The sequence below is a fragment of the Rosa rugosa genome, chromosome 2 (genome assembly GCF_958449725.1).
Source record: "Rosa rugosa chromosome 2, drRosRugo1.1, whole genome shotgun sequence".
Classification (NCBI taxonomy): Eukaryota; Viridiplantae; Streptophyta; class Magnoliopsida; order Rosales; family Rosaceae; genus Rosa; species Rosa rugosa.
Genome location: NC_084821.1, coordinates 50,865,336 through 50,933,055, shown reverse-complemented (window position 1 = coordinate 50,933,055; position 67,720 = coordinate 50,865,336). Strand labels below are relative to the sequence as shown.

Genomic DNA, 67,720 nt, shown 5'->3' with positions numbered 1-67,720 from the left:
GTGACGCTATGCTTGGTGAAAACTGGCCTATGTCTTTTTTGGAAGATCTAATGATTGATGAGCAGCCAAATACAATGGAAGTAGGACAGTGGAATGCTGCTTATTTTGCATTTTAGTTAACAGTTTTTCTCTTTTACATCGATATCTAAGAGAATCGATTCATGTATATTTCATGGGGTTAAGGCATTAAGTCCCCCCCATTGTATCTTCAACTAATAATATGGGTGTGAGGGCCAAACCCCCCAGCTAGACTGGGTTCCAGCCCTCGTTAAAAAAATTTCGGTCTCCTTCACATGAAAATACAATATCTGACCAAAACATAGGCTGAGGATAAAACACGATGTGAAATTTGAGAATTTAGACTTTTAGAGCTAGTGAACCATGGATTCATTACCACTGTTCTGCAGTGTAAAATAGAATACAGTGGTACTATCAATTTCATTTTAGATGTCATATATTGCTCATTAATTGAAGGCCGAATCGTGTTCCACAAATTTACTTGTTCTCATATCCATCATACAAATTACAGATGTCTTAAACATCTTTCAACAGAAATTGGAAACGCAAAGACATAAGAATGAAAGATTTTTGAGTAGCAAAGAGTAAATTGCGGCCAATTCTCCAGACTCCAGAGGAACCACATAGGATGCAGCTGAGTAACGTTAACTTGCAAGCACAAAATAGAGCATGTAACTGATATCTGCTTGAATGCATGCTCACATCAAGTATACTAGTACAGTCATTTACTCCCTGATATCTCCCTGTATTTAGAAAGAGAATATTACTGATAAGGCCTGATAGAAGATTCATTTAAAAGAAAATACTGCTACATTTTAGAGGCCATGTTGCATTACATGAAGATAAAGTCAAAATATTGATAAATAAAAATCTGTATCAAACTATCAATACTCTTTCATTAAACACCTATTTTGTTAGCCATCAATATCACTTTAAGAATTCAAAGGCCATGCAAAACCGTCTCTAAATTGCATACGCGAAAGTCGGGAGATCATTGTATTGAGCGTGAAACTGGAGGAACTGTGTGAAGAAGGAAAGAATCTGGTTACTGGTTAGAAATTGGAACTGGAGGAACTTTGTGAAGAAAGGAAGAATCTGGTCAGAATTGCCTGTAGTGTAATTAAGCTGCTGCACTGGCACCAAGCCTCAGGACCAAGTCTACGATTGCTAGACCATTCTTATTGGATCCTATTCTAGTCTGTGTTTTGGTTTTCGTCCCGACTACAGCAGTAGGAGGAGCACCTTCTGCAGCCTTTCCTTTGGCCGCTGCCTTTGCATCACTAACTGCTATGTTTTCACTCTCTTTCAAGTTCATAATAGGATTTTTAAAATGTGAGAGATAGTTTGAAGAAAATTGGCAAGGAATGTATTACATTTATATATAGGGTATGGAGAAGAGAATACAGTTAATAGCTTAGTTTAATCATAACATATGTATGTAGAGGAAGTGAGGAACAAGAGTTGTTGCGAAATGCTTACATTCTCCACTTTGGGAAAAATCATGAACCAAATATGTATGAAGGGTAAATATGATGTAATACACCATGCTTGTCTTATGTATAGATGCGGCACTTACTATGTTAGTACATTGGCTTCATTGACAAAAGCCACCACATGAGTTATGTAACCAGATAGTTAACCAAACCTAGTCGTAGACTCGTAGTGGTGGTACTAGCTACTTGTCACAGGACGTTCCTTTACCTTGGACTTTTAGAGTCATAAATCCATCCCAGTTAACAAGAGGATCAGGTTCATGATCACCACATAACTCATTCGTTATGGTACTCCACATACAGGTTTAATTCGATCGATCATATTGCAGACATGAAATTGGCAACTCTAATAGTCGATCGAAGTGTTCCAAGCCAAGCTAATACGATGAGGTCAAGATATCTTGGTCTGCGAAACCGTGGAGAACTCACCCATTAGTCCATTACAAAAGTAGATTATAAATCGTAGCGTGCTTACTTTGACTTTAATACTCCACTTAGTTACAATTAAGTCCACGCTATGGGACTCTACATAAAAAGCCAACACAATGATTTGGACGGAAACATTGCATTCCACGTTGATTAGTGTGGAAACGTGAAGAGTCTAGATAATGAAAGACCGCTAGCTTCCTTCCAATCTATGCAAATATTATACTTCCTTTTGAGTATGTCAAGTTCAAATCTTTGCAAATAATATTTGCTCTTTGTAAATCAACTTAACAATTGATGAAGATCGTATATTTAGAGGGGAGAAAAATAGTAAGTGCTTATCATACATGGAAACTAATATTGTGGGCCGGATTGCATGATTAGTGGTAGTTTATTTACGAGTTACGACATAGAATTCCTACATTATCAGTTATGGGTAAAGGGTTTTATACAAAAGACCATTTTCTGATATAGGCTTCCAAATGACTATAATGCAAGCCACACTGTTTCAACAATATGTGCACATATTGTAAATTTTTCCTATATATAATATATTTTTGACATATTGTTCATCTTTTCCAATGGAGCGATCGAGGTTACTATATATGCTAGATTGCTAGTGAAACATGCAGTAGCAATCGGATGAAACAGGAACGGTGGACATAAATTACAATCCCATATACAGTTAGAATTATTTATTTGAACTGAAAACATAGAAACTAAGATAGAATCTAATGAGTGTCAATTTACGGCGCACATTGTGAGCCGTAAAAATACCATTTTTGGTGTAGTGCAAAAGTGTAATCTCTGTCTAAATCCCACAAAAGTAGCAAAAGATCGATACCTCTTATTTTTCTGGCTTTCAGCATCTGATTTTCTGCAGAAGATGAGTCTTGCAGGTATAACTCTTCTCTGTTTCTTTTTTGTAGTTGTAGTCGTCACAGTACCCTGCATGTATAATCTCTGATCCTTTCCAACTTAAATATTTCGTTCTTAAATTATGAGCGTGCGTACAATTGGATGGTCTTTTCTATGTACGTACCAGCTTCTATGAGAAGGACTTGTGTAGTTCGTCACTTTTGACAAAACTTGGTTGTAGACTTGTAGTTTTTTCATAGATTAGTTTGGATTTTGGAATAAAGATCTCCAAAGCAAAAATAAGTCAATGAATAAACTACAACCAAGTTTTGTGACAAAATAAGCATTCCTTCTCATGTTACATGGAAAACATTATTCAACTGTACACATGCTTGTGTATTAATTCTAGAACAAAAGATATGTACATTATAAAGGATTAGAGATTACCTGGAGCAGCTCAGCTGCTATTTAAGAAATAAGAATTTCATTTCGATGCAAATTCTCTAATCCTCACAAATTCTATGTAGCAAGATGCATTAGATTTGTATCGTAGGGGATACCTTTTTATTTAGAGGTATCATCACAGACCCCTTCTCATAGAGCCATAGAGGAGACTATATTCAATGATGACTAATCCTCTATTGAGATAAATAGTGTATCATTTACTTGTTTGACAATTAAACAAATAGATAAATGAGTTTCCTAACAACATAAAGAACGGATAATTATAAAATGTTGTAACTAGATTAGTAATATTCAGAACATCAATGTGCACTTGCGTCAATTCTTATTGATAGCTGGATAACATTAAGTGCACTTTTTGATATTGAAAAAAGAAAAAAATTGATCGATTATAAATATCAAGAGTTGAGATCACTTAATAGGTGCTTGGTTACTTGTATTGCCGGTGCATAGAATTTTTTTTGTAGTATTCATCAAAATTTCTTATTATTTCATCGATCTCTAAAGTCATCTTAATTGATAACTAATTAACGATATCTTATGTAAATGACGTCGAGTCCACAAGTAGATCGAAATACCTTACATGCATGCCTGACAAGCAGAAGTTGACAACCAGATTCACCATTATGACATTGACGATCGATCCTCGACTGACTCTCCTTATAGGTACATTTTTGGCACTGAGCTATGAGTCCACAAGTATTTGACATTGATTTTCAATGAAGAAAACATGCATGTACAGTTTACTGATTTACAAGTACCTTTGACCCCAATCCTATAACAAACTAATTCAGCAACACTTATAAAAATCACTGACATAGAACAACAATTTTGCATGCCTGCGTTCTTCGCCTGTGGTCTAAATCCCACACGACTTCTGGCTTGCAGAAAATGAGCTTGATCTAGTTCTAGTCTATCGGACCTCTACCTTAGACTTAATTTGCTCATAGACTCCCTCGATCATTAACAAGAGGATCAGGCAATACATATATGATCATCACCACGTTCATAGGGTTTATGGTTTAGGGTTTAGCGCTCAAAAATGGTACGTATGAACTCCATTGTTTAGGGTTTGAGAGGACTTTCTGGAAATTCGGGAAGATGTATGACGATCCCCTTGGGCCAGGAACTTCTATACATGCATATATAGGTCAGTGCACAAGAGGTTTGACATATGATTATTAAAGTACCAACGGAAAGAGTCGATCAGTTGACCACTATAGTATCTAATTAAAACTTTCCTTGTATCAGATTTCCTCTAATAATCCTATTTCACCACACTGGAGCAGATAGTTCCTGGGGCAATATGTATGAAATTAGCGGGGCGTATTTTCAGAGTCGTCGGAATTAGGGCAAAGTAGTTCCAAGTTTATCGTTCAACATCAAAATACAAAAAGTGATTGTGTTATGAGATCTTCATATGTCAAGCAAGCACATTGAGCTGCCGTGATATGTCTTGGTCTGCACTCAACAACCAAAAGCCCACCACCCATCCTATTACAAAAGAAGGGCATGTCTGTGAGAAATATTTAGTGGCGTGCTTAAGGTGACTTCACCGAAGTCAACAAATCAAGATTCACCACAACTCACTTGATGAATTAATTAATTCTTTTCCGATGTGGGATTATAGCGAAAAATTAAAAAGATAGAGGAGACTTTGTTCGAAACTAATCAGACGATTTTCAGCTAGCTTGCTAGCTTGCTATCCTTAGCTGTATAAATACATAGTTAGAGACCGAGTCCTCTTCCAGGAAGATTCTAGAAGTCATTGCCCCAGGCCCCAGAGGTTTGACATTGATTTATTAAAGTAAAAACAGTAATGAGCTGACTTAATCACCTTTAATTATTTCTTAATTAACTGACTTAATTGTCACCTTTGACCTAAACCACTATGATTTTTTAAGCTACATATGGTTGTTAGTACGAGATATTTATCATAAAATCCTGGTTAAAATATTACGAAGGTCAGACCAGACCCCGCGTGTAACCAAAAACAGAGAGAAAAACTCAAGGGACTTGTGTTATACTAATGTGAACTTGAAGCATTATAATATGAATTTCAGATTCCTTTAACTCTGTTTCATACTAATAAATATGCTTTTTGAGTATTTTTCTTGCATGAATTTTCTAAATTTTTAAATACGCAGCATGAGCGATTGAACATAAATCAATTAGCTGAACTTAAAAGCAGATTCAAAATTAAATCAATAGAAGTACTAAAAAAAGTGATTGTATGATGAGATTGATATTCCATGTCAAGCTAGCACATTGAGCTTTTGTGAGCAGTGTTTGAAATAACTCGCCTCTAGGGGCGTGTGAGACGTAAGTATGCGAAGCTCATGAGAGGAGACTTTACTAGAAACATGGGAAGAGACTGACGATCCTCACTGCTAGTTTGAGTCCTCCTCCCAGAAGTAAGGTTCTGTAAGTCCATGCCCAAGTGGTTTGACATTGATTATTAAAGCACAAAGCAATACGTTAACTACCTTAATTGTCTTTATTTTTTTGTCTTAACTGACTTAATTGTCACCTTTGACCTAAACCACACCTTGATTAATATTATCAATTTCATTTGACAGTGGTACTATCAATTTCATTTTAGATGTCATTGCTCATTAATTGACAGCCGAATCGTGTTCCACAAATTTACTTGTTCTCAGTATCCATCATACAAATTACAGATGGCTTAAAAATCTTTCAACAGAAATTGGAAACGCAAAGACATAAGAATTAATGAAAGATTTTCGAGTAGCAAAGACAAAACTCCGGCCAGTTCTCCAGACTCCGTAAAGGAACCACATAGGATGCAGCTGAGTAACTTTAACTTGCAAGCACAAAATAGAGCATGTAACTGATATCTACTTGAATGATCACATCAAGTATACTAGTACAGTCATTTACTCCCTGATCTCCCTGTATTTAGAAAGAGAATATTACTGATAAGGCCTGGTAGAAGATTCATATTAAAAGCAAATACTGCTACATTTCAGATCGAGGCCATGTTGCATTACATGAAGATACAGTCAAATATTGATAAATAAAAATCTGTATCAATACTCTTTCATTAAACACCTATTTTGTTAGCCATCAATATCACTTTAAGAATTCAAAGGCCATACAAAACCGTCTCTAATTTGCATACGTGAAAGTCGGGAGATCATTATATTGAGCGTGGAACTGGAGGAACTGTGTGAAGAAGGAAAGAATCTGGTTAGAAAGTGGAACTGGAGGAACTTTGTGAAGAAAGGAAGAATCTGGTCAGAATTGCCTGTAGTAGAATTAAGTTGCTGCACTGGCCGGCACCAAGCCTCAGGACCAAGTCTACGATTGCTAGACCTTTCTTATTGGATCCTCTTCTAGTCTTTGTTTTGGTTTTCATCGCGACTACAGCAGTACGTAGGAGGAGCACCTTCTGCAGCCTTTCCTTTGGCCGCTGCCTTTGCATCAGTAACTGCTATGTTTTCACTCTCTTTCAAGTCCATAATAGGATGTTTTAAAATGTGAGAGATAGTTTGAAGAACATTGGCAAGGAATGTATTACATTTATAGGGTATGGAGAACAGAATACAGTTAATAGGTTAGTTTAATCCCATATATAGTGATGAGATATACATCATAACATATGTATGTAGAGGAACAAGAGTTGTTGCAAAACACTCACTTTCTCCACTTTGGAAAAAATCATGAACCAAATACGAATGAATTGAAGAGTAAATATGATGTAATACACCATGCTTGTCTTATGTATAGAATCGCACTTACTATGTTAGTACATTGGCTTCATTGACAAAAGCCACCACATTGGTTATAGTTAACCAAACCTAGTCGTAGTCGTCTCGTAGACTCGTAGTAGTGGTACTAGCTACTTGTCACAGGCAATACATATATGATCATCACCACGTTCATAGGGTTTACGGTTTAGGGTTTAGAGCTCAAAAAGGGTACGCATGAACTTCATTGTTTAGGGTTTGAGAGGGCTTTCTGGGGAGGATGACGATCACCTTCGGCCAGGAAGGTATATTGTAAGTCCTTAAAAGGAACTAACGTACTAATTCATTCTTTTTCAATGTGGGATTACAGCCAAAAATTAAAAAATTAAAAAGATAGAGGAGACTTTGTTCGAAACTAACTAATCAGACGATTCTCAGATAGCTAGCTATCCTCAACTGTGTGAATACATAGTTAGAGACTGAGTCCTCTTCCAGGAAGATTCTACAAGTCATTGCCCCAGGACCTAGAGGTTTGAGATTGATTTATTAAAGTAAAAACAGTAATGAGCTGACTTACTGGCCTTTAATTATGTCTTAATTAACTGACTTAATTGCCACCTTTGACCTAAACCACTGATTTTTTAAGCTGCATATGGTTAGTACGAGAAATATATCATAAAATCCTGGTTAAAATATTATGAAGGTCAGACCAGACCCCGCGTGTAACCAAAAACTGAGAAAAACTCAAGGGTCTAGTATATAATACTAATCTGAACTCGAAGCATTACAATATATTTCAGATTCTTTTAACTCTTTTTCTTACTAATTAATAAATATGCTTTTTGAGTATTTTTCTTGCATGAGTTTTCTAAATTTTTAAATATGTAACATGAGCGATTGAACATAAATCAATTAGCTAAACTTAAAAGCAAATTCAAAATTAAATCAATAGAAGTACCAAAAAAGTGATTGTATGACGAGATTGAGATTCCATGTCAAGCTAGCACATTGAGCTTTTTTTGTGAGCAGTATTTGAAATAACTCGCCTTTAGGTGCGTGTGAGATGTAAGTATGCGAGCCTCTTGAGAGGGGACTTAATTAGAAACATGGGAAGAAACTGACGATTCTCACTGCTAGTTTGAGTCCTCTTCCCAGAAGTTTCTGTAAGTCCATGCCCAAGTGGTTTGACACTGATTATTAAAGCACAAAGCAATACGTTAACTACCTTAATTGCCTTTATTTTTTTGTCTTAACTGACTTAATTGTCACCTTTGAGCCTTTGACCTAAACCACCCTGATTAATATATTATTTTTCAGTGATGAGGGTCAGACTAAACCCCGTCTAGAAAAATTCAAAGGTCTTATAAATATATATTTATCTGAACTTGAAACATTAGCCTTGGACTTGGATAACTAATTACGCCAGCATAGCATAAACACAAGAAAGAAGTCAAAGAACCTAACCAATCCAAAGAGAAAAGGCCCAACAAACAAAGACAAGAACCATGAAAAAAAAAAAAATTATATATATATATATATATATATATATATATATATATACAATATAAAATTTAAAAAAATTAACTTTCATACAAATGACATAAACCCTGAAGAAAAATAAAATAAGTATTGGACTGATTTTGAGAGCTGAAATGAGGAACATATAGGCAATAGTTTGAGTTCTCCATTATAAGCTTCTCTAAGGACATTCAACTTCAACAAGCATTTAGATATTCGACTTCTCAAATGACTTTTAACTTTAACACGCCATTTAGGTTTATTTGTCCCTTATAATTAATTTAAGCAAGAAAATTTTCAGATTTTTAAGACTAAGAATGCGTTTTTGTTTTTTGCTTTCATGCTTAGGTTGTAAATTAGCTGAAAGTCATGATTACTAAGAAACATATCATGTCCGGATACGTCTTTTTATAATTTCCTTCACATTTATAAATGAGCTGAAATTCATGCACGATCACGACGTAACACATCGTACATCCAAACCTAAAAAAAGAGGCTCATGCATTCCAACTGCATCATCACAGGCGGACCTTTTCTTTGGCGGTGGGTATATAACATAAAACATAAAAACACTGGGATGCATTTAGCAGAAAGCTAGTGTTGGAGGACACGTGCTGTGATCCAAATGAAGGTGAGAGGAAGACCGTCGGATCTGTGGAGCTGACCGTTTCAAAAGGAAAAAAGAGGGACAGAGGATTTTCAAGGACACAGTGACACAATTACAGCGATCCTTATCACGCGGCGAGGAGCCGGGCCATGCCGACAATCCTATTCGCTAAGCCCATAAAAGTTTAACAAATTAAAAATAAGAATTAATTAAATGCCGCCACGGAGTGGTGTTCCGTCTTCTCAACAAAAGTAGCAAGGCGACAACAGCGCCCTCATAACTGCCGTTAGATGGCGCCGCCCTTCGGTCCAAGTCACGCCGCGTGGCGACAAGGAGACGCGCCAGCTTGGAACGCCGCGCATTTATCCACGTGGGACCCCGACGACCCAGGGAGGGGAGTTTGAATCGGGTGTGAGTGAGTGAGTGAATGATGATACTCTAATAGTGGGGGGCGTCGGGGAGTGCATCCGGTCAAAGGCCTTGTTGACCGAGCCGAATATGGGGAAACTTTGAACTTTCTTTCTGTGTGTTGGCATATTGGGCGCATGGGCACGTGTGGCGCGTGAGTTTTACGCTCCTTCCCGTGCTGTGGCTTGCCATATCGACGTTTCTGATGCTGAGGCTTCACGAAACAGATGCTGCGCTGCGGTGTGAGAGAGAGATATTCTAGATAATCTCGTCATTCTAACGAATTTCTTTTTTTCATAATATTTTGTAAACTTAAATTTATTTCTTTTTACCAAAGTATTCCTAGGTTCTTATTTTTGTTCATTTCAATTTTCTATGGGAAGGCGATAATATATGATCTTAGAACATAAATCATTACACATCATCTAGATTCTAGTTATCATAATTAAAACAAAATATATACAGTACAGATAGTTAAAATTTTACAAATAAAAAATTTTGACCTCAATTTATTGTCGATTTATTCATTGAAAACTCTTGAAGTATAAGCTCATGAGGTTTTTTTTTTTTTTTTTTTTTTGTAGTCCCACCATTATTGAAGTCCTTTCGTTTGTGTTTAGCACCTGGAAGACAACAACGAAGTTTACCTACATTAAGTCGGGCCAGATGATCAATCAATCGCTTCAACCCAAAATGCATGCATGTCTAGATCTGGCAAAAAAATGTCTTCTTGTGAGCCTTTTAGAGAATTAGCTTGAAACCAGAAACCTTTTGACGTTTTCCAAACTAGTATCAATCTTTCCCGTTTATACTTTCCATCTAGGGGATGATTAAAGTTGTTAACATGCGAAGCAATCCTACGATCAAATCCGATTATGCCACATAAGGAGCTAGAAGATAGGCCAACGGCCACCAGGGCTTCAGCTCGAAAAAAATTTATGAGGGAGGCTTGTGAATGTGCATTTTGCGAATATGATTTTTCAACCTTCCACTTATATTTTTTATTTATTAAAAAATTGCAAGCATTGTTATATGAACGAACTGGGAGTATTGATATATTGAAACTAGTGTCATATTTTGCCGAAAATCCTAATAAAAGAGCCATCACACTCTTGGTTGTCACTGTACATTTAATAATAATATATGCTGATTTGATGCTCTCTTTGATTGGTTTTTTTTTTTTTTTAAGAAAGGACGACAAACTATATTAATTGAAACTGAAGAGCGATGCATAAAACATCAAAAGAAAACAAGAAAACATAAAGAGATGCACAAACGCATCTCAATAAAGAAAAAATAATAAATCATAACTAGATGCACAAACGCATCGAGAAGGAAAGGTAACCAGGTAACCATGTGACTTGATGCCGACTGGCATCACTGCACTGCATATGTCACTCGAGCAGTGTAAATGTAATAGTAACCGTAACTGTAACCAGTGATACGAACACCTAAGGGAGGTGATTCGCTCACTCGGAGTTTGAAAGTAACCGAGGGTGTCAAAAACTCGAAAATTAGCAAACGAACTCCCAAGAACCAGAACCAATACCAGATCAAAATGAGCAGTTGTCTCAGATTCAAGATCCGGAATTGAGGACGACCTGGGTCCCAAATACGGATCCAAATCCGACCCGCTTCCAAAATCAAGTCTGCCAAAACAAACATGATCAAGGTCCAGGCCTAATTGAAAAAGCCCATTAACCAAGATCCAGCCCATATGAAAACGCTCTGGGCACTCGAGCGGCTGCGCACCCATCCTGAGACACACCACCGCGCCGCCGAGTCGCACTGCCGACAGACCGCCACACCGCCAAGGCAGATTGCCGCGCCGTCGGCATAACATGGGGGAGACTAGACCGGAGATGATCTGAATGTTTAGACTCCAACCAACGTCGGAATAACGCGACGTCAACCCCCCTCGAATTCGGCCTTTGCTCCGATCGAGAATCCCAGCGGTAAATCCTCCAACCACCAATCACTAATCGACGCAGGAAAGGATTCAGATGCATTACAACCATCCACCGCCGAAGCCCTGCAGCAGCACCCAGAAGCCATCTCCTCCCAAAACTGATAGACTCGGGATCCCAAGTATGGTTTGGATCCACCAGATCATGGCGTAGCCCTTCACCACCATCCTTGAAACAGAGTGCAGCACGAGCAAAGCCCGAAGGGGTTGAATCCCATCGGCAAAAAGACGAGACTAGGATGCAGCAACCCGAAGGTTGAAGAGGGGAGATTCTCGAGTCCAAAAGACTTGACAGCCAAGGACCACGACCATCGCCGCAATCCAAGAAAATCGAACGGCAATATCCTAGGGTTAGCCGCCGCAAAGAGGAGAGAGCGAGAGCTCTCATTTTTTTGTTTCTCTATTTGCTTGTTATATGTTATAAACTCTTTTCCACATAAAAAGCAAAATAATCATTTCAAAAAAAAAAGGCTAAATAATTATTATTTCTTGAAACAAAATCTACTTTTTTTTTTTGAATCAAATGACGATTTCTCATTATAGTCTCAAGCTAGAGTAGTACATTACATACCTTTCCACTGCCTTGAATACAGAGGGCAAATAAGAAAACGTGGTATATATATCTAGTACCACTCATTAACGAACTCCCATGCTCACTTATTACAAGCAAGCCTATCAACTATGAAACTAGAAGCATAGCAAATAGGCAAAGCCCCAAACAAAGAAAAGACTCTAAATTATCTCCTTGCCCTTGATGCTAGGGCTAGGAGGTTTTGTCAAGAAGACCAAACTTGCCTCTTGTGCATCAGCTATCTTCTTGGATTTAGGTGGCTTCTTGTTCTTCGATCCAAGAGGTCGACCTTTCTTCTTCTTTGGTTCAGTGTTGGTATTTTCTAACTCAGCCTTAGACACAAGGATGCTGCCTGGAGCTTCTATCAGTCCCAATGATCAAGCAGTGAACTTGGAGGTGAATTCTGGCATTCGAAGCTTCTTTGCAGGCGCTTCAGTAAGTTGGGAACAAGCAAACAACTCCGGTAAGATGACCTTCAGTTTTTTTGGAGACTGAAAATCAGAGGGTTGTCGTTCTCTTTTAGCTGGAACAACATCAATGACGGGGACCACAGCCAGCGATGCCTCCTTACTAGACGAAGACCTATCATCTGAACTCCTCAAAATAATAGGCTTTCGGGTTCCATGCTCAGTGGGATGAAAGAGAGAACGAGCAACAGAAGGCAGTATAGGAGTCTGAAGTCCATGAAATTTGAACAAACCATTCTCAAACTGACTTTGGACGAAACCAAATGACGGGCTCTTAATCTCCAATCGTCTGGGTGTCAACATCTCCGTATTGAGAGATTTTCCATTGGTAGCTGCTGGGCACACGCCATTTCCATGATAAATCAAGTCACAGTAGTTGCACTTACCCATCAAATTTTCGAAGAAGAAAGAGATTTCTTCCTCAACTCCCGGCGCAAGCCTTACCATTTTCTTCAGAAAGAAGGGTTTCGAGAGGTCATGAGAAACCCTAACCCGGATCTTTCCTGTGTTGTCAAAAAGCTTGTCATCTAATTCGATGACCTTCCCAGCAATGGCAGCAATAGCCCTAATGGTATCCTTATCCTCAAAGAGAGGAGGCACATCAGTAATCCGAACCCAAAAGAACAAAGCATTTAGCGGGACTGATTGGGGTGGAGCAATCCCGTCATATTCCTGCATCACGATCGGTGCTTGGTTGAACTGCCAAGGACCGCCGCGTAAAACCTTGTTACGGTCTCGTTGCAGATCAAAGGCCAACACAAAACGATTCTCCCCCCGCTCTTGAATCTTGAAATCCTTTCAAGGACCCAAACCCGACGGAGGAAACGCCGGAGGTCCTGCAACGGCGCAGGTTTTGCAGCAAGCGGTCTGGCCAGCAAGTAGGATTGCATGCCTCGACGCGTGGCCGTATTGGTTGATCGAGAGAGGTCCACGACCTCGTTGGTTGCTAGGGCGAGCGAGGCTGCGAAGGAGGCAGTGACGTCGTCCATGGTTGGTGGGGCAGTATTGCGTTGAGTTTGGGCAGAAGCCTTGGTCCGACGCTTAGGGTTTCTGGCGTCCATGCGGCGCTTAGGGTTTTGCAAGGGAAGGTAGTTTCGTTTATTTTCTGTTGCTTCGGTTTTTAAACAAAATCTACTTTATCTCAAAGGAAAAAAAAAATTTGATATAGACAATGAGTTATACGTTATACATTTATACATAATCTGGGCAGAACAGAAAGCAAGATTTGTTATTAATTAATTACGTTGATTTTTGGATTGGTGACAACAAATTACTTGTCTCAATCATCTTATAGAATGCGCACCGATTGTGACTTGTGGGGAAATGAATGCTATCATCCATTAAATTTCATCTGTTTCCTTTTCTGATGCATGTCAAAGCAATACAGCACTCACAGGAAAAACTGAAAAAGATGCATATTCGAGTCGTTGGAAAGTAACCCGACAATCGTTTCCATCTCATCCATTAGCACACCTTGATTCTAGTCAATAATTTACCCGGCCCTATGTAACAATACCCATTTCTTGCAGGTAAAAGTAAATGTCAAAGCAAATTACTTACATCTTTGCAGTAAACTGAATTCCAAACCAAATTTAACCCTACCAATGAAGTAAACAGAATGAATAGGACGTTACATAATCAAAGGATATGGACTCTAATGCAAGAGATGTATGATAAGAAGAATCATAAATGATAAAAGAATAAACATAAATCCATCTTCTTCTTCTTCTTTACATTAGGGCATCTTCAATTATCGAAAGTCATTTGTGGTGCTAAAATTATTCTTGTCTCCCATGTAGTAGTACTAAAGACTGTAGGTGTATGTCTTTTTATTTCATAACGCGATCAATAAATAAAAATATACAAATGCTGAAACCGCAAATTAAAAACTATAAATCAAGTCCTCCTATCCACAACAGTCGTCCCACTGCCAAAAATCAAACCAAAAATGTTATCTAAATACGTCATGTATCAAATCTATGTGTGAAGCCGAAGTTGAAAACCCCACAATCTTACCTATAAATTTCTGACCCCAAAATCACCAGCCTTAGCCATACCACAGTTCGGAGCAGCCCAAACGACAAACCACTAATCCGATCAATCTCACAATTAATAAGGACCAAATCAAAAACAACCAATCAATCGAGCCACCGTTTCTCAAACTATCTAAGGCAGACCACCTATTCTTTAGACCAATTAATGTTAACAATAAGAGGATGCATCATTGAAAACATAGAGGCGAGACCTAAAGTCATCTCCAGTAGCAGAGAGCTATATTGGGGCCAAGGCTATTATTTAACCGCTAAAAATATTATTCTTTATTCATGAACAAGTGAACAATCTCTAGTAAGGCATGGCTAAATTTTAGCTCTTTCAAGTTTTTTTATGATTTTACATTATGTTTTTTTAATTTGTATGATTTTATTTTATTATAACAATATTTTAGTTTAGACTAAAATTAATTTTTGAGACAACAGACAAAAGCCACAGTCAACAGTCAAGTTTAATTAAGTTTAATTGATGTTCGTTTTCTGTGGGTCTCACAAGAGCCAAAGAGCCACTTCAGGGCTATTTTCAGCCCTCCCACCCCCCTTTTGGACCTGGCCCCATTTATAGCTCTTTAGACCTTTTGTTGTTGGAGTTCATAATTTAGAAAAAATGACTAGAGATCTCATTTTGACCCTCTTATTGGAGATGGCCTAAAAAGATCAAGAACAAGCTCCTAAATAGGCTCCAAAAGGCCAAACACCACATCATCAAACTATAGAGATCCCCAAAAGAAATGAGAGAAAGATTGGCTCGACGAATCAACAAATAAGATTTGAGGGAGGAACCAAAGTTTTCGTCCAAACCCTAAACAAGGGCTGTCATTTGTGTAAAACCATAGGGTATAACTAATTCATTTATTTGATTGTTTTTTAGTATTTCTTTTATTTTCCTAATATATTTTAGCTAAATAATGGTTTGTCTAATATTGGCTGTTGGGTATGAGTATGGAAAACATCTAGATTGTCAGATAAAAAAAACACTTAAACCGATAATTTTGGACCGTTACATTTGAATTGATTTGATATGCAGCACCGGCCATATTTTGGCCGATGCTTATGGTTACCATGCAAACTGCACGCAGTAAGGAGTTGGGCCCACACCAACCAATCTTATTGTGAGTCTGTTTCTTATTATGGACGTGTTTCATCTTTTCCTCGAACGTGAGTTTCATGCACTAATCACAATACGGTGCATGATGCACGGAGTCAGAGTGCTTTCATCCTTCACTCCGCAGCCAGTTTGGTTCCTCATTTTATTTTATAACCCAGATGTTATCTTGATCATCCATGGTTGGAGATCACAAAAATGAAAAAGTGGCAAAATTGAGATTTGGGTTCTCCCATTGGAGATGCCGTTATAGACCTATAACAATTATTATCAGATAAGTAATCTTCTACCAACATCTAATGTTGAAATGACTTAGTGATTAGTGAAGATGTGAGTGTAGATAAAGCATATGCAAATGAATATTTTAGCAAGTGAAGCATTAGACCGGTTTCATTAAAAATATGCTTCAAGGTTAGGCTTTGAGGGATTTAGGTTGTTCTTTCAATCTCTAAGTCATTCGAGAGAGATTTAGAACAATAACGGATGTTTTATAGGTTGGAACTTCAGATTATATGTGGCTCATAATTTTTTAACCGTAAAATTTTTTGAGAAACCAAATCTAACTAATAAAATCTAAAAAATGAAAGAATGTGCGAGAATTAATAATTATACATAAATTGAGATCATCTTAATGTACGATTAAACCATCTTAACATTCCTCATTATAACAACTATCTATAGTCTTACAATTTTCTCTTCAATGCATCCTTGCACATTTCATTACATAAGAAACAAAATTTTCAATCAAACTTGAATGTCGGATTAATTTTTTTGCGGCGTAAAAAAATACATGTGTACCATAAAAAAACCAGACTTCCGCCGAAAAATGTTGTCATCATGTTTTGATCTCATACTCGTCAACAGTGAATATTTACCCATTAGGAAAGTAGGTGCTGCCAATATGGCTATGGGTCCAGTCAAATAGAAATTACATAAACGGTAATAAATAATCATTAACTCTAGTGCAGAAAATACAACTGAGAGTGTTAATATTTCACTAGGGTAAGGGGGGTTGGTTAAAAGGCTAAAAATAGAGAGGAAAAGATTTCCACTTGGCACGAGACGAGTGGAACCCAGAAGTAACCGAGGTGGTTCGTGCAAGAGAAGCCACATTAGGATAGATTGCGCTCTCGCCACAACACACAAGCGCCCAAAAGGGAGCGTAGCTTTAACACTCGCCCTTTGCTATAAATCCAACCTCCACTGCCTCGCTTCTTCCCTCACCAAGCCTCAAAAGCTTCTCTCTCTCTATCGCGTCTACAATCACTATCAAACAAAACCAACCTCATGGCTCCGAAAACGGCAGCAAAATCCGGCTCCGGGACCCAGAACCCGAAGCCGAACTCGCTCGAGATCCGATATCGGGGCGTCAGGAAGAGGCCTTGGGGTCGCTACGCTGCCGAGATCAGGGATCCTGGCAAGAAGACGAGGGTCTGGCTCGGCACGTTCGATACGGCTGAGGAGGCGGCGCGTGCGTACGACAAGGCGGCGCGGGAGTACCGTGGAGCTAAGGCTAAGACCAACTTCCCAACGCCGGCCGAGCTTCACGCGAGCAGCAACAACCGCGGCAACAATAACAGCGGCGGCAGACAGAACCATCATTCCCCGCCCGCGGCTCAGGCGCGCAGCCCCAGCCAGACCAGCACCGTGGACTCCTCGTCCCCGCCGGCGCAGGCGCCTCCGGCCCTGGACCTCACCCTCGCAGCGCCCCGTTTCGCGGCTGCGGCGGCCAACGCGGGCTACTTCACCGCCGCGAGTGCCTACCACGCGCTCCCCCTCGGGCGTCCCATCTTTTTCTTCGACGCGTTCGCCAGGACCGACAACGTGGTGACGGCGACGACGACGGGTCTCCATCGCCCCCTCGCCGCCCGCGAAATGGGCAAACTTGACAAAAGCGTCAAGGCAGCTGCCTCTCCGTCCGGCGGTTCCCACTCCGGCCTCAGCGATTCGGACTCCTCCACCGTCGTGGATTTCGCTCACTCCCCCGCCAAGAAAGGACCGCTCGATCTCGACCTCAACCTCCCCCCTCCACCGGAGAAAGCCTGAATCCGCTGCCACCGGAAACTCTCTCCGCCTCCACATTTTTCCTTCCGTTCTTTAATTAGAAAAGGAAAAAAAGCCAACCCCTCTTAGAGCGAGAAAGGCAAAGCTCAAAGCTGACATGTAATCATGAGTTTTGCATTAGCCTATGTTGTTTATTAACTGCAGCTTATGTATATAGACGAAACTAGAAAACCCAAAACCACAGCTGTTTTTGTTCTTCCCCAACACAGCGAGAGATCCCGATCTGGGTTTTCTCGACGTTGTTTAGTACTCTCCTGGTTGGTGGTGTATGTTCAAAAATCCTCAATGAAATCAAAAAAGATTTCCGTTTCTGTATCAATATTATCTGTGTTTCCTTTCATGCAGACAACGAAAACGAACATATAAACACAAAGTTTTTTCCTTTTTTTTTTTTAAATTTTCTCCGGCATATAAACACAAACACAGCCTTAATCCCTCTCGGATTTACAGCTATACATGACTAAGATGCAAAAGACATGTCGCCGGCAATTTTTCCCGACTGTTTCAGTTAAAAAATCTGCACACGTCACTGGTGGGACATGGGACCCACACAACACTAGTCGGTATTATTTATTTAAGTTTTTATTCTTTAAAAAGAAAAAGAAAATGTGAAGGCACGGAGCGGCGTCATGATTAGGAAGCATGGAGGCTATTCTCGCTTTGTCTCTACCCGCGGAGCGGTTGCCCCTCGTGATTTGTGTGGAGGATCTGGAGCCAAATCTAGATCGGACGGTGGTGGTTTGAGGAGATCGGGGTGGATCCGTGAGGACTCGTTCCAGCGTTGTAGTTCTCCTCGGTTTAATCTTCTTTTTTTTTTTCTTTTTTTTTTTTTTCTTTTGGTTTTTATTAAGAGGCGGCACCGACGGCGAAACCGCTGCGTATTTTAAGAGGACCGAATCAAGAAGAGATGGGCCCACCTGGGTGGGCCCCAGACGGACCGTGTTGACGAGGTACATGTCGGGATTCCGGATGTCGTCACCTGCACCCTACTCTCTCACCCTCCCGTAATTACTAATTCTGTTCGGTTTTTTTTATTATTTTTTTTTTTTATGGGATTTGCCCCCAAATCCAGTCCTATTTTTCTTCGTATTATTTCACCTACAAGGTCCCTATTTTGGATTTCTTATTTTAAGCTAATATTCTATTTCAATTGTTGGGTACATAAATCTTTTTTTTTTGTTGTGGAGAGAGAGAGGGTATATAAAAAAAAAAAAAAGTACATCTAATTTCAATCCCGCACGTGAGTGGTTGTAAGTTGTATTGTTTTATTATACATTTCAATATAGAAGAAAACGAAAATATTATGTAATCATTTGTTCATAATGCAAAACATAGGTAACGGTGGTAACACAATTTTTGTTTAGATATTATGCTTGTGTACTTTGAGAAGAACATGTGAAATGTTACATATTAATAGAAATTTCACTTTAATCATAGCTTCCATCATCTTTCAAGGAATATCAACTTATTACGTTAATTCGTCTTCTATTCTAGTAGCTAAGGGAATAAACCAACCACAATACTTTTGGTTTCAAATAAATTATCCCAATATAATTATTCTATTCTCCATTCAATAAATATGCAAGGTTAGATAAGCGAGAGCATTTTGACGCTTCTATCTTTGTATGTTTGCTTGTAACTACGTATCTCAAATTGTAAAAGATCTATAATTTAGAGCAAATTTCATTTTATCTTCTTGATCTTATACCCTAAATACTTGTGTCCATGTACTTCTGATTTCATCACGAATGTTTATATAATTACCAATTTCAATCAATCTTATTTAATCCTTAATATGAAATTGTGTAATATATTTAAAATTCTTGTCACTTACGATATAATAAATGCATCCCAAGTTAATAAATCATTATCCTATCAGGGAGCCCATTAGTGCCACATTTTCAATTTACAAAATACTTGATGAAAAAGCTAATGAATGGATAATCAATGTTAAATTATAGAGCACAAGGGTGCATGTGATGAAATTAGAAGTACATGGACACACTGGTTTAATGTGTAAAGATCAAGAAAGTAAAATAAAATTTGCTCTATAATTTATTCAACTCTAGCTTAACATGTTGATATATTGTTTGTGGTAACTATTATACTTGAGTTAGAGAAAAAAAAAATATCACAACAACAACACTGGCAATTTGTGTGCCACAATTCCCCACATACCATAGTAGCCGAATGAAGAAAAAAAAAGTAGCTGGTTATGATCATGTCTTGTCTATTTAACACATGTCATATTAAATTTATATGTTGTTTTCATCTTTGTCCTACTCTCTGTAACTGTAAACCCTAATTTGCAACAGGTAAACCTTTGATTGATGCTCAGCTTGTCATACTATCATCGTTTTGCTAATTGTTATTTAGCTTTCAATGCACTGAGATACAACATATGACTATTGTTCAATTCTTTTAGAAAATTCCAGAAGTTTAGCTCATCACACTACTTTGTTGTTGTAGTACATAATTAAGTATTATCTTTCGAAGCTATAAAAGTGACAAAATACAATAACAAATAGATTTTTTTATAGAAAATTTTTCCTTTTTCGAAAGTTCGACTCAACATATTAATTTGTCGTTGAACTAATTAACTATTGGTTATTTAACTTTCAAAGTCGGGGAGGCAACAATATACGACAAACATTCTCTTATATCAATTTTACATTTTTCGGAAGTTCTTCTGATCACACTAATTTTTCATTTCACTAATTAACTAGTCTCATAGTTTTAGAGGTCAGTGAAGGGAAAATATACAACATTATACTTATATATGTTGGAAGTTTAGTTATCATATTAATTTGTCATTGCACAAATTGTTGTTTTTTAAAATTTGAGATCGGTGAATCGAAAATATACCACGAAACATCTATCGTAAAATATTCTATTAACAAAGAATGGAGTCGGATTAAATTGAGTGTCGACAATAAATCAAAAGATAATAGATTCACAAGTCGAAGACAACTTGAGTTATGCTAACATCATGTCCATTCCACAATAGTAAATAGTTGTAATAATGTGTTTTTGTACTATAACTATAAACACTAATGTGAAATATCTTACTTTTTGGGAGAACTTCACATCATCAGAATAATTTGTTCTTTTGTAATAAATCTTTTGAGATCAGGGAGACAATAACAAATGACAATATCTACATAAATTAAATGTAAATTTTTCCATATCTACTTCCGTCTGATAATCATAAATTATTATTCTGAGTATTTTGTACCCAAGTCTAACTCGTCAAGATAATTTGTCGCTCTGCTATAGGTTATCCTCTAGCATTAGAAGTATAGTTATTTAATCTAGTGTCTTTAGTCTTCAGTCTTGAAAGGAAGAAAGCAGAGGAATTAGAGCCTCATAATCTAGTTGGCCTTTTTGTTTTAGCTGGATAATTTAGTGATTTGCCGGCTAAAACCCGCCGTCTTAAGCAGCATATTTTATTCTCTTCTAAAATCTTTTTCGTATCTTTTAGGTAGTTTTCAAAAAATAATAATTATTAAAATAACAGAAAGTGTAAAGACCGCAAAGACTCTATGGTAGTGACACCCCCCGAAAGCAGACTACTATTATAACGACAATTCCAATTCTACCCCTCCCATAATATTATCCTAATAATTAATAAAGAGGGGCAATCAGCGGAGCCCACGTGTGAAACCAAGGCTCTTGTGGCGCGGCGGCTGCCTTACTAGGGCAGTGGGCCCCACCGTCTCGTTCGTGTCGTCTGAAATCGGCAAAAGTCCACACCCCATGCAGGCTCTGCGTGACTCTGACACCCTGACCAATCAGCTGCCGCCACGAGTGACGTGTTCACGTGGCCCGCCGAGCCGTACGGACAGTCGGGGCGGGGGGCATGCCGACGGGTGTGAGTGCGGTGACGTGTACCGACAGCGACGGCAGCCTCAGTTAAAGCCTGCGCGTGTCGGGCGGTGGAGGGGGGGGGGGGGGGAGAGAGAGGAAGGTGTAGGGGTTTGCGTGGAGGGCAAGAGGAGTGGGGCCCACGTGAGGAGGTAAAACCCGGAGAGCGTTGTGGGCTGCTGCGTGGTGGCGCGTTCCAGGAAAAAGACTAAACTGCCGAAACGTTAAGGGATTATAAAAAAAATTGAGGGGGTGGGTGGGGCCGGGGACCGAAAAGGAAGAATAAAAATTTGGGTTGTTCCGGGTTTGGGCGGCTGCTTTTGGTTGTTGGGCTGTCAGGTTTAAACGGGGTACGGATATGGGCTCTGTTTGGCTGGTTGTTAGGAATCTTAATCCAATTTCATTAATTCCTAATTAGTGCTTAGTAGTCTAGGACTAGATTTGCGAAGAGAATATACAGTTGGTAAAGAGCTGTCCCTACAAAATGGAATCAATCATAGGGGGCGATTTAATTTCTTAGCCTAAATATTTGGCAAAGTATTGGAAAAGAAGGCTAATTATATGTAGTGGGACCACACTATGTTATCATTCCTGTCAAGAAAGAAGGCTAATTAGATGGATAATCTAATGTTTTATATGACTAATGAAGATCTCCATTCCTACTTTAGATAATACTTGATGAGATTGAATAACTTGCAAGGAAAATTCATAACAAACAGAATCTATTGCATTCATGCAAATTTGTGGTTAGATTTCTTTTCCCTATTTAGATGAATGAGTTGTCAATTACTATGCCTATGATATGGGGAGTGGGTGATATCTTCAGATCAAGATCTGTTTCATTTGCATTAATAACTGCTGGCGGTGGATAAGAAATTTCTCTATATTTTGTAGGAATTTTTATATTTGTTTGGAAAATGGTTAAGACCCCAAAAAATTATACACAAAAAATCTATACAAAATGATGTGGCATCATCATCTTAATCCTAATAATTTTCAGCATGTCTTTCAATTAAATTTTTTTTGATCTAAAATAAAAACCAACAATTAAAATAAAATAAAAATTATTTTGATATTTTGTTTATTAGAAAAATGATAGTATCTATTAGGATTTGGTTCTCAGAAAAACTTCTCCAGAAAAATCAAGGGCCAGTCAACTAGAAATTCTAATAGTTCCAATGGCATGATGTTGAAATACAGTTCCTTGTGCCATGTTCCCTTCACATCCAGATTAAATTCATTTGGAGGATGAAGAAAATGCAGTGTAATACTTTAGTGGAACCATTGTATTGACACGTTATCAGAAAATTTCAAAGGTTCCCATCACCCAATTGTTGGCTTTCCATTTGGTCCTCGGCCAGTCAACTTAGGCCCTCATGGCATACCATCGCCAGGTAAAGCACTTCTCTTTGCATTTGTTATTGGTACTTGTGGTTGATTGTTTGCCTCCTATTCTGACTTATTAGGGAAAAGTTTTGGTTTTGGTAAAACGTATCAGATCGGTGTTTTGAGATGTTGATTAGGTTAATCTCATCACGTCTTTTATTTAGATATTTAGATACGGAGGTTATTATTATTAGCCTATTTAAAAATAAAAAATAATTAGATATGCTGAAAATTGATCAATTGAAGGTGATGACGTGGTAGATTCACATAGGACGCCACATAATTTGGTATTAGTTTTTTGTAAAACTTTTTGGGATTTGTAGCACTACTCTTATTTTTTTACTTGTATTCTATTTTATGAACTGACATTATAATAAACTATGCTTAATCGCCATCGGATTATTCTAACGGTCGAAAACTAAACGACTCAATTTAAAATTAATTTTTTTCACCATTGAATTTACATTCAAAGGTGGGTTGAGCATAATTTTTTTTGTCAGTTACTGATCAAGTGAACATTATTTTTCTTATTTTGGTTTAAATTTTATTAAGGGTTAAATACTGTTTACTCCTTGAACTTTTGCCCAAAAAACACTTCAGTCCATGACCTTCTAATTTCACACGTTTACTCCTTGTACTCTCAATTTTGGACCAATAGGTCAATTCCGTTACTTTTCATCCAAAAATTCCGTTAAATTGCTGACGTGGTAGTCCTTCTGCAGTAAAATGTCTAGTATACCCTCAACTTTTTTTTAAAAAAAATTTATTCTTTTCTCTTTTTTTTTTATTTTTTAATTTATTCTTTTTCTTTTCTTTCTTTCTGTCTTTCTTTTTATCTCTTCTCCTCCACCACAACGACAATATGACCTACTCTGTGGCCTCCCCTACATCGCCCTCCCCCATTGCCACCGGCATAAAAACTTCAACCCCTGTTCACCTGCGAGTTCGCTCCCTTCCAGATTCCAATTCCATTGCCATCATCAACAAAATCTCACCCATATCAGCCCTCTTTCTCCCTCTCCCTCTCCTTCTGTCAAATCTCATTTCCTTCATTTAGATCAAACCTTCTACAAATCCATCCAATCCAACAATGGCGAACCGAGCAGATGAAGAAGATGGCGGACTGTTGACGGTGGTGAAGAAGGCGGTGGAGGACAAGCTCGACGAGGAAATCGCAGCCCTAGATCGGGTGGACGATGACGATCTGGAGGCACTTAGAGATCGGAGGCTCCAACAGATGAAGAAGATGGTGGAGAAGCGCAGCCGTTGGATCTCCCTTGGCCACGGCGAGTACACGGATTTGGACCCGACATTGGAGGAGCATGAGTAGGGAGTCGTTGAAGGGTTTTCTGAGATCGATTTCCTCTCTCTCTCCTTCAAAATTGACGGAGAGGGGTTTGGCGTTTAGGGGATTTGAAGAGGGGGGGGGGAGTCGGAGATTTGCAGGTGGAGACCGAATGGGAGTGCTCATCGTCGGCGAAGCCAAGTAAGAAGCTGCCTCCGATTATGGTCGAGAAGTCGGACAAATTTGTTGGAATTAAAGATGAGATTTTTCCAAACAATTAAAGATGGGATTTTTCTTGAAAAACTTGACAATGGTTTTTTGGTTTGTTTGAAAGATAAAGGGAAGGTTGCAGAGGAGACGAAGGGGATTGGAGACGGGGTTGTGTTGAGGTTTTTGGAAAGGAGAGAGAGAGAGAGAAGAAGAGATAAACAGAAAAAAAAATAGAAAAGAATAAATTAAAAAAAAAGAAAGAAAACGAAATGAGGGTATAACAGACATTTTGCATCAGAAGGACTGCCATGTCAGCAATTTAACGGAGTTTTTGGACGGAGAGTAACGGAATTGACCTATTGGTCCAAAATTGACAGTACAAGGAGTAAACGTGTGAAATTAGAAGGTCAGGGACTGAAGTGTTTTTTGGGCAAAAGTAATAATAGTATAGATTACGAGCGAACCTTAGAGAATTTGTTCTAAAAGCAAGAACAATATGAAAGTAAAGGAAAATAGGTTATCAAAACTAATGCGCAAATGGGAAACTTTAAGGAGATGTCTAACAGGAGTGAATGCATCGTTCACCCAAATTACCTGACAGTCCTAGCCAAGAGATTAACGCACTCCCAAAACTGAGGTTTTCCTTCTACCAAATAATCGAGACAAATGTATGCCGCCAATGGCAGTAATTAGCTGCAACTATCTTATGAATAGGAATCATCGTGAACATAAAATTTAGAACCAAATCTGACACCGGGTCTATTGCAGCCAAATTTTGTCAATGTTGTAGACTCGATTACCTGCACATAAGAAACGACAAGAGAAATCCTTGACTTTGTGAGAAGACCAATGTGGTACCGGCCAAGGGTCCTCCGACGATCAAGTCAGTGGAGAACATAAAGTATAAACATATAGAATGAGTTGGAATGGATGTTTTACCGTAGAGACCAAGTAAAATCGGATAGACTTGGTTATGAATGAATTGAATTGAATCGAATCCCCTGAGGCAAAGCATGAGAATGCTTTATATAGAGGACCTTTTAGGGTTTGTAGGAAACCCTAGTGGGCTTGACACCCATGGAGAGCCTGTTGGACTTCAATCATTTACCCGCAATGTGTTCCGTATCGAACCCATTTGGCAGAGCACACCTACGCTGGGTAGGCCACCACATGCTCAAACTCATTTCTGGATTGGACGGACCCGAATGAGATTGGCTTGTTACGCATTGAGTTTGGCCTTACCACTAGGCTTAGATTATTCATAATGTGACATGGCGTTCGTCTATTAGGCTTGGTCTATAACCCTTTTGGATAAGTCGTGGGCGGAAGCCCATGTCTCATGGAGATGTTCTAAATGGCTTTTCAGACTATCCAGACCTGACTTAGTTCCAGATTCGGTGTCGTGGGCATGTCCCGTTCCTTTTAAGGATAGTTTGGTTCTTTCAGAGCCTAGAGTCGTTCGTCCAGGAGCTGTGTTATTTTTAGGCTCCATAGGGTCTAAGATCCAAACCCAACTTGGATGCCATATCCAAATCTGCAACCACTTGAGAGTTGAGACAGAGCAGCAAATAAGGAGCATCGTCATCATGACCTGAAGACCACAAACTCCACTGATCATACAACCATCATGACCACCTAGAAGGATGAACCTACACCATAGCTATAAATAAGGAGGATTTCTGGAAGTACGTGTTCGGCGAGTGCGTGAAGGCGTGTCTCTGATTGGTTGGACCTGAACTTGACTCAAGCCGGAAGATTTGCAACCAGTGAGTCCATTGGACTAGCCAGCGAGACTATGGCCTGGCTAGAACAGTCACAGAGTGAGTGATAATATATGCTCGGCGATAGGCAATATGTACAAGGAGAACATTAGAGAAAACACCAAGATTAAGAGCAAGAAGTCAATACACAAAGTGACAAAGGAGAATTTTTAAGAGAATGCTGAGAACAATGGCAGTGAGCCACCATACAAGGACAAGCAAGATTTGGTAAAGCTATAAAGATAAGATCGGAGATCTCACATGGTGTCAGGGAGAGAGTGACTAGAAAATCCTAGCAAAACAAGTTGATTTGTTAGAGTTTAATTATATAATTGTTAAATTCATTTCACTTTCCTGAACTTTTACATAAAATTATTTGTCAGGAAGTTCTAATTTGATCACATATACCCTTATACTCTAAAATATGAATTGTTTGGATTATGAAAGTAAAAGGTTAGAATTACAACTTACAAATAAACTCAACTAGCAAAAAGCGATTTACAATTATTATTATTATTTTTGATAGAAATTGATATCACTAAAATCAATAGGCAATGGCTAGAGTTTATATGTACTTACAACAAGATAACCAGTAAGTGTTGGATCATAATTCATATATATATATATTTGTACCATATATAACATGGAAATTATTTGTTCTAAAAATCAATTTAGTGTTGACTAATCTAATTCCATATTTTGTACAAAATCTTGACAAGAGGAGAAAAAAAGAAATTCCGGCGAATTTTACATGCACCACAACTTTTGGCGGCATAAGCATTTCGTGAAGCAATCCCAGAAAAATAGGAATTTAAATGGAGCAATGAAGCCATGGACCATAAAGTAATGATGCAAAGGACTAAGTTTCATCACTCCTTTGGCAGGAAATTACAAGGGAAGTCGATAGAACTTGTTATGCAACACAGTTGCTGCAAAGCAGAAAACTACAGTTTCAGAATCAGCTTTTCGGGAACAGTTTTGGAGAGCATTTCTTGCATTCTTCCAACTGCAGCTTTACAGAAAGGGTAGTATTCCTTGAATGTATGATGTTGTACTTCAACATGAGCTAAAAACCTGGTCAGAATCATCAACGGGACAACAGGAAATCAAGTGCAAATTAGGCTTCCCAATAAGGCAGAAACTGTCAGCTTTTCACGAAGCTTTTTGGGAGATCTTTTCCGGCGACTTACTTGGATTTTTTCTATAACTTTATTGATCATTATTGAAGATATGATGTCATAGATCATGGATAAGTCAAGAACCATCCAGAATCACGAAAATATCAGGTCAATCCTTGTCTAAGAAAGAAGCTTCAGAGAAAAAAAACGTATCCTAGTCAAAACAGGGCAGTTTGGCCTAGAACCTTCTTTGAGCTGATTTCTTGTGCATTTTTGGAAGATCTATGAAGCTGCAATTATCAAGGAGAGTCCTACAAGATTATGGAAAGATTAATCCATCATATTATCCTTTGGATAATAAGCATCTCTATGCACATTCTCACTTTGGTTGTCACCTTGACTCTGGTGACCCAAAACCACTCCAACACTCTTCATTTTCATGCTTTCCACGCATAATAAGAGAGCTAGCTGCTCCTCTCTTCGCCCTTAGCCATATTTTTCTACTCTACTCTCTTTAATAGCTCATCATTACTTCTTCTTTTTACTCCATCTCTTCCATACCCTTTTCTCTTATTTTTAAGACCTATTACCACTCTCATACTCCACCTCCATGCTTCTTACAATGCTTGAGCTGCTATCTTGGCTTCTCATCATCATTTTCACACCTCTATCTTCATCTATTTAAACATCTCTTCTCCAATTGAAGAGGACATCACCCACACACCACATTACATATTCTCTCTCTCTCAATCTCCTCCACAAAACCTCTATCTCCATCTCACAAAATCCAAACCCATAATATCCATACTCCTCAACCTCTATGACCACCACCATTAATCCATCACTACTACTCAAAGTTGACCAAATGAGCATCATATCTTCATCATGCACCATTCCATTCATCAACACCATCAAGAAGCATATCATCCATCCATTCCACCATCAAGGAGGATTCAAGGAGCATTGAAAGAGGAAAACGAAGGAAAAGCTACCAATTGATTTTATCAAGCTTCAACTAGTTCATTCTTTCCTCAACTCTTTAATTTACCTTGATGAACTTTATAGATTTGATGCTAATTTCCATGATTATGAGTGAGTAGTTATTTTGTATGAATTGATGTTTTAATTGACATTTGATGTTATTTGTGATTTTCATCTTCATATGCTAATTCAAGAAGTGAATGCATTCATTCAAACTTAACTACTTTGAATGTGTTATGTTTGTCATCTCATGAAAAAATGTTTAGGTAGTAGTTAATCTTGAGCATTGATAGTATGATAGCATCCTCTATGTGCATGTGAAGGTTGTGAGTTAAAATCACCTAGATCTAGGATTGGTTTGCTTGCATGATTATCTAAACTCAAAGCTTTATGCATCTATGAACAATGAATTGAGACTTAACCGGTAATAGGATTTGTTCTTAGATAGTTAATTCTAGACTTATCCGGTTGGAATTGATAACATTAAAGGAGTTTACGCATTTGTAGTCTTATCCGGATGCAAAGAGGTTAATTATTGGGAAATTAGAATAGCATCACTTGTATTTGAACTTCAATACTCGCAAGAGAGGTTAGTGGTAGACAATCCAACCCCTAACTTCATCCATTATATTACTAGTTTAGTTTAGAGTAGTTTAGTTTACATTTGAGCATTTATTTTAATTTGATTCACCACTCTATCCAACAAACAATTTCACTACCACCACAATGCACATACTCACCATGAGCCTAGATTTCCTTGTGAATTTAGGTTTGTGATTGTATATTTGCATATTCTAGCTCTTTTTAGGTTAACACCCTAGCTAGTGAAGGAATCCAATCCTCGTGGGTTCGACAACCTTTCTTAAATCCCTATACTATTACTTGTACCCCTTATACTTGAGGGTGACTATTTGGCTAACAGTAAAAAAATCCAGAATCCTATTAAAAGTAAAATGAACTAATTAGAATCTAATTTAATTAAGCTCACTATTGGTAGTGAACTTATAAACAAAGAACAAACTTTGTGTCTTTTAAGGAAACAAATCATCAATTTGCCCTCTGTTCGCCTAAATGCAATTGTGGTACAAAATAGAGTGTCACTTCCTAGCAACCAAACAGGATGTCACTTCCTATCCATAAGCCGCTTGAAATACACCAGTCAAATTGAGATAATTACCAGCTTAAAAATGAAGCCACGATCCTACCTATGGAGACTGACGCTTGAAAACCTTATGGTGATCCAAACACCTAAGAATGTCCAACCTTGGGCAGGCTGTCCCAAAAACGCTAAGTAGTAACTGAGGGTGGTAAGTACTTATATAAGCATTTGCCTAAGCATAATTAGCTATAATGGGTCATGCCCATGCTGCCGTTAGCGACACGAGCACTTTCAAGAGTGTTACCTCCAGGAACACGGTTAGACGGGTTACCACTAGAGCTCAGCCTCAGGTCAAGATCACCGCTGACGGATCGTCACGTGCCTTGTCAAGGTCACCTCGCTAAGACATCAGAAACTGCTGACTGATCCACATCAGTCCCACATCGAAAATAAGGAAGAGATCAGTCTCCTCCTCACCTATAAAAGGTTCATTCCTCTCTCCTCATTTACTACGCATTTATTACATACTGATAGGAGCATTTTAATGCGACATTTTGATATTTAACTTCTCATATTTTGCTTAGTTATTTTCTTTAAATAAATCAATTTTAATTTAGTTTTTATTTTCTAGGTATATTGGAGGAAATGACAAGGAAATGAGCTTAAAGACACATGAGAAGGATGTGAGACGTTGGAGATATTTTGGGAGATTAAATCTGATTTTTGCCATGGGAAATGATGGAGATAATGTGAAAATCAAGGAGATTACATTGAGAAAATCTTGGGAGAGTTTCAAGGGATTGTGCAACAAGATAAGGCTCAAAACAAGTCCAGATTCGTTCCTCAATTCCCTCAAGATATGTTGGCCAAAATTAAGGAATTAAAATCTGCAGTATTAATGTGAAAATCAAGGGGAGGGCATTAAGGATAAAGCCATGGAGAGATTTAAGGGAGAAAAGGTCCAAAATGCGTCCAGATACATTGTCTAGGTTCATGCCTAGATATTTGGCCGAAATTTATGAATAAAATCAGAAATAATCCTTGGAAATTCGGCAACAATATATTAGGGATTGATTTTGGAGCTTTTTGATTGGTTGGATGACACAACAGAGCTGACATGGCGCTACGTGATTGGTCGAAGCTGTGTTGCATTATCAGATTAATTCCTTGGGAAATTAAAAGAAGGATCATGAAGCTTGGCTGTCCCCATATAAACCCCCTTATGCTAGACGTTTTAGACACACACTTTCATTCAGAAAACCCCCATAACGTATAAGCTCTCATCCTCTCTCCATTCTCTAGTTGCAAAGTTCTGCGTCTTCAAGCAAGGAGAGGAAGAAGAAGAAGGAGCCGTGAAGATCTACCTCCATCATCCACCTTGAAGGCTTGCTTCCAAGATTCAAGATCCAACCATCAAGCTCTCCATCTCCATCTCCAACTCACGGTGTAATTCATTCTTTTTCCTTGTAATCTTTTGATTTCATTGTTTAATTTCGTAGGAATTTGTTTCTAGTTAACAATAACATTTAGGGCAAAGTTTAAGCCCAATTTCTATGTTTAAATAAAGTTTTCGAATTCTTATAATTGTGATTCTAAGTTGCTTATGTGAGTTTGTTCGATTGAATTTGCTTGACAGAAAACTTTTATATGTTTATCTTATTTGGGTCAACACTTATAGGATTTGCATGTAATTGGTGCTAGATTTAGGTAAACGATTCACCTAATAGTTTTGTGAACCTAAATCACAAGTAGTAAAGGCTTTGGACAAAGGTCGAATTCAATTGAAGATGATTGCAAATAGGTGAACTTATTCATAACTAGGTTGTGCACTTAAGTTGATAACCTTTCTCTATTCTTCTTGCGTTGAACATGTTTTGATTAGCTAGCTTTCTAGACTATGATTGCATGTTTAATAGGATTGATCTAGGTGCTTTCACTTAGGTTAATTAGTAAAGGAAAGTAAAATATGGGAAATCATTTGCGTCGAATGTTTCACATGATGAACTTCTTTCTCATGACTTAGATGATCAATTATAGGGTTTGAATCGAATTTGATTACATGGAATTGGTTTTGATTTTTGTTTCTTACATTTTATTCTTGTACATGTGTTTTTACATTTTCTTTATTTTGTTTAGTTTAATTTTTGAAACCATAATTATTAAACCCCCCTTTTATTTCGTTATTTGTATATATTCTTTTTGTAAATTTTTACTTTATACTTTAATTCTTTACTTGTTTTTGCAATTACAGGTGTACCCTCAATCCCCGGTTAGAACGATCTCTATTTATTCTATACTGACAACTACATTTTTCAGTGTTAAATTGCGCGCTTACTTGCCAAAAATTGACTGCGCTTACTTTAAAAGTAAGCGCGCAATTTAACCCTGAAAAATGTAGTTGTCAGTATAGAATAAATAGGGATCGTTCTAACCGGGGATTGATGGTACACCTGTAATTGCAAAACAAATAAAGAATTAATAAAAGTATAAAGTAATTTACAAAAAGAATATATACAAATAACGAAATAAAAGGGGGGTTTAAGAATTATGGTTTCAAAAATTAAACTAAACAAAATAAAGAAAATGTAAAAACACATGTACAAGAATAAAATGTAAGAAACAAAGATCAAAACCAATTCCATGTAATCAAATTCGATTCAAACCCTATAATTGATCATCTAAGTCATGAGAAAGAAGTTGATCATGTGAAACATTCGACGCAAATGATTTCCCATATTTTACTTTCCTTTACTAATTAACCTAAGTGAAAACACCTAGATCAATCCTATTAAACATGCAATCATAGTCTAGAAAGCTAGCTAATCAAAACATGTTCAACGCAAGAAGAATAGAGAAAGGTTATCAACTTAAGTGCACAACCTAGTTATGAATAAGTTCACCTATTTGCAATCCTCTTCAATTGAATTCGACCTTTGTCCAAAGCCTTTACTACTTGTGATTTAGGTTCACAAAACTATTAGGTGAATCGTTTACCTAAATCTAGCACCAATTACATGCAAATCCTATAAGTGTTGACCCAAATAAGATAAACATATAAAAGTTTTCTGTCAAGCAAATTCAATCGAACAAACTCACATAAGCAACTTAGAATCACAATTATAAGAATTCGAAAACTTTATTTAAACATAGAAATTGGGCTTAAACTTTGCCCTAAACGTTATTGTTAACTAGAAACAAATTCCTACGAAATCAAACAAGGAAATCAAAAGATTACAAGGAAAAAGAATGAATTACACCGTGAGTTGGAGATGGAGATGGAGATGGAGAGCTTGATGGTTGGATCTTGAATCTTGGAAGCAAGCCTTCAAGGTGGATGATGGAGGTAGATCTTCACGGCTCCTTCTTCTTCTTCCTCTCCTTGCTTGAAGACGCAGAACTTTGCAACTAGAGAATGGAGAGAGGATGAGAGCTTATACGTTATGGGGGTTTTCTGAATGAAAGTGTGTGTCTAAAACGTCTAGCATAAGGGGGTTTATATAAGGGGACAGCCAAGCTTCATGATCCTTCTTTTAATTTCCCAAGGAATTAATCTGATAATGCAACACAGCTTCGACCAATCACGTAGCGCCATGTCAGCTCTGTTGTGTCATCCAACCAATCAAAAAGCTCCAAAATCAATCTCTAATATATTGTTGCCGAATTTCCAAGGATTATTTCTGATTTTATTCATAAATTTCGGCCAAATATCTAGGCATGAACCTAGACAATGTATCTGGACGCATTTTGGACATTTTCTCCCTTAAATCTCTCCATGGCTTTATCCTTAATGTCCTCCCCTTGATTTTCTCTTGATTTTCACATTAATACTGCAGATTTTAATTCCTTAATTTCGGCCAACATATCTTGAGGGAATTGAGGAACGAATCTGGACTTGTTTTGAGTCTTATCTTGTTGCACAATCCCTTGAAACTCTCCCAAGATTTTCTCAACGTAATCTCCTTGATTTTCACATTATCTCCATCATTTCCCATGGCAAAAATCAGATTTAATCTCCCAAAATATCTCCAACGTCTCACATCCTTCTCATGTGTCTTTAAGCTCATTTCTTTGTCATTTCCTCCGATATACCTAGAAAATAGAAACTAAATTAAAATTGGTTTATTTAAAGAAAATAACTAAGCAAAATATGGGGAGTTAAATATTAAAATGTCGCATTAAAATGCTCCTATCACATACTTTACATTACTCTGTCAACATAAATACATTGACTGACTTAGGCATCGGATTAGAGAAGACCGCCAACCGCGGTCTCTCCTTTGACGCCCTTTGTATTTTATTTGATAAGTGACGTTAGCATTACGCTTCCTTCAGTAGCGGTCCGAACGAGGACATACGTTAACGGGATTTGGCTACTGCTAGATCTTAGACATTAACAACACCCTCCAAGCCTGTCCAATCCACAAGAGGACCAAAACTTATCATAACGACCCAGACTAGGCTGATCCCACAAGGCCGAAATCCCCCAAAACTTTAGCCAAGGGCTAAAGGTCCAAACCCCTAGAGGGGGCATGGATAATAGGGGAACCAGGAGCCCCCAACATCCCTCTTGTTGCCACTATAGCCAACGCCGTCACCGTCCAGGCCTCCAACATTGCACTCATCACCACCATTGCAACTTCTTCCTCCGGTGGTCGACCCCACCAGTATGCTATGGATTGGAAACTAAACAAGATCAGAACCAAACCTCACACCTAATCATAACCAAACGCTGGCCGTCGTGTACGTTTTGCTCTTGCAGCAGCGCAATAGACACATAGACTCCCCCAACACAGATCAACATGCAAATAACCGTCGATGATGGCACCCAGATCGAAGTTGACCAACCTTGCCAGACCAAACAAGGATTTGCTCCAAACAGAGTAGATCAAACCAAACTTCTCTCTGCTTTACACCAAGTTGAGAGCGAACCTCAGGATAATGTCACCTAGTTAAAACCAGCGGTAGACACGATCGGACCAGACCGTCGTTATACAATTATTCTTCCACATTACCAAGATTACAATAAAATATTAGTTATTAGCACTAAACTACTTTTGTTGTTGTTGCTATATTCAATAATTCATTGTTTTTAATGCCCTTTCATAACCGTCGATCCATCTATATAAGTCACCATAAATGATGAGTTATATATCTATAAATAAATTTCCTTATCTTAAATTTATTTTTGGTTAAAATTCTTCTTCTTTCCTCACCATTTCGACTTTTGGACTAAGTACGGTGAATTTTTGTTCGGTCCAAGAAAAACAGAAGAAGGCTACAAAAAGCCTCCTCTAAAACAACCTAAACCCAAAAAAAAAAAAAAAAAAAAAAAAAAAAAAAAAAAAAAGCATTAGCAACAGCCAGCTAAGCAGGGCGAATTATTCTTCCAATTTTGAAACTAGACTTTTTAGCACATTTCCTTCTCAAGAGAAAGGGACACTGCAGAGTCAACTTGCCAACCATTTGTTTGGGTTTTGCGGAACTGCCATTGCATACTATTGGCCTAGCAATGTGGCGCTGTGCCAATCCTCTTTTCTCTCTCATCTATCTAAGTTTAGCTTGCCACTTTTGACAGTGGCTTCTTCACTTGTTTCGTTAGAAGGTCAGCAACTTGAAGAAGAGAAGAAGAAGAAGAGTGTCAGATGGGAAGAATATTCGTGTTAGAGCTAGAGGGAAGGTCTTACAGATGCAAGTTCTGCAAGACCCACTTGGCCCTCTTCGCCGATTGTGTCTCCAGGGTACTTTAATCTCACTCTTCTCTTCTCCTCTTTCACTTTCTGCTCAAAATAATCTCTCTTTCCTTCTTAAGAACCATTACCAGTAACCAACCACTGTAAAAGTTCTCTTCTTTTCTTTGTTCCTATGTATTAGTAATTTGCTGCTACATGCATATAATTTATGTTCTTCAAGTTTTTTCCAGTGTATTTGAGATGGGTCTTAAGTAACTACGTTGATTCATGCTACCGGTTCCGTTAATGGAATTAGTATATGTTAGCATTTTTACCTTTGCTTCTTGGTTGATTTGCGCGGTAAGAATGATGAAACTATGTCCATTTGTAACTTTTTGAGCTATTATATGATTCAATTTTTCATCTTTATGCTTAAGCATGAGTGAAGGAATTAGAAGAACTTTCCAGGTTGCTATATTTTGGGTTGTAGTAAACTACAGAGTGGGAAATCTTTCAGGACTCTAGAATTTGGTTCGTAGATCACAGCTGAACTAAAAACTTTGTTGTCTTAATTGGCCTAGTGGTCACAGCTGAAGTGCCGATTTCTTCCCACTGTCCATTTTTGGGTCACTAGCTCTTATTTGTTTTTGTCATGCACCAGTATATGGACTTGAAGTCTTGAACCGCTCTGTTGGATTTTAAATTGGTTCAGGTCTCATTTTTCCCTTGTGATTTGGTCAGGCTTTTCATTGTCGCCGGGGAAAAGCGTACCTCTTCAACAATGCGTGAGTTCTCCATCTTTCCTGGAATATCTGGTTTTATACTTTTATTGTTATTCTTAGTAATTGGAAGCATAGCGCTTTAAAACATATACGGACCTATAACTGTAAGGCTCTGGATTTTACCCTGGCCAGATGGAAATGAAGCTACTTGGGAGGTTTTACTTTGGTCATAAATATTATACTGAATAAATTACTTTGTAATTCCAAATTGGGAGGAGTAATATTTCTTAGTCTTCTGCATCTCTTTTGCTATATTAAGCATTTTTGCTGGAAAAGACAAGCTTGAGTTTTACTTGGACACGGAGCCATCCCAAGTATAAGTTGGAATATTTCTCCTTAATCAAGGATACTAGACTTGCCATAGACAACAAAAGATAACAACATTCTACAAGTAAAGCCCTCTGCAGCACTGCCCATATGTCACAGTCATCACTCGTCACCACACAGCCACCCCCTAGCATTTGTATTTCTTGTTGAAACAAATCAAACATGGGAACTGGTTATGGGTTGAATTCAGACTCATGAAGCTTGACCACTAACCTCTTTAACAACATTCAGTTTGTGGGGTTGGTTTGATAAAAAGTAGAAAATGCCTCATACTGTTTGACTCATTTTTCTCCCCCTGCTTTTTTAGGTTTATAAGAATTTATAGCCATACTTACGTCGTTATGATAATGCAGGAAGTCCCAGAACTTTATTCTTGTTGTTTAATTCTCTTTCTGATTATCGTGGATCTTGTTTAGAAACTTGACAAGGATATGAGTGTAGAATGCTGTTAGATGACATGTATGCAGATGATACACACACACACACGTCTGTATATAAAGTATTGCGAAATGATTGAGTCAACCATTTATAGCACAATTTCTACAGTTTAAACTCGTTTAGGAATGAATACAGTGCCATTTGGTTTCTGCTTGACCATTATCTGTTTGTAGACTGAGATAGGCATTATTGTTGTTCTCGGATTTAACATGTTATTATATGAGTTCGTTGATTTGCCTACAATGTGAAAATGAAATTTCAGGCCCCCTTTTGATCTTAGACATCTCTCAAACTCTTCCCAGCACAATGACTTTCCCAATAAAGAGGCAAGCCAAGATCAAACAAAAGCAGAATGGTAATGAATCAACAGTGGACACAGAGAGATTGGCTTGTTGGGAAAGGAGAATGAACCCCAAACCACATACCATAGGGAAGTGTCTTCACATTATATTCAGTGTGTAGAGTTCAAGACAATCAAAGCTTTGTTACAATGTTTAACTGACAAAAGATGGAGTTAGACATCTTAGAAGGTTGGCAACTGCAATAGTAAGACTCTTAAGAAATTGCCTGATTGGATATTGGAGAAATGAAACCCATGAAGTGACTTCCAAATCTGTAGTTTAATCACTTCGTATATATTATATTGCTCACAGGACCTAGTCTGACTTTTGATATGATGTAAACAGTTATGTATTGCACTAGAAAACTAATGTTTCATAGATAATTTAGGATTTCCTGGGTTTTTTAGAAGGGAAGGCTTCAAATTGAGATGAAAATTATCAGTCTTGCTCTTGCTTTCCATTGACATCCATGATGTAAGAAGAAACTTATATCTGGTAGATAGCAGATTCCAAATATTAATAGAAACTGATATTTCGCCTTGGAGTTTTGGATCCAGGGTAAATATAACTATGGGAGCATTAGAGGAGAGGATGATGCTCTCAGGTGTGCACACTGTTGCGGATATATTTTGCTGCTTTTGTGGACAAATTGTGGGCTGGAAATATGTACTCTCTCTCTCTCTCTCACACACACACACACACCTTAGTTTTTGTGGCTTCATTCTCAAATAATGTTGTTTCCACAACCAGGAGACTGCACATGATGTGGCCCAGAAATATAAAGAGGGAAAGTTTGTCCTCGAAAGGTATATTAATGCCCCTCTAAAATTTTTCTGGTTTTGGGTTGTTAGATATTCTCAAATATATTCCTCTTTTACCATCATATACAGAGGGAGGATCATCGAGGACGTAGATTTTTCCACAGAGTTCGATATTGATTCTGAAGATGCTTAGGATCTTAATTTTATCTCTTGAATAGTTGTACTAGACAATGCAGAATAGTGGCACTGTTCTTAGGATTTGAATAATGCAGATGTGAAACTTACAAGTTTGTTGATTTGCATGTAACTTCTTGAATCGATAAGGCAAGTAAGAAGGGGTGTATGTTACCAAGGCATAGATGATTTCATGCTACACTACCACTACTGTAGCATCAGCATGGCTTTTACAGTTTTGTGGAAATATTTTGCAGTTGATTTTGTTTTTCCTTTCAGTATTTTACTTTACAAGTAGATTACTGAATTGAAGAAACAAAACAATTATCTTGCAGAAGCTAAAGGCAAGCCCACAACGTCTCCGAGATAAATGTCATGTCATTCTGAGCTTTAAAGAATGAACCGAGAGTTCAAATTCTTTTTATGAGTCGAATATATTATAATTCGAACTTTTAATTGAACTTTATAAACTCAACTTGTCTCTTTTTTATAATTAAGCACAAACTCGGAGTCGATGTAAAAAAAAAAAAGATTTGTTCTTTTGCAAACTCTATATGAAGAACAATTTTCTTCTTTTTTAACACACAATCTCAAAAATCATACAGGAAAAAGATTTACTTTTATTTATTTAATTTTAGTATACTAGGAAAAGGATTTATAAGATGGGAGAAAAATAAAAATAAAAAGAAAAAGGGAGAGGAGAGAGAGAGTATTTATAAGGAGCGGGCGGAAGAAAGATAGAAATCTTTTTGGGGCAGAAGCCTAAAAGAAAGAAACAAAAGTATTCTTTGAGTGCAGAATTGTTCATATCTAGAAAACAGCTTGTGAATCCCCGATCACTTCCGGCGAGACCCGTTTGTTTGTGTTTCTCCTTTGTATTCTTAATTTGCTTCTTCCAATTTTGATTGTTGCAGGTGAGAGATATCCGATGGCCAAGTCCTCTTCTTCCCATCGTAAGAAACGCGACAAGATTTCCTCCAAGGTTCCTTCTTCTTCTCCATTCATCTAAGTTTTAGGGTTTTTCATACCCCTCTTCACATGGGTTTTGCTTTTTTTTTTTTTTTTTTTGTTTATGATGTAAGAACAAAATCGAGAATTTTAGGCACCATGTTAAGTTGCAGATAGGTAATTAAATTTTGTGAAAAAATTAATCCTGGTTTTGCTATATCTCCATGTTATTGTGTGTGATTGTAAGTAGATAGTTTGGTTTTGTTTAGTATTTTGAGCTCAATGCAAGTTTGCTGATTTTGTTTTTGTGTACATTGTTGTTTAGGCTCGAACGAAGAAGAGGAGTAAGAGCAAGAGCAAGAGCAAGAGCAAGAGTGAGAAATATAGATCCAAGAAGGTTCGTCGTCGCGATGATTCTCTTTCTTTTTCGGATGAGGATGATTCCAGAAGCTTGAGTTCAGATTCGTTGTTTAGCTCTGGTAGAAGGGCTCGTTCACGCACTCGGAGGGATGTGAAGGGTAGCAAGAAGAGGGCTCGGAAGCGATCTTATAGCAGTGAGGAGTCTCCCCGTCCCCGTCCGAAGAAGAGGAAAGCAACAAAGAAGGTTAAGGAGTATGAGGCGAAGAAGAGAAGCCGTTCGAGGGAGAAGCCTAAGAGAAATGCTAGGACTAGTTCTGTGAGTAGTGAGTCTTGGAGCTGCTCGACTTGTCAGGGTGGGGGTGTTAGTGGTGACGAGATTGAATCTAAAAGACATAGGGGAAGGTCTGAAAAACGAAAGAGAGAGGAAACCGATAGAAACAAGGTTGAGAGTGGGACTGAGAGGAGTAGATATAGATCTAGGAGTCGTTCTTTGCGCAGTCATTATAGCGAGAGTGATTGTCAGAGTCAGGAAAGAGTGACCGGTGAGAGCAATGGGAGGAGATTGAGATCAGTTATTGCAGTAGCCGAAGAAGACAATGAAGGCAGATGGTTAGACGAGGATGGGCACAAAGAAGAGATTACATATGATCGTGATGATTACCCTTCTTGTAGAAGTAATGACAGTAATGACGGAGGGAGCAAGAAGGAGTTGGATAATCATTTACATGTTGCATCCGAGGTGAGAATGAGGGTAGAGAGTGAGAAAGAGGAAGAAGCTCTTGTTTCTGATGCAGAAGGAATTAATTCTAGCCGTGATGGAACCATGATGACTGATCATGTTAATGAAAATAAGATCTCTGGGGAAATTAGTAGTTTGAAAGATGATGATCTGGAGACGATCTTAAGGCAGAAGGCTTTAGAAAATCTAAAAAGGTTCAGAGGAAAGCCTCAAAGGATTGCAGTAACTGGTAATCAGGAAGATAAGAAGCAACCATCTGGTGCAAAGGCTGAATTGGTTCAAACAGACTCCCCCAAGGAGGATATGTCCGAAATAAATGGTCAAACCCGATTAGCAGAAGAGACCAATGGGCCTCCAGTGAAAGATTCCATTTGTGGAAATGAACCTGTCTCTGCCAAGCAAGATGTTGCTTGTCCAACACATCAAGAGCCTGTTGCTGGTATTTCCAAAATGGTTAGCACTACTGCTGTCGTAGATAAACCAAACTTGGCTGCACCAAAATCAATGTCTGGTTCACTAAAAACTCACTCAACTTTGAAGCCAGCACTTGCTTCTCTGGAACCCCCTCAGGAAAGATTGTTGGTAACTGAGAGTAGTGTAGACAACACAGCTTCTGTTACTGCTCAAACTGTGACCCAAAGTAGCAATAATGATGCTCTAGACATCAGCAACGGTTCTGGTTCTACTGCTCCTGAACCTTCTGGAGAGAATAGGTCTGGTTTACAGCAAGATGAGGCTAAGGATGGTTCACAGTTTGAGCAGAAGACCATGTCTGTGATGCGAGGTAGTGAAATGGTACAGGTGGGTGTTTTGATCTATTGCATATTTGAAGTTCTTTTTTTCTTTTGTACTAAGCAACTTATGATAAGCATTTAGAAGGGGTTTATAAAATGAGAAGGAAGCAACTTAGGGACATAACCTGGGTCAGTCCCAGGATAAGCCTTTGAAAGTAGGGGATTTACCACACCCGTCCCCATAGGGCACACATTTTGCAGATTACCACTTATTAAGTGACCTTCATTTTTAAGTTTAGATAGTGTATTTTTCTGTTTCTGCTCTAACATTTTGTTTAATATTGTTGACCAGGTAAGCTACAAGGTTTACATCCCGAAGAAAGCCCCTGCTTTGGCAAGGAGGCGCCTCAAGCGTTGATATTAGGGTGATGCTTCAAACAACATTTGCTTCAACTAACAGTGGGTGGGAAATTTTTGGAGGGTGATGCTTGATAGACCTTATATAGTTAGTTATATCTTATATGCATGCGATCTCAACCTCATAAATAAAAAAATTTGTGGTTAAGTAGTCTTTGGTATGGCCGAGAAAGGGAAGTAGTTGGTTTTGGTAGTTATATCATGTCACTATTTTTTCAACTGTTCATATCTGTATTATTGTTTTGATTTCTTTCTTTCTGATACTCGCAGTTTATGTAAACCTGCTCAGGACATGTGATGAATAAGAACAATAAAAAATTTGTTAACAATATATTTGGGTTTTTCTTTCTTTTTGTTAGTTGTCATCTGTGCTATTTTTATCACTGTTCCAGTATAGAGGATTCTCAAAGGGCAGTGGTATTACAGTATTATGTGTGTTTCTGAATTGTAAAGCTGCTAATTCTATCGGTTTTATTTTTCCTTTGCAAGAACAAAATGATTTCAATTTCCTCAAAAACATCAAGATCAATTGCTACTTCTCTGCTAAGAGAACTGAATTACAATATCATCTGACATACTACCTCTCGCACCTAAGTGGTCTTGCACTGATGTAAAGATGACAACAAAAAGTGATAAAATTTATACCAATTAACCGGAAGAATTCAATCTGCCTGCTATTTCATTTTGAACATTGTTCAAGCAGTCGGCTCAGAACACAACCGAAAGATACTGCTCCTAAGCTGTCATGTGTGACTACTTCAAATCAAGCTCAATTTGTAAATGAGTTTCTCTACATAGTTTCTCTGGTCATTCCTACATTAGAAAGAGATAATCAGTAGTTGGTGATAAGCAGGGATCGCGTCTCATGTTGAACCACCCTCACAATTAGATGTCCATACTCCTGTTTGGATTGTTAAGCCAGCCTGCACGTATGATGTAGAAGTGGCCAGACCATTGAGCCTCATATAGAATAGCATCTCTGATTGTCAAAACTGTCGGAACATTTTTGTCACATTGTACTTCCACTGATGGTTTAGACGGGAAAGATTCCTCAGTTGCCAGCAACATTTTGCTTCTTTCTGCCATGGACACAGGCCCAACCATCCATCTCTGTAGTCGATACACCTTCCAAGAACTGTGAATATCGCTCCATAATATATGGAAGCTACAGAAACACATATCAGTCCCATGAACATAAGTCTGATCCGGTACAGTTAATTTGATGCAAGTTTGAAATGCACGAATGATGGCTTCTATCACCTCATAACCCCATTTTGAATTTACCAAGCTAAAGATGTATAAGATAGATATGTAGCATTAGAAGAAATGCTTCAACTTTGGCTTATCTATCTCATTTTGTCTTCCAGGATAGAAGCTCATGAGAATGAAGTTACAATTATTTCTTAAAACTTGAGCAAAAGGTCATCTATATAATCTATGTATGCTGGTCTAAGCTGGAACAATTAATACCTGATCAGAGAGAATCCCAGAGAGACCGATAACTGCCCCAGGCTTTGCATAAGAGACGATCTGATCTGCCAAATCCATTAGGGGATTTAAAAGTATATTTGCAATTAGTACATCGTACTTGTCTGTTTCTGAGATGGCTTCCGCTACAAATGCGCTCCGTTCTTCCACATTTCCACATGGATCTGTCCAAGTTGAGCAATTTTCACTCGGAACTAGATATAATTGCATCTGTTCAGGTCCTATGTTGTTCAGAGTAGCATTCTGGTGTGCAGATGTAATTGCTTGTGGATCTATATCAATTCCGACTGATAAGGCAGCACCAAACTGTGGTTCCAGTCAAAAGGCCAGATTAATGTCAAAGTAAAACTGAGCATAAGTAGGCGTAAGCGCATAACTAGCTTCATCTCAAAGAAATTACATTACCAAGAATAAGAGGGGACACAGCTTAATGACAGACATTGGAATTGTGCAAATCAGCAACATGTGTTACTATGTGCCATTACACAAGATTAATTAGTACTATTGCAAGGTTGACTTTGTCTCAAGGTTCATTTACAATGAATTAAGTACCTTAACTGCAGCAATTGCAAGAATTCCAGAACCTGTGCCATAGTCCAAGAATTGTTCTCCCCCCTTTATCAAGCCATGAAGCAGCAACAGGCATAACCTTGTAGTAGGATGCTCTCCGGTTCCAAATGCTAATCCAGGATTCAGAATTATATTTGTTGCTTGGGCATCCTATAGGAGTTAAGGAACAATAACTATATTAGATTAATGGTAAGGATCACATTCTTCTTTTATAACGAAGATTTAGAACTGCAGAACATTAGGATCTGCATGAGCTCAGGTGTCTGTTCTTAAGAAGTTTCAATGAATTTCAAAGGATTCAGAAGTAGAATGTAGCATGAAATTTGGTATAAAAGTAGAAAAAGTAGTCTCATACTATCTTACAGGGGGAGTTTTCCAGGCGGGCACAATCCAGAGTCCTTCAGTAATTTCAACAGGATGAAATGATTCCTGTAGAATATTGGAAAAGCAAATTTCAAAACATGATGCCTAGAAAAACATAACTGAGTAAATCAGTAAAACTGAGCATATTGAATTTGTTCAGTAGTACAGAATTATCTTTATACCGTGTTATTTTCTGCCAAAAATCATCAGTATACATTCTTACTAGAAACTTATCTAGCATTCAACAAACATTAGCAAGAGAATTGCACCCAAAGAGGCTGAAGTCAAAGAAGCAACATGATCATCTACCAGAAGTATCTACAAGATCCTATAATAAAATAATAAAATATTACACAAGAAGCAAACTAACCTGAGTTTTTTTTATCCAGTCGTACTGCTCACCTATCGTAACTTCATAACTAGGTATCTCTTTCAAGCTTATGGAATCAGCAGCACAGGAAATGCAAGTATTTACGTCTTCGCCTTCAGGAAATATGGAAGTAATGCAAATCTGTGTATTAAGGGGAAAAATACAGCTTATCATTTCTTTGTTAATTCACTAAATCTTCTTGCACAAGAAAAGTGGCAAGATAGAAAAGCTTTCAAAACACAAAAACAAGAAACATAGCTTTCCAATTGAAATGTATAAATCAACAGGAAACCTAGCCCACCTCGTCGGAATCCTCATAGTCATCGTCTTCATCAACACTAGTAGAACTTGCTCCAAAACATAACAAAGCTTCTTGAAGCATATCCTGGTCAACAAAAAGAACCAAGTTAGACATTCCATCATCTGTGACTTAATAAATTCCAAATTCCAACTCCATTGTTTAGTAATTGGTATGTTATCAACTATTCTGCCCTATATGGAGCATTTCTCTTCAAGGGTCTCAACTTTTCTGTTCATTGCCATATAAATAGCTGAATTTGTGACATATAATAAACACCCATTTCCTTGCAAGTTCAACCTAAGTAATAGATTAACTTACCTCCCCATTTTCACTCACAGACACACATCAACTTCCACAAAGTAATCATCTTTTTCTTCTCAACAACCAAAGATCAATTTTTTTTATCCTAAATCCAAGTTATTAACTTACATGAGCATAAACCCAGTCCAAATATTCAACTGAAAAGCAAAAGTTCAACAAAAAAGAGAAGGAAAAGAAGCTCACAGAGACATGTCTTTGGCAGCGAATGTTGACAGATTGGAAAGGCAAAGCAAAGGGCTGGGCAGAGGGAGTCTCTGAAGAAGAAGTGGAGATGTTTGCAGCAGCAAGTGAATTGGGCCGCGAGAGGTATCTGGGCTTCCGGGTAGTGAAGAAGCGAGAGGGAAATGGGCGAGTGAGAGTGAAAGCTCGAGAGGGGAGAGTGGAGGCAAGGTGTTTGAGCAAAGGACCGCCTGACATTGGTGAAGTAGCGTGAAGGGATTCTCTGTGGCTGCTTTTGAGGCTAGGAAAACAGAAGACTCTAGTTACACAACTAGTGTCAGTATATTTAGTTATTACAATCTTCCATTAAAGTCAGTTTTAGCGTTTAATGTTTTATAGACAAGCATGCATTTTTGTTGTTTGATGCAAGATTCAAGATTGTAATAATTTTGAGGCTTTTGTAACCTTCGCAGTTCCTTAGGCTGCTGTTCACCGTCATTGATCACGCACCCATTTTCAAGCCAAATTTGAAAGTAGGCTCAACAAATTTCGTCATAGGACCTAAACTAATGAAGATTCAAAAGATTAAACTTCTATCCCAAACTCGTTATAAAAATTTTCAGAAATGGAAAAAACTAACCATATTAGTGATATTACTTCAATAGCAACCTTGATTCACCCCAAGCCCAAGACACCATTGTAACCACACACAGCCAAGAACTGTGGGCTTCGAGAATGACAAATCAATACCATATGGTCGTAAACTTGAGAACATGAGACTAAACTTATTTTAAAACTACCCAATAAGATAATATTTCGATGAGACCCTCTTTTTTTTTTTTTTGAGGAGGGAAAAGAAATAATATTTCAACTAGAGTCTATTGAGAAAACTCTCTGCTAGGGTTTGAGGGAGCGCCGGCCATGGCTAGGCGTCTCTGTACCTGCCTCCATCTCCGATGGAGAAAAATTCCTGCCCATCCCTTGGTGTCGCAGTTTTCGGGTACGGTCCAGGCCGTCCTTCCCGTTTTTTCTTTTTTCTCCTTGAAGGTGAGATCGGGGGCTTTCCCTTCGTCTCAATTTGCTTCACAACAGGGCTTGAGGCTGAGTTCCATTCGGCGGCCAACTGAACTGGTGGTTGCTGGTGGTTGGAGGATCTGGGACCCAGGACTTTTCACGGTTTCAATTGAGCTGGATTTGGATCGGGTTTGGTTGGAGTCCTTTCTCCAGGGATGGCGACGAAGGCACGTTCACTTGGTCCGACATGTGGAGAAGATGCAAGGCTACCGGAGTTGTGGGGAAGATAAAGGGCAGCCAGCGGCTTACTCTTCCGGGGGCTCTGTGTCTCCCCAAGCTGTTGATGCAGGCGACATCTCTCTGCCTGGGTTGGCTATTACTATGGACGTCAGGGTCGTTGGTTTGGCTAGATCGACTGGTTCACACTTGTCATCTGGTGGCGTTGGAGTAGGGAGTTGTCTGGTTCCTTGGGGCAGGTTGACCGGAGGCATGGTGGCAGGAGGGTGCGGCGATGGCGGCACGACCAAAGTCACTAATGCGTTGGCTACAATGGCAAACCCTAATTGGGATTGGGCTTGGCTCTACTTTTCTGACTTGGGCTTGGGCCCTAATGAGTTGTCTAAGGCTGCAGAATGTGGGCTTCTTCTATTCTGGAGATTACTGATTTTTGTTTGGAATTAAAGTGCGTGAACTGTCTAAAAGGTGGGTGTACTGGGGGTATAGTGGGTTCCTGTTCTTGTTTTAGAATAGGAGTCTCAGGGTACTCTGAGAAACGATTCTTTCTGTCGACCCCTTAGGGGTGTTTCGTTTTTGTACTGCTTGCTGAATCTATATAATGGGCTGACCTCCTTTCGTCAAAAAAAATAAAATAAATAAATAATATTTCGATGAGACCCTCTTTCTCATTAAAGATGAAACTTTTTATGCAACAAAAGATGTAAAGTTATTCCAAGTGATGAGAGTAATTGGAGAATATCTCAATTACATTCTTAGAGGTTCGATAAAAAAAATAAAAGTAAAAAGTGTAAATTACCCAAATAAAAAAAAAATTAAAGGGTGAGAAAACAATGTACTTGGTGTTTTACCAAGATTTATGGTTCCAAGGAAAGAACAAACCCAACAGAAAGAGAAGACTTAGCTCATCATGGTATTCTCAGCCAACCCATTATCCCTCAGCGTCTCCGACCCTTTCTTCGACTCATGGCTCCGTCAAAACGGCTACCCTGAAATCCTCGAGCACCGACCCACCTCCGCCACACCCACCACCGTCTCCGCCGCCACAACCTCCACCTCTGCCGCCACCTCAACCTCCACCTCCACCTCCACCGCAAATGGGTTCTTCACCTCACTCTACTCCACCATCTGCATCCTCCTCTCTCTCTTCGCCACCAACCCCTTCGCCAAGCTCACCAACGAGGACCTCGCCGCCCCTACGCCGCCGTGGCAAGCCGGGTTTGTTGGGGACTACGAGTCCTACTCGTTCCCGGTGTCTAGCTCTCAGGCCCAGTTGAGGGTCCAGGAGAATGTGAAGAGATATGCTAGGAACTATGCTTGGTTGTTGGTCATCTTCTTCGCTTGTTCTCTGTAAGTTGTTTATTTCTTTCTCTCTCTCTGTGGTTTGTGGTGGGTTTTGAGAATTGGGTTCTGCTTGTATAGAATTTGGTGTGGATTTTCTGGGTTAAAGAGAGAAGCTTGGGGTAAATGAGGTGTCGTTTATCTTTGTTTTCGGATTCTTGGGTGAGTTTTCTGAACTGGGTTCTGTTTGACTCTGCGTTTTATTGCTGCAAAAACTTCAGAAAGTTGAAAATTTTGGATACCTTTTGTGTTATTTGTTGCTTTGCAATTCCAAATGTGGAGTTCTTATTCAAAATGGCTGCGAACTCGACTTGCAAGCTTTTTTTTTTTTTTGTCGAAATTTCTGAATATTGATATGTTTTTCCTTTGACTAGATAACATTAGTACTGAATTCCTGGTATTGGCTATGTTAAAAGGTTTTGACTGGTGAATTGTAGTAACTCTAGAATTATTAGGGCATATGGAATGGTTTGAGTGGTTTAGATTGTGAGGAATTTTGCTGAGCAGTTCATTTACTTCAATCTGAATATATACTCCTCCTTGTCTGTTGGTAGTCCGAATGCTATCTTTTTCGGTAGAAGTTGGTAGAGTTCATTATTTCCCTAGTGAAGGGGAGATGAAATGTAAAGCTATAGCTGCCTCTACTTTGCTCCATAAGTGAGAGCTTTAAGAAGGCTTAATGTCAATAATGTGTGTGGTCATATTGAGTGAGTGTCCTCTTAAATAGTAGAAATGGTTCAACTACTCTCACCTCTGATAGTTTTATTTGTGTTTGTTGATTTGCTTATAGATATCAAATGCCATTGGCTGCTGCTGGATTGATATTTTGTTTGGCACTATGGGAAATCTTTAAGCTCTGCGGTGGAATGTGGGGACTGGATCAGTACCCAACAATTCAGCAAACCATAATACGTGTTGCTCAATGTGGTGAGATATCGACTCTTTCTGTTTAGGAAGTATTCTCTTGTGCATGTTTTTGAGACCGAGTTGTCTGTTGTGCACTGGAGATCCAATTACTTGATCCCCCGTTATATGCTTTAGCAACTAACAAAGTTATCTTGGCATCCATTAATGTGGGGAACTCTTTTGGGGGAAAGCAGTTGCATATACTTGATAGTTAATCTAGTATGGAAACTAATAGAGGTTTTCCACTTTTATGGCTGACCCAATGAGGAATCTGCTAGGAGTACATACAATGCCATTTCTGTAGGGAAATTTTGTTTTTCTTGCTTGCATCCCTTGTCAACCTTCTTTTTCTAGGTTAGTAAGGTACATTATGGTTGGAAGGATGGTCTCCAGCCAGACCTCTTTGGTCATGTTAGCCAAATAGTTGCCCAAGGATTGTCTTATCTTGTGAAAAACTTCATAATCCTTTTTAGTCCATTATCATTAATTTTGGGTGTACAGAAGTGGTCTTTCAGTTAACTTCCTTATTTGCCTTCTCCCAAACTGTTACTTCTGACTCATATGATATCTGATGAAAATAAGTGTTTTGTAACATAAATTCGACTTCATCTTTGCAGTAGCTGCTGTTATCCTGATATATTCGGGTGTTCAAATGGCTCTATTCTCGGCACTTAGTGTCACTTATGCAGGTGATGTTTTAGTATTCCTAGCATATTCTTGTATGGACAAGACTGTATAATTTCTTGAGCTAGTTCTTGGGATTTTCTTAATAAAAAAATATATTTCGAAGTGAAATACTACACAATGAATTTTGTATAAGATTTCATTCTCACAGAAACTCGTTAAAAAAAAAATTGATTTTTGTGTGTGTAATAATTGTGTAAAAATATCTCTGTTATGGCAAAGGTGTTGTATTCTCTTCTAGGAAAAACTTGATTTCCTTTTTTTTTTAATTACCAATAAACCTAACTGATCATAGTCAATCTTGAAATCAAAGGACAAAACTTGGCCTAAATGTAGTCTATTTATTTATATGGGAGTATCTGAACCATTGCAGGAATGATACTGCACACCGGATTTCGGACGCTGACTCGTGCAAAGCAAGCTTCTCGTGGTAGATCGAGATGATAGGATCTAAGCTTCTTTATCATTACAATCAAAAGGGCTAGAGTCGAACGCTTGAGCTATAGTGATGGTCCCATCATTTGAGAAATGGAGAAATTACATCCTGTAATGTCCTGATATTGCTGGTGTCACCAATGCTCATTTTGATTCTTATTTTCAACCGTTAGGAACAAAATTTTCCTAAGCAGAAAAAATGGAACGAATCATGCAGTGATAGTTTGTCTGATAGCATGCAGGTGTAAATTAATTAATTAGTTATTTTTTGGCCAAATTTCGTGAATTTTGAAATCTTCATATCTTATTCTTGTAAATATTCTGGATTTGGGGATAAATCTGCATCTCTAATTTTCAACACTAAAATTTAGAAATAGAAAAAGGGGGGTGGAATTGTAATGCTTTTGTAGATTTCAATCCAAAAGTTTCAAAAACTAGTTGAAGGCATTATGGTTGGATCATTCCGATTTCCGAGCACAAGATAACAATTTAGAAATAGAAAAACGTCAAATCATCGCTTCTGGGATCAAACAAGCGTGCGAGTTGTCATGTTGGGGACTTGGGACTTCAAGCTTTCCCCCTTCATTGTTCCAAAACCCTCTTGACAAAATTCCAAAATGCCACTTTCCACACAAAAAAGTTTCTATAGGAAAACAAATTTTCTTGGTTTTAAATTCTTCAAACACTTCGAAACAAACCTTCAATCTGAAATGTTTCTCCACTCCAATATGACTAATACATAACCTGAGATCGAGAGTCCTAGCCCTGTTAGTTATTCTATACATAACCTTCTTATGGGGGATTTTCTTTGTCTCTATATTTCTTGGGGATTTAGGCGAGGTCTAGTCCTCTTAAGCCCAAGTCAGAACATCTGAACATGAATGAAGAATCGAAAGATTTGCATGAGATTGGAGAGGAATTGAAGAAAGCCGATTAAAACGCAATAATCGGGTTTCACCAAAGATGTTTTGTACATTAGAATGCACATAAAATTGCAGAATCTAACTAGTTGATAAATAAAATGAAAGAGATATCAATTAAATATTAAGAAAAGTTACAAAAGCTTGAACTTAAATTGCCCAAAATCAATCCAATCAGAAAAATAAAATCCCAAAAATCAAAGTATGAGCTTCTAAGTTTGTGCTGATACGAGTTTAAATTTAATTAAACAAATCGAATATCGGCATGTCGTCATCACTTTCTTCCTCTGGTTCTTCCTGCACATTGAGAGGCAAAAGAGAAGTCAAAAACAAGTTCAACCAAACAAGAACAGTGATTATGCATATATATATATATATATATATATATATGTATGGCACAAACTTATTCCAAGTGTTGATAATCAGACTACTCATTCCCCCAGATTGATGATAAATAGAATAATAGAGCAACAAAGTTATGCAAAGATAGTAGTACTACTAAACAAGGAATTGGATTATAAAATATCATAAAAAAGAAAAGTGAAATCTAAGCAGAGAACTATAACGACATTCTTACCTTCTTCTCCTCAACTGCAGGAGCAGCAGCACTTGCAGCAGCAGCCATAGCTACCGGAGATGGAGCCGAACCAACGGCATTCATAATAAGGTCCCCAAGGTTCCTCTTCTCAGCAAATTTGGCAAAGAGGCTTGGCCAGAAGGATTCTACTTCCACGTTTGCAGATTTCACCAAGGTAGCAATCTTCTCTGCCTATTCCAACCAAAGTCAAAACACAAAGTAAGGGTCTAATTATTACAAAACAACATCATGCAAGTGGAAAAGAAACATAAACGTACTACAAAAAGAACATATAAAGCATACTAAAGAAAGCGACAAAAAAAGAAGAAAGAAAAAGATGGTCTTACTGTGATTGGGATGCCATCGTCGTGAAGAATCGCGGTGGCATAGGTGCAAGCGAGTACACCGGTCGACATTGTACTGCAAAGATTGGAGATTGGCTTCGATGGTTTTGGGATTTGGGACGATGAGTTTGTTCTTTCCCTGGAGGAGGTATACTTATAGGGGATAGGAGGTGTGAAGTAAAGAACCCCAAATATATTTGGAATCCTAAATATATTTGGAATCCTAGCTAGTCAGATATTTCCAAGTGATCTTTTTTGACTTAACAAATGGAAAGTGAACATCCATGATCCTTTCCGAATAAAACAAATAAAATATCTATTTTCTGTCCTTAATTTAATGATTGAATCTTTGTCTAAGACTCTAAGTTCTTTTTTATGAATTGTGTACGTTTAAATCCTCAAAATTGTGTAATTGAGAACTGTATTTTTGTAATTCATTAAAATAATATTTTTGGCAAGTTCAGCCATAAAGATTTGTAGATATTTTTCTTTTACCCAAGTATTCTTGGAACTCAAGTTTTATTTGGAGATCAAATAGGAGCTAGCTCGATATTACGTAGTTCTCCATACATCGAGAAACTTATTGCCTTATTCTAAAATTCTAAATGAGTCTCAACTGTTGGAAAAAAAATTGAGGATAAATTCATACTTTTGAGTAATTTAGGTAATCAAGATCCATAAAACCTTAGTCAGGCTAGGAAATATTCAACTTTGAAACCCTAATCAAAAGTAACCTTGAATCATTGTTCAAAAAGAAAATTATACCAAAAATCACAGCAATCTCTTGAAGTGATGCCGTGACTTCCTAGGCCAGCTTGGGTTTGTCATAAAACCCCTAAGCTGGCTTGGGCAAGTAGTGGCGGCAGCAAGGGTGTCTAGGTGGCACCGCCATCCAGGGTTTTTTTGTTGTTTTTTTACACCCTCATATGGTTAATGATTCTGTCATCATTTGATAGTCATTTATTTGCCAGAAGTAGGAAGACATAAAAAAAACAAACAAACAAACACTTTGGGCACGAATGTGAAAGATCTCCCAACTTGATGAATGCACACACTGCCTCCTTGCTTTGGGCAGAAGATCCAAAGTAAATTACAAATTAATTATCCTGAGTCCTGACTAGTATTTCATTTTAGCATCCAACGTTGTTACAATATATCCTCATATATGTCATGGTGCGATTTAAGCCTATAACGTGTTTTAACTCGCTCAACTACTCTATGCAATAACCCAAACTACTTATAATCCCAAAGTTCTCAAGATTTCAGAAATCCAACAATGTACTTAAAACAGTCTAAGCAGAAGGAAGTAGACAGTAAACCTTGATAATTGGGTACTAAATGTTATGACCCTTATAGTTGAGGGGATCAAAATGCAGTTCACTCTTAATAAAAAGTATCGGAAACATTACAATGGTAATCTTATAATATAGCAAATTCCTAATTATAGGGCAATGCTACTACTCGGAAACAAAAATGTAGAACCAAAAAATCTAAATATTTAAGATAATGAGAACACAGTTTCTTACAATGATATGTACATTGAATCAGAGAACAAATGCATAAACACGAATCACACTACAAATCAAATATTCAATCACTACTCAAACCTCTTTCACGCTGGACTTAGATCGCGTGAAACTTGCCCTTGCCATCTGCATCACAAAATTAAAACCAAGCATTAGATATTTGTATATAAGAAAAATTATTCTCTGGTTCTAAGGAGGGTGAAAATTTATTGACAAGAATACTTTTAGCACTCCTATCAGTCTTAACCTATGTAATGCTCAACTTATTGCTCAGTCTACGCATTTTTGAACTTGCTCTCTTTTTCACATTTATCCCATAATTTTCTGCTTGTATTTCTCTTGCTTCCCTGAACTGAGCTTATCATTCTTATCTCTTTTTACAGAGCTCTCTTGCCCTTAGGCTTCTCTCTAAATAATGATACACACACACACACAGGCTGTACAAGTATTCATATCGAAATGATTATTCTAATCCTCTTGACATATTGCAAGTCTAGATATACACTCACTGCACAAGTATTCATATCTAATTGATTATTCTAATCCTCTTGACAAATTGCAAGTCTAAATATTAGAATAATATTTAGACTTTAGGGACCCTTTCAATTCTCTTTACATTACTATGAGTATCTGATAAGGTGAAAAAGGAATGACCAAGCTCAAATATTACTAGTGAACCAAAAAAGGCAAAAGACGAAGATTGAGGTTAAATCATTTTGGAAATAAAAGGAAAGATGTATAGAAATAAATTATATTTAGTAGGTGTAAAATGTTTGCCTGAAGTACTGAATTGCACACATTCTAAATCAACATGAGCTATTATGGGAAAGAAACAACTTCACTAACCTCGAGAGCAAAAATCTTGCAAGTGGGCTTATATTTGCATTTGACTGAAACTCCTTGTTTTGCTGCCTTTTCTTGCTATCAGCTTCTGTATTTGTGTGTTGCGTTTCTCCAGAAGTTGTCTTACCCTTAGAGAAGATGCGAGCCGCCAGCTCCTGTAGATCTTTCAAGGAAGATTCCTTGGAACTATTTGAACTGCAAAGGTTTTCTTCTATGAGTCTCATGGACAACACGCCATGATGATGAGAGAGAGAGAGAGAGAGAGATTCACCTTGCTAATCGCTGAAGCAATTTGCTGACAAAAACTTCACACGCTCCAGGTTTCAAGCTCTCCAAATTCACCAGCGACCTTGCAACCGACCGCACTTCTGACCCTTCTAACTCATCAGCAACCGCCTACATATTATAGGTACAAGAAACACTGACCTCATTTCACATGTTTGCATACATGAAGAGGTAACAGCAAGTAGGTTGATAGCATATACAGACTAAATAGTTGCAACTTAGGAACCACCTCGTCATAAGCCTAAGCCTAGAACATATGATCTCTATCCCATAAAGCACCCATCTTAGAGACATCAAATTGTTTTTTGCAAAACCTACTATACCCCCTAAAATAGGTCTCACTTACTTTCATTGCAGCAAGTGTTTGTGATTGAAAGCAACCAGCCTTGGGGACTGCATAGCACTTTGAAATGTGCGTGCCAATGCTACTTATTCTTACTTAAGAAACACCCAAACATTCTGACAACAATACTATCCTGAGCCGGAAAAAGAAGGAAAAGAAGACAAATACTGCTTTTATGTCTTTGACAACTAGTACATGCAGTTCTTGAAGGTATTGTTCTAGACAATGCCAAATGAGTACAAGCAAAGTGAAAGTACAATTTAAAACCACAATATTACCCCCAGACACCATATGGAAGAAACTACTTGTATGTACATATTTGGGAGCTCACCTCTTTCAAGGAAGGGATGAGCAGCATTGATAATGCTGCAGATGATGACATTACTTTTTCACTTTCTTCATCATCACTTGCTTGAGATGATCTTGAAGATGCTTTTGGTGCGTCAAAGTAGTCATCAGATTGTCTGAGGTGAAGAGGGTTCCTCTATAAATTAGAAGTTCTCAACCCTATTTCATAAGTGTATACATGTGTGGGTGCCAGTGTGGGTAGAGCTAGAGTTCCTGGAAAGAAGTTTCCCAGAAAATGTACCTGGTAGAATCAGAGCTATTTGTCATCCGCCCTATTCTGCTATCTTGCGAATCATAGTTGACCTTCGTCAGCCCAGACTTTTCTCTAGCATTTCCTTTCCTCCCTTGAATTGCTGCCTTTGCCTGCATAAACATTGTCAACCAAAAATTCAGCTTCAATAGGTAAACATTTTGAAAGACGCCAAAAGAACTTCAGGATTCAGTTTTTTTTTTTTTTTCCCAACCTAAATTAGATTTTTAACAAAAATATGACAACCGAGAAAATTACAGATTCAAACCTTGGAGGAGACTGGATGTGGGAAGACAATCAATTTTATAATCAATAAAAGGTATATGGAAAGAAAAAACTTTTCAAATTTGATACTCTATGCATAAAATGTAACCGATGAGTACTTCATATGTTTAAGAATGTACCTTTTATTATTTATTTATTAGAATTAAAACTAGATTGATCTTGCTTGGTGTCAAGGACGTCATATTGTTAGGTACCACCAGCATTTTGCTGATATTCTGACTCACATTGAACTGAATTACATTATAGATAAGAACTTCAATGCTAGGATTGAACTAACTAATATCATAGAGCAAAAACCACCTCTGCAAGATTCATGGCACTGTCTTCAATTGAAGAACTTGAAGTTCTCTCTTGAATTCCCAGCCTCGATCTTGGCGTTCGAGGAGAATCAGAATCATCAAGCTGGCCACGAAAAACAACAGTTCCACTGGAAGAAGCATCTTCATAAGAAGCATATGTGCTGCTGGTCTACAAAGCAAAAGGAGCTTATCTCAGTTCATAAAATTAAGACTTCAATACTTTGTATTCTTTCCTAATAGTACAGATTAGTACCAGAGAGTTTTGATCACGAAACTGAGAAGATGACTGAGATCCTTTGGGTGTTCGTATAACAACAGTTCCAGACCCACTTACAGTCAAATCTTCCTGGAAATACATCATCACATTGGTGTAAACAATTATGAACGCCAACTCGAGTCAAGTAAATGAAATTTCATACAAATTGATACAAGCATAACTGCTAGCTATGCATCTTAGTTAACTTAAAGCCAGTAAAAGCAGAGAGAACTCGAAAGTCAAAAAAACAAGTAACTGCATCAAATAGCTTAAACATGACAAAAATCTATACTACTACTATGTCATTTATTAGATCATTAAACAGTTTAACACTGCAACAGTTATGCTGGTTAAGTTCTACAGAAATGGATACTCTTGACACCCAGATATATGCAAAAAAACAAAACTTCCTAGAGAACTAATTGTAGGGCTGCAATACAGCTATTATAGCACACACTGCATCTTCCCCCGGCACGATAAAACTGAGGAATGACTAGGCATGTTTCTACACCAAACCTTCACCAATTATTTAGAAGAGATCAAATCAGTGGATGCAACTTGTATCAAATATGCGCGTGCACACACGCACACGCACACGCACAGAGAGAGAGAGAGAGAGAGAGAGAGTTACATCTTCATCTTCATGCAAATCATGTTGTGCACTCCCAGGTGACAAATGTCGGTTACTATTCTCGGGGAGCCTTTCAGGTGTAACCTGATTATACCGGCCTTCTGGCTTTCTTTCTCTTGCCTGAGGTGGTTTTACGGCTGCTACACTTCTAATAGTCCCTGTACCCTGTGATCCAATGCTGAAATCCCATCCAGCATTTTTCATGGTCTTACCCTGTTCACTGCAAATTAGAACATGTCAGTAATAGTTAAACCAGACAATCAGAAAAGGCACTAGTAATCAGCGATTTTCTGACCCACCTAGCTCGAACTGTTTCATCTCTTATATTTCTTGTCACCTTCACGGTATCAGACGTCTCCCCTCTAGCCGTAGGACCATTTCTAGTGGTGTCATCATCTTCCTTTATCGGGTACTTTGGACGTTCCCTGTATGTTAACAAAAAGAAGATGGCCAATCAAAACCACACTGACAAATGAATGTGCTCATATAGTAAAAGAAGTTGCAAACTGAGGTGCACTTGTGTACACTTTTACATTATCTATGCAGCCAAAGGCCAGGTGAGCATCCTTGTGCAGATGCTCACCGTAGAAAGAATCTTCAGTGAAGAACACATAAGAAAATGACAAGCATACAGCAATATATGGCACCTTATTCTCTCAAGAAGTCTTGGACTCTTCCTAGCAGTCCTAATAAAGCGGTGCTTTAGCAGTTCCTTGGCACTTGCACGCTGAGAAGAAAGAAAGCAAACAAAAAAGAGTGATAATAAGAAAACTTGTAGAATTCATTAAACAAGACATTGGAAGGTCATATTAAAAAACAGAGATAGATCCGCATCTTGTCTCATTGTTTTTATTGGATACGCATATCCTATAAGAACCACATACATGACAAGGATTATCTAGAGAGCATATTCTATAAGTGATCACTGTTCTGAACTGAACTCCAATAACCTCAATCCATATATGACTTTAGCATTTCCAACAAGGAATATGTATTCATCGGTCATGGCTTTAAAGGGGCAGTTAAGACTTAGACCACCTTCAGTAGGATATGAATGGGAGAAAAAGAGCTATACTAGAGTGATTAAATTTTCTATTTCTGATTTTTTTTTTTTCCTATTGAATTGTATTTTTATAGTCTTTGCCCCAATTTGATTAGATTCATTTCTTTTAGAATTTTATGGAGAACGGACATAGTGAGATTTTAAAAATCTATGCGTAAGTGGTTCTTAACATTTATATATATATATAGTGATTAAATTTTCTATTTCTGATTTTTTTCCCCATCGAATTGTATTTTTTACTCTTTGTCCCAATTTGATTAGATTCATTTCTTTTAGAATTTTATGGAGAACGGACAGTGGGATTTTAAAAATCTAATGTGTAAATGGTTCTTAATATATATATATATACAGGGCCCTCTATATATAAGGATGAAAATTTAGTAGGATTTTATGCTGGTACAAGTACTTACCTCAGCAGGTACCTTCTTCAAACATAGTGAAACAAATTCTTTCATAGGTCGAGAAAAATGCTCATCCAACTGCACAATAAACACACAGAAACCTTTTTATGGTGAATAATATCTCCAAATGACTAAGAGCATTTTAACTCTATACATTTTTTAGCAAGGATACATTGATCAATGTGACACAGTATACTGGGAGACCTGAGGTGGATTTTCTCAAGGTATAATGAGCATTTTAACTCTATACATTTTTTAGCAAGGATACATTGATCAATGTGACACGAAGTATACTGGGAGACCTGAGGTGGATTTTCTCGAGGTATAATGAAAAGAACTCTCATTGGGTGAAGATCGGCAAGTGGCGGCTCCCCTTTCGCCATCTCAATAGCAGTAATTCCGAGAGACCAGATATCTGCCTGCATAAAAGGTCCATGAGAGAGAGAGAGAGAGATGTCTAAACACCAAAAGACAAAGATCCGAAAAGAAAATAACTGCTTCAATAGATACCTTCTCATTGTATCCTTCAGAATTTTGAATAACTTCTGGAGCCATCCAGAATGGTGTTCCTACAAATGTCTGGGGTTGTTAAAAAAATTAGTGCTTTCTAGCTAGCATGCAACATTTGTGATATTGCTTGTACATTGCAATCTAACATTCCATATTACGTGTGACTGCTAGTAGTAGGAAATACATAGGCCACCCTCCCCCTTCCCCAACAAATTTTAGTCAGGAAACTGAAATTTAGAATTATTTACCACTGAGAAAATCAGCAAAAGACAAACTAGGAACGGACATAAAGTGGGGACACAAAAAATGATAAGTCAAAATACATAGAAATTGAAGCATATCCCCAACAGTCATTCAATTGGTTTGATCAACAAACAAAATAAATTTATGTTTGATATGGTACCTTCCTCCTTGATATTGTCCTTGTGAGTTGTGCGGAAACACCAAAGTCTGCCACCTGTTACAAGTCACAATCGTAACTTGGAAGACCAAATGCGGATAAATTTAACAACACCCTTCAATACAGATCCTTCTTCCACTTAGTTAATTCCCTATATGGATTATAGGCGTTTTGAGCAAGAATTTATACCTTAACATCACCATTTTCTGTCAATAAAATGTTTGCCGCTGCAAGATTTATAAAACATACATCAAAACATGAGCTAGAACAAGAAAGGTGAAATGAGTGAAACTAACATGACACTGTAAATGACAAACAAGAGACTGAAGTAGAGGATATCAAACATTTCATATGATTCTGTGATAGTTGACAAACATGTATAATCAGGTAGAAACTTAGTGGGGGGAAGTGAAAAACCTTTAATATCTCTGTGAATTTTTCCTTCATTATGTAAATATTCAATTGCATGCAACAAGTCACGAAGAATGCAAGCCATTGACATTTCATCCAGTGGCGGACCAGACTGGAGCTGCATAAACACAATTAGTGAATGATTTATTAAGTTTTTCACATCAGTTAATAAAAACCACATATAGATCGATATGACAAAAACTAGCCTCCTGCTTTTTGTTTTTTCTTAAAAAAATGTGAAAAGGTAAATAAAAAATGGAAAACAAAATAAATAATAACAACAACAAAAAATGAGTTTTCAGATAAAAAGGAAAAATAAGTGGGAAGTGGTTAGTACTTCCACTTTTTATGGCCAATGGCAATTTTTCCCATTTTACCCTCTCTTGATAAAAATTTTCTCTTCTGCAAATTAGTAAATCAAGGGCATAATAGGAGTTTCAAAAATGTAACCCCAATGACTGTTTGCTTAATATATAAGATTACAACATCAAATGGACGCTAAAGCACTAATCTTGTCTCACTCATTGTTAAAGAATTTCCATGTAGTGTCATTATATAAAATATACGAAGGAAAGTTTGATAGTCCTACTTTCTGAAGACTCATCACCTAAACCAAATAATGTATCAAAGAACTGCACATGATTATAGCAAGCAAACAATATCTTCCTAGATGGCAACCTTACCATGCAAGAAGACACTTAATCAAATGGTATTACTAACAAATGATGACATAACACCCAAAAGAATGGTTTTAGTGGAAATATAATGCTGATAGATTGGCAAATTATAAAGAAAGGTTCCACAAGCCGTTAAATAAAAGCAATCTCATTTGAACACACTGAGTATGTACAAACAACAGAAGTAACCTACTAGATCAGCAACAGAGCCACCAGCCATGTATTCCATTATTATCCATAGTTTTGTCTGGTTGAGATAGGAACCATAATACTCTGTAATATAAGGAGATCGACATTGTGACAAAACAGAAATTTCCTGGCACACATATGAGCAGAATTAGCAACCTAATCTTTGCTTTTCATTAATGGCAATGTACCAGCTATAAAAATATGAGGTAGTACCTTTTGAATGTCCTCAATTTCGTCCTCTCTGCATAAAACAATAAGAGAACAATTCACATTGAAGCAAAGGTTGATGAAAATCGAGTACATGGGAGAAGCATACTTAAATCTTGAGTGAGATTGATTAGTAATAAACAATACTGCATAATGACGAATCAAGCCAAGGATGCATTGTAAAAGAGTTTCTCATTAAAGGGCAATCAAAATAAATAAAAACAGAATCACTTCTATTAATTAAGCAGCAAGTCCAACGAACCATTACAAAATACCATGATGATGCAGGAAAACACATCATTCAGAAGGTTGATGATGGGAGAATGGTAGTCATCTAAAGCTTTTTTTCCCAACCAAATATCATGTTTTATTAATTCAACAATGACTTTTCTGTAGGCCATCCTGGACCAACAGCATCCAATAAAAGATAGCCTAACTTCAGTTAGCACAATTGTGTCAGAATGCAAAGTGATTCAAGTACCTATGAACCATCCTGAAGCAAGAACCTCTAATATAAGAACTATATAGCTGAATTTCAGTCGGTAAAATTATGTAGCTTAACTGAGTCAGTGCTAGGTCATCAAAGGTGGCATCCTAGGAAACTTATGAAGACCTATAATCAATATCCATAGACTCACAAGTCACAACTCAGTTATCGATTCCAAGTACTTCGATCCATAAATACTTGATCTTAGTGTAACAAACTTGTGATAATTATCAGTATGAGCCTGGGAAATTTTTCATGTAACAAGCTAGAAATCATTCATATAACTAACCAAAAAATATATATATATATATATATGATCATGGGAAATATTATGCGTACTGTTGTTCAGCCTGTCTTGGCAAATATACTAGAATAAGTAATAAAGCAAGAGATAAAAGCTACTATTATGGCTAGTCACATGCAGTCCAAAGGAAGAAGAAGCATATAACACAGAGAAGTATAGTATACTTACGACTCTTCCAAATCAATTACTTTGATTGCAACTTCTTTGTTAAGATCCCTATCAAACCTGTAAATCAGGGAAGGGATCAGGAGTCACCACCTCAGTGTGCGATCAATTCACCAAAATCAAACACATATTGTACACAAATAACAATGGTACACATGAGATGATTATGCCTGTATATGCACAACCATTTGCTAGTATCTGACAGAGCCGTGCAGTATTTGAGTAGTTGCAGAAAGAAATGAAATTGACATGTAAAACTCCAAGTATAAAGCTTTACTCTGCGTATAATTAGCAGAAGTTGTCCTATTAAACATACAATAACACTAAACAACTCACCATAACAAGGCAAGGAGACAACAAAATAGGTCCAACTCAGACACAGCACAAGCCGACTTATACATTATACATGTACAATCTGGAACTTACCCTTTATATACATCACCAAACGATCCCCGTCCAATTAGCTCCAATGAACTAAACCTTGATCCTGCAGCTTCTATCAAACCAGCTGCATCATCCATTTTAATCCACTAGTTGCTTCTCCTCAACTCAGCAGTAAATAAAGGTCACACTACTAAGCTACACTTGTATAAAGGTTTCGCCTTTTCCAGCCAAAAATCTCCAAAACTCTTTAACTTCCAATTCACCACACCCAATTCACCCGAAACAAATATTGGGGTTCAAATACCAAATCTGAAACAGAATTAGCACACAGAAAACTAATCAAAACCCATGTGAATGAAACAAAGAAGTAATCTTTTACGCCAAATCTACCAATTTAAGGACCAAGAGAATGTGAAGAACAATTGGATAACACATATAAATATAAAGAAAAAAGAAAAAAGCACAATGCAACAAGCTCTTGGACTGAAAGCAAAGCATAAATTTTGCCCCAACCCATGTTAGGTGAAGTGGGATTCGCCTAAAGTGACAGCCCAACATGAAATTGTGAATTTCCAGGATACCCAGAAGAGAAATTCAACAGATAAAAGCGAAATGGAAACAACCCAGAATCGGGGTCCCCTTGAATTTAAGTTTATTGTGGGGGCAGTAACATTGAGATTTGAGACTCACCCGAAATGCGATTTGATATGTATGGATTGGAGACATGGATCTTTACCGCGCTGGCCCTCTCTACAGAGGCTTTTGGGAGCTTCAAACAAAGTGCTGCTTCCCTTTATTATTTGGTTTTTTCTTTTCTATCTTTCTTAAATAATGGAGAGTTCTCGTTTGCCCAAGTCAAGTTTTTACATTTGTCTCTGTAATTTCAACCGGTTTTGAATGTGAATAGTGAAAATGGAACCAAACCAGAATTGTAAAGGAGTTTGAGGGTTACAAAAAAACAATGGAATCATTAGGGTAGGGAGTCTCTGTATTATTTGTGCACGGACCATTTTATGATATACATGAACACGTCATTCTGAGTTTCTGACAATCAACATTTTAGATTGAGATTATGTAACTTAATGTATTAACATTTTAATAGTTTTAACAATTTTTATATTCGACAATATGAATCATATGTCTCCGGATTCATAACTCCCTCCCAATGAATTTTCTAGGTTCAAATTAACCCATTTCTGCAACCATAAACAAATGCATACATTATATGTTTAGCTAGTGGAATGACTATATATCCTCTCAATGCTTGCAAGCTCAAATCCTTAATGCATCCACTGGTTGTGCAGTTGGCCACAGAATGACTCGCATAGATTCTTAAAAAATGTAAGTGATGTCGTTAATTTCTGCCGACCAATCCATTCAGACTTTTAAGAGCTAATCAATTTCTTTGTCTGTTCTTGCATGTGGGGAATGGGTAGAATGACTATAATCCATAAAGGTTCAAGCCCAACAATTACAGACACAAAGTCAAAATTGTAAAGCAAATGGAATAGTTAATTATGCATTATTTGTTAATTGGTGCGTGTTAGAATACACAGGATTAGTAGAGAATCCTGATATTATTCCGGGACTTTCTCTTGAAGCTTATTGTCATACAGAGTTTAGGCACCATGTCCCCCCTCCCTCCTGTATTCTATGATTTCATCAATGGGTATAGCTTAAGGACAGCTGATTTGGTCCCCTCCTGTATTCTATGATTTCATCAATGGGTATGGCTTAAAGACAGCCAATTTGGCCCTACCTCCAAAAAAAAAAAAAAAAAAAAAACACAAAAACACAAAAACAAAAACAAACAAATGGTCCAAGAAAATACATCAATAGGCCCTAAAGAAAATTGTAACAGAGTAACACTTCATGTATTGAACATCTAATTAACCAAAAAAAAACAACTAAATCGCATCACTAGTACAACCTTGCAGAATAGATCTAATTTTAAAAATGTTGTTTAAATGTGTTCTTTTTGTTTTTGTTACATCAACAATTGAGAATTACAATAACTAGTATTTCGTAAATTAAACTTATGATCTCTCACAAATTCATGACAATATTGGGTACGTTGGTGGGGTGTGATGATGGTGGCGGCTACGAAGTTGTCAGTGACAACGATGATGGAGTTGGCATTGCAACATTGGTGCTTCTTCACCGGTGTTCTAGTCTTATTCCTTATGGTTGGGCTTAGGTGATTGGGCCATGTTTTGGGCTAGGTCTTTTGGTCGGTTTGGGTTAAGTCTCTTTGTTTCAAGTTATTTTTTTTGTCGTTTTGTTTAGTTTTTTATTTTCAATAAGTCCCTACTATTTTTTGGTGGGATCTAGTGGGCTTCGTTCAGAGCTAGTGGCGAACCATTTGTTTTGTCAATTGGTTCTCTCGTTTATTTTTTTTCATCTAGTTGTAGGTATTTTACGAGTCTATAGTTTGTCGCTTCCATATGTTTTGCTAAGAAATATCTACTTTCATCAAACCACAATTGAGTACTAATGTAGGTTAGTAAGTAAAAGATGATTTTACCTTGGGAACGTGGTGTTCCTGGTGGTCTATAGGCTCGATTGCAAATCGAGCTTTAGTGTGTTCGTAATGAGTAGTATTTGTCAAGTTTTGAGTCCTTCAATTTAGGGTTTCAGATTTGATGCATGTACTATTATAGGTTAAGGCTTTGATTAATGAAACGTGTTTGATAAAAATAAAATAAAAACAAATAATTTTTTTTACTGAAAGTATGGCAACACACCACGAAATGACTCAATAAAAGAATTTTACCTATATATACCGTTACAGTTCATACTCTTACAACTCCAAAAACTACGTACGGTTAAAAAAAAAAAAAGGGAACTAAAGTATAGAGCAGATTATAACCCCGTATTCGAACATTTTATTATGTAATAATATTTCTTTAATATATAGTTTGTTGAAATAGAGTAGATAATTGATCAATTAGACGTATTTTAAAGTTTCATTTATAATTTTTATGTTTTTTTCCAAGTTTCTATAGTTTCTGGCTAATTTTTATCGATATCGATATTTTCTCAAAATTTCCTTCGAAATTTTCATTTTTCGGATGGTCAATATTTCTTCGATCTTTGATATTTTGGTCATTGCTAATTTCCCTATCTTATGATTACAACCAACATATTTTACAAACCTATAATCATCCATCTGGGAAGATCTCCATTCACACCCTAGGTGATTAGGATGACATAATTTTTTTTTCTTCTGGATTTCGATTCAATACCCACAGTGCCCATTCTCAACTATTTAGTGTTTCTCTTTTTTCCTCTATGCTACTGTTCTTCGTCTTTCATGGCAATGGTGATGAACGCAAGGAATTTAGTTATTTTTCGTGCGCGAAGACCTACTCCAATGTATGTCATTCATCACAAGCCAATTTTTCCTTCTGTATGTTTTTCTCCAAAACCTTTGCCAAAGTTATATGCTTACAGTCAAGGCAATCCAGCTTTTCCTTGGGGATTTTGTCCCCCAAAACCATTGGCAAATGTACTTGTTTTCTATTGCTTCTGGATTGGTTGTTTCTTTTGTGTTTCGTACGAAATTTGGTTCATTGAATGTTAGGGTTTAGGGTTCTTGATTGTAGATAATTTTATTTCAATTTGACCAATAAAAAAAAAATCATTTTAGTTATTCATTTCTCATTTTCTTTGATTCCATTCATACTTAGTAGCTTTGTATGAATCTTGTACTTTTGAACTTATAGTTATTCATATTCTCATATTTTCCTAATTAAATTTTATGTTGGTTAACAAACTTGAAATGTGATTCATTTTAGAGCTATACATGATCTTAGATATGTTGTTAAAGAAAAATTGGATATGGCTAATGATGAATCGGATGATAAACTGGATGATAATGAACATGGAATGCGGCATATTCTTTATATTCTGAACTCTGCTTATCTATTAGTTTTGGGGCAAATGAATTGTGATCAGCTGATTGAGTGTGCGTCTGATGGAGTCTTTACAGCATTGTAAATGCGTGTATATGAAGGAATGTATGCAGCTTGGAGAGTGCATGCTATTTAAGGAACTTAAGTTGGAAGTGAAAGTTTTGAAGGAGAAGAAAGTTTTAGGATGTCTAAATCCAGGAAAGTGTGTGAGGGTGAAAGAGTGCTTTCAGACAATGGATTGCTTCGAGAAGGAGATGACTTGGCTATACCCAATTGAGTGCACAATCTAAAACCCCATCAATGTAGTAAAGATAAGTAGGGTATCGTTCTATCTGGGAATTGAGGGTGCTCTTGTCAATTAAACTTCAAAGAAAGAATTATTATTTATAAGTATATATTATGTACAAAAATTAAAAGATAAAAATGGGGTTTGAAAAGTTTGTATTCTAATCTAAGTAAACTAACTATAATGATCGATCAAACCATGAATCAATGAGATGAGATGGACGGATAAGATGTAAGATATAGTCATCAACCATTAACACAAAAACAGAATATCAAATTGCAAATCACGAATGAAAACATGTAATTGGAAGAAATCAATAAAGAACAGAGATGAACGCATACAAAGTTTTTTTTTTTTTTTTTTACTTTCCTTCATTAAATTAACTAGATGAACGCACCATAGTTGACCCTATTAAACATACAACGCTAATGACTGATCAAGTCCCTAACAAAATACACTTAATGCAATAAGTACTAGTTTGATTGATTTAAGAAGAACACACAAGTTAGAACGCTAATCAAGCATGCAAATCTCTTTGTTGATTTACCTAAGGAACTATAGGTTTTCCACTTAGCAATTAAGACCTAGAATGCTAGCATATCTTAATCTGGAATCAATCATGCAATTTGAATACTAAGCTGGCCATCAAAGCACACGAAAACATAAAAGGTGGGATTGAAGAACAAAATCAGCAAACATCCAAGAACATATAATGAAATCGAAATTTACAATCTAAAAATCCTAAAACGTTTTCACACTTCAAGGTTATAGAAAACTAAACATCAAAACACACTTTTTATTTTAACAAAATTTTGAAATATCCATTTAAAACAAAAACCTAGAACGCTAGTGAAATGTTTTTAACGTTACAAGCATATAAAACCAAAAATACATGATAAAAGGTCATGGTTACACTTTTAAAGAAGCTTTAAGAACGCAAGAAGATCTTCAAAGGTGGTGGCGGATGATGAGGCTCACGGCGAGGATGGAATGGAGATGATGAAGCTTGCTTCACGGCTTCAAAGCTGGAGAGGGGCCAAAACTTTGAGAATAAAGGGAAAGGTTTGTGTTTTTGATTCTGGGTTTAGATGATGAATGAAACGTCAAAAGCTTCCCTTATTTATGTTGCACAACATGCCCTAGTGTTTAGGGTTTTCTCTAAGTCTTCTGTATCCTTCAACCAATCAAAATATTGCATGAAAAGTATAAATCCAATGTGAATCTTGATCGCTGAAATCTTCCATGCATATAGACTCAATTTAGGCCTCCATGTAGATATTATGTAATGAGAAAACCTTAATTGATAAATATTCTGCGACTTATTTCTTCCTTGCCTTCATTTCTTTCATTTCTAGCTTTTGATAGCTCATTTCCTGCGTTTCATGCTCAATTATACCTAATTACAACAAACTAAGTTAGAAATGTTGTTGTTAAGGAAATAACTAAGTAAAATATAGAGAGAATGTCATTAAAAACGTCGCATAAAATGCTTTGATCATGAATGAAAAGGGGAATTTATCATTGAGTAAAGTGATAAAGGGAGGTTTCATGCCATTGTTTACTACTCTTGAACCTGTCACATGGGTGATTATATTGGTGATATATGTTGGTTTATTATTACCTAATTCAAAGATTTTTCGACTTGCCTCTAAGGTGGTTTATAATTTTTCACGGTTTTGGTATTACCCACTTTAAGTTTTTAGGAGATTGGTTTGGGATGAAATTTGTGGAGTATTTTTAGGAGATTGGTTTGGAATGAAGTTAGAAATGTCGTTGTTAAGGAAATAACTAAGTAAAATATAGAGAGAATGTCATTAAAAACGTCGCATAAAATGCTTTGATCATGAATGAAAAGGAGAATTTATCATTGAGTAAAGTGATAAAGGGAGGTTTCATGCCATTGTTTACTACTCTTGAACCTGTCACATGGGTGATTATATTGTTGATATCTGTTGGTTTATTATTACCTAATTCAAAGATTTTTCGACTTGCCTCTAAGGTGGTTTATAATTTTTCACGGTTTTGGTATTACCCACTTTAAGTTTTTAGGAGATTGGTTTGGGATGAAATTTGTGGAGTATTTTTAGGAGATTGGGTTGGTGATGAAATTTG

The 67,720-nt window shown here is 37.4% G+C and overlaps 7 protein-coding genes across 9 annotated transcripts; 4 read left to right on the top strand and 3 right to left on the bottom strand.

Annotated features, from left to right (window-relative positions):
• Nucleotides 1-16,864: 16,864 nt before the first annotated feature.
• LOC133728052 (ethylene-responsive transcription factor 4) lies at nt 16,865-18,043 on the top strand. Its single transcript, XM_062155474.1, has one exon. The coding sequence runs from the start codon at nt 16,948-16,950 to the stop codon at nt 17,704-17,706; it is 759 nt and encodes a 252-aa protein (XP_062011458.1). The 5' UTR covers nt 16,865-16,947; the 3' UTR covers nt 17,707-18,043.
• A 16,819-nt stretch (nt 18,044-34,862) lies between these two features.
• Nucleotides 34,863-38,901, top strand: LOC133728048 (protein yippee-like At5g53940). Of its 3 annotated transcripts, none has more exons than XM_062155469.1 (5): nt 34,885-35,165; nt 35,838-35,881; nt 37,542-37,650; nt 37,735-37,790; nt 38,834-38,901. In XM_062155469.1, the coding sequence occupies exons 1-5, from the start codon at nt 35,070-35,072 to the stop codon at nt 38,835-38,837; spliced, it is 309 nt and encodes a 102-aa protein (XP_062011453.1). In that variant the 5' UTR covers nt 34,885-35,069; the 3' UTR covers nt 38,838-38,901. The 3 variants fall into 3 exon arrangements, with proteins under 3 accessions (XP_062011452.1, XP_062011453.1, XP_062011451.1); XM_062155467.1 differs by lacking the exon at nt 38,834-38,901 and adding an exon at nt 37,875-38,101 and having other exon boundaries at nt 34,888-35,165; XM_062155468.1 differs by lacking the exons at nt 37,542-37,650; nt 37,735-37,790; nt 38,834-38,901 and adding an exon at nt 36,906-37,535 and having other exon boundaries at nt 34,863-35,165; nt 35,809-35,881.
• LOC133728046 (uncharacterized) lies at nt 38,557-41,466 on the top strand. Its single transcript, XM_062155465.1, has 3 exons — nt 38,557-38,901; nt 39,193-40,767; nt 41,053-41,466. Exons 1-3 carry the CDS (start codon nt 38,848-38,850, stop codon nt 41,116-41,118), a joined length of 1,695 nt encoding a protein of 564 aa, XP_062011449.1. The 5' UTR covers nt 38,557-38,847; the 3' UTR covers nt 41,119-41,466.
• Nucleotides 41,467-41,553: 87 nt separating this feature from the next.
• Nucleotides 41,554-45,039, bottom strand: LOC133728047 (uncharacterized). Its single transcript, XM_062155466.1, has 7 exons — nt 44,714-45,039; nt 44,210-44,293; nt 43,909-44,049; nt 43,539-43,604; nt 43,158-43,325; nt 42,588-42,911; nt 41,554-42,282 (listed from the first exon to the last, which is right to left on the bottom strand). Exons 1-7 carry the CDS (start codon nt 44,945-44,947, stop codon nt 42,169-42,171), a joined length of 1,131 nt encoding a protein of 376 aa, XP_062011450.1. The 5' UTR covers nt 44,948-45,039; the 3' UTR covers nt 41,554-42,168.
• Nucleotides 45,040-46,785: 1,746 nt separating this feature from the next.
• Nucleotides 46,786-49,589, top strand: LOC133732187 (PRA1 family protein H). The gene is made up of 4 exons (XM_062159675.1): nt 46,786-47,287; nt 48,069-48,205; nt 48,802-48,873; nt 49,242-49,589. Exons 1-4 carry the CDS (start codon nt 46,848-46,850, stop codon nt 49,310-49,312), a joined length of 720 nt encoding a protein of 239 aa, XP_062015659.1. The 5' UTR covers nt 46,786-46,847; the 3' UTR covers nt 49,313-49,589.
• Nucleotides 49,590-50,382: 793 nt separating this feature from the next.
• On the bottom strand, nt 50,383-51,336 carry LOC133728020 (large ribosomal subunit protein P1-like). The gene is made up of 3 exons (XM_062155441.1): nt 51,148-51,336; nt 50,801-50,992; nt 50,383-50,520 (listed from the first exon to the last, which is right to left on the bottom strand). The coding sequence occupies exons 1-3, from the start codon at nt 51,214-51,216 to the stop codon at nt 50,464-50,466; spliced, it is 318 nt and encodes a 105-aa protein (XP_062011425.1). The 5' UTR covers nt 51,217-51,336; the 3' UTR covers nt 50,383-50,463.
• A 1,164-nt stretch (nt 51,337-52,500) lies between these two features.
• Nucleotides 52,501-62,257, bottom strand: LOC133728045 (uncharacterized). Its single transcript, XM_062155464.1, has 21 exons — nt 62,099-62,257; nt 61,451-61,717; nt 61,028-61,084; nt 60,075-60,102; nt 59,866-59,988; nt 59,002-59,113; nt 58,774-58,811; nt 58,588-58,641; nt 58,185-58,253; nt 57,977-58,093; nt 57,684-57,752; nt 56,858-56,937; nt 56,510-56,635; nt 56,211-56,430; nt 55,577-55,669; nt 55,325-55,492; nt 54,731-54,852; nt 54,473-54,605; nt 53,785-53,909; nt 53,517-53,708; nt 52,501-52,796 (listed from the first exon to the last, which is right to left on the bottom strand). Exons 2-21 carry the CDS (start codon nt 61,543-61,545, stop codon nt 52,757-52,759), a joined length of 2,061 nt encoding a protein of 686 aa, XP_062011448.1. The 5' UTR covers nt 61,546-61,717; nt 62,099-62,257; the 3' UTR covers nt 52,501-52,756.
• Nucleotides 62,258-67,720: the final 5,463 nt, after the last annotated feature.

What these genes read in the sequence shown, in the direction of transcription:
- LOC133728052 (XM_062155474.1), top strand. Translation starts at nt 16,948, where the DNA reads ATGGCTCCGAAAACGGCAGCAAAATCCGGCTCCGGGACCCAGAACCCG.
- LOC133728048 (XM_062155467.1), top strand. Translation starts at nt 35,070, where the DNA reads ATGGGAAGAATATTCGTGTTAGAGCTAGAGGGAAGGTCTTACAGATGC. An exon ending in TCGCCGATTGTGTCTCCAGG is followed by an intron (nt 35,166 to 35,837) that starts GTACTTTAATCT and finishes TGATTTGGTCAG; the next exon opens with GCTTTTCATTGTCGCCGGGG. An exon ending in GCGTACCTCTTCAACAATGC is followed by an intron (nt 35,882 to 37,541) that starts GTGAGTTCTCCA and finishes TTTTGGATCCAG; the next exon opens with GGTAAATATAACTATGGGAG.
- LOC133728046 (XM_062155465.1), top strand. Translation starts at nt 38,848, where the DNA reads ATGGCCAAGTCCTCTTCTTCCCATCGTAAGAAACGCGACAAGATTTCC. An exon ending in GCGACAAGATTTCCTCCAAG is followed by an intron (nt 38,902 to 39,192) that starts GTTCCTTCTTCT and finishes ATTGTTGTTTAG; the next exon opens with GCTCGAACGAAGAAGAGGAG. An exon ending in GAGGTAGTGAAATGGTACAG is followed by an intron (nt 40,768 to 41,052) that starts GTGGGTGTTTTG and finishes ATTGTTGACCAG; the next exon opens with GTAAGCTACAAGGTTTACAT.
- LOC133728047 (XM_062155466.1), bottom strand. Translation starts at nt 44,947, where the DNA reads ATGTCAGGCGGTCCTTTGCTCAAACACCTTGCCTCCACTCTCCCCTCT. An exon ending in ACTATGAGGATTCCGACGAG is followed by an intron (nt 44,050 to 44,209) that starts GTGGGCTAGGTT and finishes CTTAATACACAG; the next exon opens with ATTTGCATTACTTCCATATT. An exon ending in ACTGGATAAAAAAAACTCAG is followed by an intron (nt 43,605 to 43,908) that starts GTTAGTTTGCTT and finishes AATATTCTACAG; the next exon opens with GAATCATTTCATCCTGTTGA.
- LOC133732187 (XM_062159675.1), top strand. Translation starts at nt 46,848, where the DNA reads ATGGTATTCTCAGCCAACCCATTATCCCTCAGCGTCTCCGACCCTTTC. An exon ending in AATACGTGTTGCTCAATGTG is followed by an intron (nt 48,206 to 48,801) that starts GTGAGATATCGA and finishes TCATCTTTGCAG; the next exon opens with TAGCTGCTGTTATCCTGATA. An exon ending in ACTTAGTGTCACTTATGCAG is followed by an intron (nt 48,874 to 49,241) that starts GTGATGTTTTAG and finishes GAACCATTGCAG; the next exon opens with GAATGATACTGCACACCGGA.
- LOC133728020 (XM_062155441.1), bottom strand. Translation starts at nt 51,216, where the DNA reads ATGTCGACCGGTGTACTCGCTTGCACCTATGCCACCGCGATTCTTCAC. An exon ending in ACGATGGCATCCCAATCACA is followed by an intron (nt 50,993 to 51,147) that starts GTAAGACCATCT and finishes TGGTTGGAATAG; the next exon opens with GCAGAGAAGATTGCTACCTT. An exon ending in CTGCAGTTGAGGAGAAGAAG is followed by an intron (nt 50,521 to 50,800) that starts GTAAGAATGTCG and finishes CTCAATGTGCAG; the next exon opens with GAAGAACCAGAGGAAGAAAG.
- LOC133728045 (XM_062155464.1), bottom strand. Translation starts at nt 61,545, where the DNA reads ATGGATGATGCAGCTGGTTTGATAGAAGCTGCAGGATCAAGGTTTAGT. An exon ending in GGACAATATCAAGGAGGAAG is followed by an intron (nt 58,254 to 58,587) that starts GTACCATATCAA and finishes TAACAACCCCAG; the next exon opens with ACATTTGTAGGAACACCATT. An exon ending in ATTTGCATGAAGATGAAGAT is followed by an intron (nt 55,670 to 56,210) that starts GTAACTCTCTCT and finishes ATGTATTTCCAG; the next exon opens with GAAGATTTGACTGTAAGTGG.